The 72,089-nt window shown below is 39.6% G+C and overlaps 1 pseudogene; it reads left to right on the top strand.

Annotated features, from left to right (window-relative positions):
• The first annotated feature begins 18,110 nt into the window (after nucleotides 1–18,110).
• On the top strand, nucleotides 18,111–43,737 carry LOC132651088 (zinc finger protein 844-like; annotated as a pseudogene).
• Nucleotides 43,738–72,089: the final 28,352 nt, after the last annotated feature.

Consider the following 72,089-nt stretch of genomic DNA (forward strand, 5'->3'; position numbering starts at 1 on the left):
ACACCGACATGGGGGCATGGATTAACTCCAAAGGTAAGATCATTCTACCCCAGGAAGATGCTGAGAGATTAATAACTCAGATGTATAAATGGATTCACTTGAAGGCAAAGAAATTGGCTGAAGTTGTCCGCCAATCCCAGTCCCTAATACTAAACCTCACCCCCTTGAGTGAGTGAGTGACTAGGGCGTGTGAACCTTGCCAGAGTGTAAACATAGGTAAGAATTTCCAGAGCCCAGGGAAGTGGCTGAGAGGAACTGTGGCAGCCTTTTTGGAGTATATGGCAAATTTTGAGTTAATGGCCTCTGAGCAGTGGAACGCTGCCTATTGGCTTTGGCTATTTTCCAAAGTCCATTTTCTTATAAACTGACCTTGGTGGTCCTACAGCAGACTGCTCTGACCCTGACAAACTGTGTGCAACCATAGTAACCAGACAGCAGGCTCTGTGTAACCTTGAGTGAGCTCTCCTATGTTCTGACCAAGTAAAGCTCCTACATGAAAACTGCTTGTACTTTTCTGCCTACTTAAGTGTTAACCTGACGTCCATTAAATCAACACCTGGATAAGCATGTAGACTTGGTGTCCTTCTCTGTGTCACCCTGTCTCTCTCTTTCTCCCAGCCCTCTCTCAGGTGGTATTCAGCTGTCACTGCTGGCCAGTGACAAGGAACTAGACCTGGAATGCATTGGGAAGTGGATTTCACTGAAAGTAAACCATCCAGGTACAGCAATAAATATCTCCTGGTTTTTGTAGACACTTTCTCAGGATGGGTGGAAGCTTTTCCCACAAAGAAAGAAACCTCCCTGGTCATGGCCAAAAAGATTCTGGAAGACATTTTTCCTCGGTTTGGTATTCCAAAGGTAATTGGGTCAGACAATGGGTCAACCTTCATTGCTCAGTTAAGCCAGGAGGTGGCCAGGTTTCTGGGGCTTGACTGTAAGTTACATTGTGCTTATAGACCCCAAAGTTCAGGACATTTAGAGAGAATGAATAGAACTCTCAAAGAGATTCTCACCAAATTGAACATGGAGACTGGCGGTGACAAGGCGGTGCTCCTTCCCTTGGCCCTCTTTAGGGTCAGAAATACTCTCTCCATATAGGTTTAACACCCTTCGAACTACTATATGGGTTTCTGTTCCCTGACTCTTCTTGGGTACCCCCTTGATAAAACTAGTGGTAAATCTGCTTGTACAGGCTGAAAGAATTGCAGCTTATTCAGAAAGAAATTTGGAGCAAGGTTGGCAGTGCATATGTGCCTGGGTCCTTTTAGGTGCCCCATCAGTTCCACGTTGAAGATCTGGTATATGTGCAGTGACATGGCAGCCAGAATCTGGAACCTCAGTTGAAGGGTCCTTATTACATCTTCCTCACCACGCCAACTGCCGTCAAAATAGAGGGCATCATAGCTTGAATCCACGTGTCACATGTTAAGCCGGCTTTTCATCAACCTGCAACACCTGGAAACTCCAAGCCTCCAGCTACCGGCTGAAACTGAAACTCATCAGGGACAATAAACTCTCAGACAAGAACTTCCCTTTTTCTGGGAAAGTATAAGTGCAGTTCAGGTCCTGATGCTCCAGAAAGAGTATCAACCTCTCCATGAGGTTGATCCACAATTTTAGGGTTAAAATTGAGGCAAAAAAGGGGGGGTGAGAGATCACCTGGGAATGAGAAAAACAACAGTGATTATTTGAATTGAAGTCAGGTGTAGATAACTCTTGAAGGAAAGGGTCAACTGTTCTGAGAACAACTATCTACAACCACCTGTAAACTATCTACAACCAGCTGTATACTACCTAAAACCAGGTGTAAACTATCTTCATGCTATTCTTGCTGAACAATCAATGTATAGAGCAAAAGTGGTTTCAATTTCAGGTATAAAACCCTGTCCTTTGCATATTTAGGGCTGTCTCCTGTCTTTATAGGGGGACCCTATAGAAATTGGAATAAAACTCTTGCTTTTGCCTCAAGTTGTGGTCTATGAGTGTTCCTGGGAAGTGCACAATCCTGAGCTCCTGAGCAGTGAGACTCCAGGTCTAACAACGTGAAACTAAAACGCTTTTGCCATCCATTCTTTAGGTGGTGAAGCAGCTTATAAAATGGGAAACCACTGTTCCAGCTATGCAACAGACAGGTTTATATCTAGACCATTCAAAGAAGTCATAAAATGTAAACATGAAGAAACAAACAAACAAATAATCTAGAAAAGATCATCCTGAGTGAGGTATCTCAGAAGCAGAAAGACATACACGGTATATACTCGATTTTAAGTGGAGGCTAGACCTATAATATAGGATAAACATACTAAAATCTATAAGAAGATAAACAAAAAGATAAACAAGAAAGAGGACCTGGGTTAAGATGATCAATCCTCACGTAGAAAGACAAATGGGATGGACATAGGAGAAAACAAGAAACAGGACCCTAGCCTACCACAGAGGACCTGGGAAAGACTCTACCTAGTAGTATATCAAAGCAGGTGCTGAGACTCATAACCAAACCTTGGGCAGAGCACAGGGAATCATATAAAAAAAGGGGGAGTTAGTGTGACCTGGAGAGGGCAGGAACTCCACAAGGACCAAATATATCAGGGCACAGGGGTCTTTTATGAGACTGTATCTCCAACCAAGGACAATGTACGCATAGAACCTAGCACCCCTGCTCAAATATAGTCCATGTTAGCTCTGTCTCCAAGTGGGTACCATACTAAGTGGAACAGGGACTATTACAGACATGAACTCAATGGCTGGCTCTTTGACTTCCCCCCTCACAAGGCAGGATCAGATTTGCTAGGCCACAGAGGAGGACATTGCAGCAAACCTGATGATGCCTGATAATCTAGGGTCAGTTGGAACAGGCAGAAGCCCTCGCCTATCAGTAGACTTGGAAAGGTGTAGATAGTAGATGAGGGAAGGAGGGTAGGAAAGGGAGGGAATGAAGGGACTGGTCTACAGCTTGGATACAAAGTTAATAAACTGTATCTAATATTAAAAAAATACAAAGTAAAAAAGTGGAACATAAAACAAAGTTCCTAAAGATGAAACACAAAATGCTGACAGTTTTTTGTTTTTTTGAAAACAGAATTTTTTTTCTGAACAATTTTCCTGTCCCAGGCTCTCTTTATAGAACAACCTGTGCTTGAACGCACAGAGATCCACCTACCTTTAACTTCCTGAGTGCTAGGAATGCAGGCGCTCACCAACAGCCCTAGGTGCTGACAGTTTATTTAGTTTTAGCATTTTATTTTTGTTGTTGTTTCATGCACTACATCTGAACTGCAGTTTCCTCTTCCTCCACTCCTCCCAGACACAATCTATCCACCACTACTCTGCCCAACTCTGCCCAGCTCACCTCTCCTTCATCCACTGCTTTTTTTCCATTTATTTTATTTTCAATGAAAAAAAATGTGATGGCATAGCAAGTTATAATAAAACTAGGAACAATCCCTCACATCAGAGTTGGTCAAAGCAATACATGAGGAGAGAAAGTGTAGCTAAAGCAGGAAAAAGAGTCAGAGACACCCCCATTCTCACTGTTGGAAGTCCCTCAGCGAAATCAGGATAATAATCATAAGGTGTATGCCAACAACCTAGCTCACAAGACTCATAGAATGTTTATGTTTTTGTCCTTCAGTCTCTGATCCCCTATGAACTCAGTTGACTCAGTGGGCCATGTGCTTGTTGTGTCCTTAATATCTCTGGTTCCTACAATACATATTCCCTCATTTGTGGGGTTCCCCTGGATACATCATTGTGTTTGGATAAGGGTCTCTGCATCTGTTCCCATGAGATGCCTCGTGATGTCTCTCTGATGACAACTGGGCTAGGCACTCATCAATGATTATAGCATAGTATCTTTCATTGTCACTTTTTGTCTGTCATGTTTACAGATATCATGTGTCTCTAGGTTATCTTGACTCTGGTTCATGGTCATCCAGGCAGTGTCAGGCATGGACTTCCCCTCATGGTTTGGGCCTCAATGTGTTTTCTGGAGTGTATTTCACATTATTGGGTTGGGGTTTTCCTTCTAGTATCTTCTGTAGGGCTGGATGGCTGCATATATACTGGGTATAGTAGTCTGGGTTGGCATCGGTGGTCTCTTCGTGTCTGCATGATATCCATCCAAGCCCTTCTGGCTTTCATAGTCTCTGCTGAGAATTCTAGTGTGATTCGGATAGGTCTACTCATTATTTGAATGCTATTTTGGTATTAGCAGTGTCATGCATAGAACAGTTAATTTTCATGGTGTCATCCCCATATAAAATAGAATCTCTGTAACCTGAGAAAATAAAAAATGAACACACTATAATGTGTGTTGAGTGAATTAAGACGAAGAAGGGACTAATTTGAGGTAAAAATAAACTATATATAAATGCTGCAAAAAATTAAAATACTTGTAATTCAATTATGATATTTTAGAATATAACTGCATCAAAAAATTTAATTCCTATGCCATCAATATACCCAAAAATGTATGTAGCATTTTGCCTTTGCATGATGATGAATATTTTTCTATAACTCCTCATATGAAAAGTACTGTTGTTTAAGTGATTTCTGAATGAATTACATAACATTATTAAAAGCAGAAAATTTGGTAGTTCTATGTGAAAGATAATTATATGCATAGTTTATGTTTCCCTCTAACTCTCTCTTTATAGGAAAGGATTTATGAAAATGATTTACAATCTGTGAGTCAATTAATTCAACAGTGGATGCCTAAAAATGGAAAATCGAGGAATCTATCAGTGGCTTAGTCCATGAGGCTGGTTGGCTCAACTCACCTTCATATACACAGAACTCCTCAAGAAGAAGGTTCTATAGTCAATGAAGAAATAGACTTGCTCCCAAAGCGAAAAAGAACAGGCAAAGAGTAAAACATTCCTTCTTCCATGTCCTTGTATAGGTTTCCAGTAGAAGATGAGGCAAAGATGAGTGGTTGGTTTTGCAGTATGAAGATATGGATTAAAGTTATATTTTTCAGCTTTATAGATCCAGAAGAGAAGTAGAGAAGACTATTTCAAACAAGCAAGAGTACTTTACAATTGTGTCCTTAATTTGGGTGTTTTGCTTAATTCCATATGCAGTCAAGTTAAAAACCAAGAGTCATGATCACACCTCTTTTCAGCTTGAAAGATAATCATATCTCCTCTTCACATTAACTTCCAAATGAAAAGAATAACAGGTCATAGTAATGCCTAAAAATAATTTAATGACGCAGAGTACAACAGCAGACAAATTACATATTTATCTTGATAATAACTGAAGCTAACATTATATAACTGTCCTTCAAAACCGTCCAGGTTAGAAACAACAAAGTCCAGGTTAGAAACAACTCTCCACCGCCGCTGGGCCACTCCACAACACCTCCCTCATAGGGCAACCCACATTAAGCACAAGGATTCACCTCCCACCTGCTATGTGTATATAGGGTCCCTAGGTCCAGACCAAGCATGCTCCTTATTTGATGGCTCAGTCTCTGCAAGCCCCCTGGGGGCTGGGGCAGCTGTTTCTGTTGGTCTTCTTGTGAGGTTCCTCGCACCTCCAGGGCCTTCCATCTTTTCCCCAACACTTACTCAGGATCGCTAGAGCTCTGCACCTTTCTTAGGTGCAAGTCTGAGCATCTGTCCAAGCTTATTTCTGGCTGGAGTCTCTGAGACAATGGTCAGGTTAGGGTCCAGGCAACCGGGTTTTACAGTCCCAATTCTGGGCGTTCTCAATGTGGTCAAATATCGTCCAACAGAGCCTGATATTCTTCTTCTGTGAGAGGAGCCTCGAGTGTTGGTTCGATCTGCTCCCATGGAACATCTGGGTCCAGAGCGGCTGGTCCCTGTTCCTCTTCCACTGTTCTCGCCAGTTGCTCCAGGAAGAGCTGGACAGGGCAGGAGTTGCTGGATTCTGGGTAGGCCTCTGTGAAGAAGGTGAGTTCGGGTCTTGACATCAACGCTTCTGCACACTGGCCTCCTGCAGAACCCGATGTCAACAAGCTGTCGCGGGAAGCCTCCTGCTCAATGCAACACGATGCTCCAGGAGCCCTTTCTGGGCCAGGAGAGGCAGGCAGGTCCTCACCTTTAGCTGTGCTGCCTCCAGCGCGGCCTTTCTGCCTGGCCTTTCTGTTCTGGAACCATATGTGGACGGTGTCCTCAGGCAAACCTGTGCTCAGGGCCAGTTGCACCCTCGTGGCATAGTCTGGGGATGGAGAGATCTCAAAAGCTTGCACTAGCATGCTGATCTGCGCTGGACTAAGCCGCGTTCGAGGCCTTCTCCGTTCTGAGGGCGGGCCTCTTGCGTGTTGTACCCTGGCGACAAGCTTTTCAGGAGGCTGTTGGGAGGCTTCATGGCTGGAGCCTGCGGTGGTCTGCTTTGAGGTCTTCCTCGACATGCCAGTTCTATTTCTGCGGTTTTGAAACCACACGCGGATGGAGGACTCTGGAACTCCGAATTCCCTGGCCAGTTCCTGCCTGGTCCTGAAGCTCGGGTAAGGTGTCTTGGCGAAAACTGAGAGCAAGACCTCCTTCTGCTTGGCCTGCCAAACAGTCTTTTGACGCCGGGATGTCTTTGCCGTGCTGCAGCCACCCACATCTGCCTGATCTTCCATCCTGCTGAAGACACTTTGACAGGAGTTCTTCCTCTCCAGTGTGTACTCAGAACAACACCCAGGAAAGTGCAGACTATGGCAAATGCGTACAGGAGTCCGCTGCTCACCCTTAAATACCGACCTGAAGCCCCACCCACTCCCTCGAGGCCTCCAATTACAGGCCAAACCGTGGAACGTTCTTCTGCTTCCAAACTGTGAAACCCTTCCTTCCTCTTGCGAATTTTCCCATATCCCACCCTAAAGCAGCCTTTCCAGAAACAGTTGGCCTTGTGTTCTACCCAAATTCCACTGCTTAGCTCACAGTACGCACCTGTGTTGGCCCACAAGGAGTTTGAGGGGAGAGTCTAAGGCACGGCTTCTGATGATCAGGCAAGGAGAAGAGGCATAAGCCAGGAGCAGTCTTTGCCTACTTTAACAAGGTCATTCATTCAGCTCTGGCTGATGCTCAAGGAGGAACGTGGCTAGAACAGATCTTGCACTCTGCGTGTGCCGTCTGCCTTAAGTTCCTTTGAGCTCCAGTCACCCGGTGTATGATTTCAACAATCTAAATATGGTTAGGACCCTGCAAGTCTAAGCATTTGGGCAAAGAGTAGACTTATCCTGCAGAAAGACTCCTGGAATTATTTCTGAATTTCTCCTTCAGTGGCAGGCCACAGAAGGTGTCAAGTTCCCTCTTGGTTCCCTGACACGGACCGGCCCAGTCGGGCTCCTGTCTTCCGCGGGAGAACAAGGCTTTAGACAGGAAGACACGGTTTCGGTGAAGAATTGACAGAGACACCTTGATGGTTTTGACTCTGCTGCAACTTTACTGAAATCAAGCTAGTATTTTTATAATGATTTCACAAAAGGCACCTTAAAATTGGCATATTTTTCAGAACATTCAGACTTTTACCAAGAATACAAAGTTTACATTTTAACTCAAAATGCAATTAAACATAAAGCAGTACCCACAAATAATCTTGGCCTAGAAACTTTTTGATCAGAGCAAACAAAGGAAAAGAAACCTCAAATATAGTTTTATTATTGCTAACCAATGAAGAGGAAAGTCAGGAGCTAAATCAGATGCCTGCCAAAGTCCTTCTCTATATCAAAATCTAACTACATCTTTGTTAACCCTCCTCCCATATGTCCTTCCCAAGATTTATGATCTTCTCTAGGAACAAGGCACTGAAGGGAGGGGGAAACTCCCGCCAGCTGCACCTCTCATGCTATTATTTCTTAAGAAGGAGCCTATTATTATTTTACTATTCTTAATGCCTATTAATACTAAATCTAATTCATTACTTTCCTTAAACTTATTTTTATTAAAGCCTTTAACAATCTACTAATAATAAATTTCTTTATAAAGTTAGTTGTGCTGTTTCAGGTGTCACAGGGAAAGATCAAAGAATTCATTATTCCAGCCCCAGAGCCACAACTGAAGAAGCGTAGAAATCTCAGAACACGTCTCTTTTCCAAGTGGGATGAGTTTGCCAGGGACCTTCCAGGGGGCATTATTTCCGGGGAAATCATATCCCCAGCCCTGTAGCTTATGCTACTATGGCGACACTGGCGTGGGTGTGGCAATTTCCAATAGTGTCAGAAGAAACTGAGACTAAGATACTACTAGAAAAAATAAAGCCATCCACTGATCTCACAGTTCATAAGGTCTATAACACAAATGTATGAGTATTATAAAAGAAATGAGCTTTTTCAGTGTCAAGGCAGGTATAAGCCATACAATTTTTAAAACGTTTATAGATTGTGTATGAAATACAAGGTACAGGCATTTATAAGTTTTATTAGAATCTTATAATTTCATATAACTCTGAGTGAATACAGTTAATTTTTATAAAATATGCTTTGGAAAGATTGAGCCATTCCCTTGGGGAAAGGATGTTACCTGAACATCACAGTTGTATACAGAAGTGATCCATTATATCCTATTACCACAATTTCTTTGTGGAAAAGATCAAGGAGATTTTAACCAATAATATGGAGAAATAATGAATTTCTTTACACATCCATTACAAGTCTTAGATTTTTTTCCCTTTCATGTTGTAATGTGTATATTTTTTCAGCTGTTATGCATTTGGTATTTAAGGTAAATTATATTGCTCATTTTTAGGAAAAATATCATTTTTAAAAGTTTTAAACAATGTATTTAAGGAATTTATTTCAAATTATATAAGGAAAAAGCCCTTACATGTAAAGAATATCCTGCTTTCCTCTTCCATTTAACATATATTTGTAAAACACATTTCTTGATTTGAACTTGTTTTAATGTTCAATTGTGCCATGTATACAAACTTCATTACAGTAAATTTTGCACTGCCAAAGACTACAGAATTTGAGACTTTTACCTTTATACTACAGGAGAAAATAGGACAGCATCTTTGTGTATACTATGCATTATTTATCTATTTGAAATCATAAAATTATCCCTACACAAAATGTTATCCTTCCAATCTTACTTAAAAGGGAAGAAATATCAAATCACAATCAGATGAAACCCAAACCAAAATAAAAGCATGTTAAATACCTTAGTGTCTAATATCTGAAACTCATAATCTTCTGTTCTCTGAAGGACCTAGGCAGCTCTCTGTTTCCTGTTTTGCTGTGCACACATCACACTGCTTATTTGTAAGTTCAGTCAACTCCAAAAAACAAACAAACAAACAAACAAACCAATATTTACTGCTGTTCTTGGTGCTCTTCTCATGGCTTCCCTAACATGCTGGTTTCTGTACTGCTACGAGTCTTATGGATGCCTCCTTTTCACCTGTCTCCAAGTACTCTGGCTGAATCACAGAAGCCTCAGCACTTGTCAAAGAGCCTTTCATTACTTCACAATCAACAACACCTGGTTGACTCTGTTACATCATCAAATTTATCTGCCTGCACAAGTTGTACAGACTTGGAGCTTTCTTTATTACAGATAATTGTGTGTTGGTGTTATGCCTTATCTTGAGACCCTCCCCAAGAGACCACCAGTAACACAAGTCTGATGCAAACACACAAGGTTTCCTGGTGGGAGAATTTGGGTCACTTAAAGGACAGGGCCTTTCAAAATGGCATCTGAAAAAAAAACAAGAAAGAGTTAGTTCTGCTCTTGTTCTCTCATTTGCCCCTCTATTAGAAACTTCTCATGAAAAATCATGGGCTCCTTCATGCAATTAGTGGTAGTTGGATCTCATAACCATTAACTGTATTGTTCCCAATCTCTGCTTCCTATACTGTAGAAGCTTCTTTAAGGTGCAAGGACCAAAAGCAAAAAGTACTAGAAGAATAAAAAGAGGATCCAGGAGACTAGATATCAGAGTTGTCAGCCGGGGGGGGGGGGTGCATCTAACCAAGATTCAAACCATCCTTTAGATTCCTCTCTTTCTCTTTACCTTTGTTCTAGACTTTCTCTGATAACTCCAGAGTGATTGACATAAAAACAACATTCTTCTTCTAAGGCCACACATAAGCCCCCTTTTGTAAAAATAGGAGGTCTAACCCTCTTCTATTTTTAGAACCACTTCAGCCAAAGAGTCAACTCTTCTTTCATGTTGGGAGATTGAATTTTCAAGGGTTGAATATCTTGGTCTATATCAGCCTTTAAAGCATTACAATTTTTACTCTGAACTGCTAAAACTAAAACTTTTATTCCTGTCCCAGCCAAGCCTGCACCTAGGATGAGAGCCAGAGTAAAGGACATGGGTTCTCATGTTAACTGAGTCAGTGTTCCTGGCGTTCCCAAAAGAACATTAGTTATTTTATCTTCTGAATGATATGTAATCTATGGAACCAGTTGAACTAGAATACAAATGTTTTGGGCATTGTTCAGAATGCTGCTGTAAAGGCAAGGAGTGAGCCCAGTGTCACAAGCCCACCATCCCTGGCTGGGTGGACTCAAGTATGTGTTGGTCTGATAGGATGGAACATTCAGGGTAATGTTACATGGATGCCAGTTGGACAATGGTACCTGTCCCAACCAAACTCCTTGTCCTGGCACTGATTGAAGAGTCAGTTATGTCCCAGCACACTGCCCTCAACACTGCTGGAAACAGCTTCAATGATATAATTTTCAATTATACCTATACCTTCATAATTAGGGGGTGTGAACTGTAGCATAGCCAACAGGATTCAGTCTGATCCGATCTTGATTCTTTTAAAACCTGATTGTTACTGATCATCATGTCCCAAAGAGGGTCAGAGTTTCCCAGCAGAAATTGGGCAGAGGTTTCATGAGACCATCCAAGGTAGTGGTATGGACCACTACTTATGCTAGTTCTGTTAACTAAATCCCACGCAGTTGGGTATTGTGAAGTAGGAAACCCCTTCCTTAATCTTAATTTTGTTTTTATTCATATTTATTTTTTATTTTGCTTTTTTGAGACAGGGTAGCCATGCATGTCCTGGGACTCCCTCTGTATACCTGGTGGGCCTTTCAGTCACAGAGATCTGCCTGCCTCTGTCTCTGGATTGCTAGAGTTAAAGGTATGTACCACCACTCCCTGGCGATTAATCTGGATAATTTGAGGTGAAAAGCTATCTCTTTCATTTAAGCCACATTTCTGACAGCAGTGTACACCTATAAAGTCCTTTGAAGATGATAGCTCTTTCTTGTTTTCTGCTTGCTCAAACTCTGGCTATCAAGTTCATATCTTTTGGAACTGGGAATAAAGCCTAATCTTTGGAATTCTGATATCTGCTGAAGACCAGCTGAGACATCCAGCTACATGGTCTGAGTGGCTACTGGATTCTTCAAATTTCCATTTGCAGACAGTGGTTGTTGGATTAGGTAGAATAGGAACTGCGGGTAATTCTTATAGATCCAGTTTCTACATCCATAGACAGATTCAGTCTATCTGTTCTGTTCACCTACACATCCTTTGCTGATACCACTGTGTTTTTCCAGTTTCTTGTTTGTTTGTTTTCAAAATATCACAGAGTAAGACATGCTTGATCCAAATTGTGTATCATGTGTTTCCTGCTTTTCTCCCAGGGTTGTCTGATACCTACCAGGGGAAAAGTAGCTTCAGTTTAGCGGACCTCAGTGTGAAGTCACAGAACAATCTCATTTTGTTTCCTAAAATCTTTCTAAATTGTTAGTATTTTGTGTAGCCTTCCTCATGTGGATAGACTGTTTACTCCACTGCAAGTTGAGTAATGGATTGTTCAATCTATCCACCTTGATTTCAGGAGGAGGAGAAGGGGAAGTGATTCCTGAGTGCTTGAAGATAGAAGGGTAGGCTATTAGACAACAGGCACAAGTCTACTGACAAAGAAATCTCTGCAGATCTGGAAAAGGTGTGGCCCTGATTCTCCACATATGGACCCAAAGTTCAAGTCATGGATCCAAGGTCGCCGCCCGGAGTATAGGCTTCTCCAGGGTCAGCTTCCTTCCCAAGCCAGACCCTCATTAGTTTTGTAATTAGCAAACATGCATTCATCCCTCCTGGGCCAGGAAGCACAATGCTTTGTCTCTTAAGTACACGGTGATCCTAGGGGAAGTGTTCATGTCGCTCAAGTCACACTGGCCAATCAGGACTTCCAGATGAGGCCTGTACTCAGAGGAAGAGTCGGGTACTTCCGGGCGCCATGTTGCAAGTTCAGATCGGTAGCTGAGGTGTGTGGAATGTTTGGCATGCTGTAGTCTGAGCTCAGCTGTGAGTCTGAGCCCTGTGAGAGGATTTCAGGCGCGTTCCAAAGTGGCAACATGGTGAGTGTGTGGCCGCCACCCCAAGGTGGTGGTGGTGCTGGAGGTTGAAGAGCAGGAGCTGGTGTGGTTGGTCTCTCCCGGGCTTGGTGAGAACCCGTAGCCATCAGCTTCTTGTGAGGTCCTTTGTCCTGGCGTTAGGAATGCTGAGCTGCCTGAGTCACACGTGTTAGCAGTGGGATGGAGTGTGATCCAGACTGCATGTGGTGAACTGGAAAGAGGCCCTTGCCCCGTCAGCCTCTGTGACTGGGGATTTCCTGGAGAGGAGGAGACTGCACCGCTGGCCTGTAAAAGGGACTTTTATTCTCCTGTTTTAGTTGTCTTTGAGGCTTAGTACCATCTCCTGCTGACCTAGATCTAGTCCTGGATGCATCTAGCTTCTATATACTGTAATCTAGGCCTGGAATGTTTTCAGCCCCTGAGGCTTACTGCTTAATAAACTCACACATTCTACTTCCTTCTGAGTTCTGGCTGACTTGTTCATTTGAGCTGCTCTGGCTCAGACTCCTCTCTATGCTTAGTGATTCAATCTGGTTTCTCTCTCAGTCTCTGAGTTGTTTTTCTTGGCCTCAAACTAACTCCAGCAATCTGCTCTAATCTTCAGGCTCCTTCTCAGTCTCTGGATCTTTCTGTCTTCACTGTTGACTAGCTTGTTCTCTCAGTGAACCTCTCTGTGTAAACATCTCTGTAAAATGACTTTCTGTCTCTATGCATTGCCCCTGAAATAGCTTCACTTTCCTCTTTCCTCTCCTGAAAGTTGGGCTTAACCTATTCTGTCAAGTCTTTTTCCCTGATTGGACACTCTTTCTGCCACTCAATTAAACATTGCTTTCAAACATGGTGCTTCTGTCTACAAACTTCTGTCTAAAAACTGTCTACAAACTGTCTGCTTGGGTGTTTTTGTAGGAGTGGTAACCTCTGTGTTTGTTTCATTTTTAATCACATGCAATCATAGGTAACATTGGTCAAGTTCACATTTTTCCTGGCTTATTTTCCTTAGGAATTTTGATAAAAATTAAGTATAATTTTTTTGTCTTTTTTTTCTATATCTGGTTTTTTTTTTCTTCACAAATATGCACTTTGTGGTAGTTTTAGCTTCATGGTAAGTGCAGAAGTCATATTGTTCCTACCTGTATTCTATTTCACATATCACATAGTTTTGAAATCAGCTTTCTTGTTCTAAGTTGTTAGGAACTTGATTTGGAATGTATTGATTTATGCTGCAAATTGAAGATACCGAACGCTTATTTTGAAAATACATTATATTAATGGTGTTGTTTACAGTTGTATGAAAGGGTAAAAATGCTGTTCAGTACTCACTTATTTAGCAACACTTGAATTTTGGTATTCGGCAGAGAGTATATTCTATTTCTCAGGATGTCATGTATTCATGACATTGTTACTGCCTGAGGCTTCTGAGTCATTGGATTACAGGTGTGTGACATTTTTCCTGCCTCTTGTGTTTGTGTTGATTACTTTAAATAAGTGAATATGAGTAGTATTTTGCCTGTATGTGTGACTATGCACCTCTTGTGTACTGGTTCTCACAATAGTCAGAGATGACCTCAGATCTCCTGAATTTGGAGTTATGGATAGTTGTGAGCCTCCATGTAAGCACTGATAATTGAGCCCAGTTATTTGCAACACCAACAAGAGGTTGCAACAAGCTGAGCCACCTCAACTGCCTTATGTTGCTCATTTACTACCAACTATTCCAGGTCTAATGTTTTCATCTGTCCATTTGTACATATTTGAGGATGAATTCCCTTTTAGTAAGGTCTCATTAATATTATAGTTTAAACTGGGCCACTTCTGGTTCCTAGTAGATACAGAACTGTAGTGAAAATATAATTTTTTTGTAGGATCTTAAGAAAAACTGTTGAGTTCTTTGTATCTTTCTTATATGATTGATTTTTGCTGTGAATACAGGTCTTAAATGTACTTCTCCATGTCAGGAAACTTGTTTCAGAGGCTGTGCTGGCCTCTGACTCAATGAGATAATACATACCTTTGCTTCCTGAGTGCTGGAATTAAAATAATGAGCCAATGCTTCCTGTTTGCCCATAATTTTTTAGTTAGTAATTGTGCATACAGTTTCTGTGATCTGTGGTGTGTAGTGTTCATCGACTTCCTTGTTTTGCTTTCTTTATGTCTGTTAATTGGCATTTCTCTTATAAGGCTGTATTCAATTCGAAGGTTGCTGAAGTGATGTGAACCTCCTCAATTAGTTTCCTTCTAAAATGACTTGGTGAGTTCATCGAAACCTTTTTGACAGGACATATCAGGGAAGCACCAGAATTATATGAATATATTACCAATGAAGCATGCATTTACACTGTTGTCACCATTGTGCTTTCTATTATACTCATGTATGGTTTAATTTAGAATTCAGTAACCTATGACGATGTGGATGTGAAATTCACTCAGGAAGAGTGGGCTCTGCTGGATCCTTCCCAGAAGAGTCTCTACAAAGATGTGATGCTGGAGACCTATAAGCACCTTACAGCTATAGGTAAGACAGTGAATTTTCTTTCTCTATTAAGGTAATGGGGACATCTGTTGTTATTGTTGTTTGTTTTATTGATGCTCTTATATAATTTCAATTAGAATTGGGATGATTGAGGTGAATAACCAGGCATGTTTCTGAGATTGACTGAACATAGTAACAGAAAATGTACCTATTTTTCAATAATATATCACACCTTTTCTGGTACATATTTTAGGCTACAATTGGGAAGAGCATAATATTGAAGAACATTGTCAACATTCTAGAAGATATGGAAGGTAATTATTTCATGGAAATGGATATAATATGCCTGTGAAAAAATTTTTAATCATTTATTTATTCACTATTTATATATTATTGTGCCTGCACACCAGATGAGGGCACAAGATCTCATTATAGATGGTTGTGAGCCACCTTGAGGTTGCTGGGAATTGAACTCAGGACCTGTGGAAGACCAGCCAGTGCTCTTAACCTCCAAGCCAACTTGCCAGCCCCTGTGAAAAAAAACTTTAATGTGTCCCAGAAGTTTTAAAGAAAAGCAACAGTGTGAAAACAAATACTACTTTAAGAGTATTAAGGAACATTAAATTCTCCCAAACCCATGTTCCTCACTCTCAGGCATATTATTTATGTTCGCAAGGCATTCCAATGTTAAAGAAGACTGTGAAACCCTTCCTAAATAGACATTACTGTAAAAAACTGTTTTATTCACCTCTCATAATTGCTGTCTCCATGGATTACTGCCCCTCTGTCTTTTAAGTTCTGTACAATTTATCTTAGGCCTAGAAGATTTTCAGTCTGTGAGAATTACTGCTTCATATGCACACCCTATCTTGTTCTTTCTGAACTCATTGATAGCTGAGTCAATTCAGCTATTCTGGCACAACTCCTCTCCTAGCTAACTTATTAAATCTGGCTTTTCTCCAAACCTCTGAATTACGTTGTTTGGCCTCAAATAACTCCTGCATTTTTTTTGCTAATCATCAGCCTCTTCCTTATTTGCTGGCTGTCTTGATCTTTACCTTAGTTTTCTCACTAAAACCTGTCTTTCTATTACTGTCTTTCTATTACTTTCTATACACTAAAACTACCTCCTCTCTCCATGGAGTGCACCTTAAGGAGCTTCCTTTCCTCTCTCTTCTCATGAGAGATGCACATATCCTAATCTGTCAACTATTTTTCAGATTTTGTCCCTTTTGTGCCACTGAATTAGACATCCCTTTGAAACATGGGTGCTTCATTCTACCAACTATTTTACACCCTTTGTTTGAGATTACAGGCATGTACCAACATGCCTGAACCTAAACTTTTCTTTACGAGACATTGGTGTATACCAGGCTGGCATTGAAGTCAGATCTGCTGGCCTCTGTCTCCTGGATTAAAGGTGTATTTCTATTCCAGCCAGATCACATAGACTTCGAAGGACTTTGGATAGGATCTTTTTACCACAGCATCCATGTTCTAAATTAAAATTCCTCTATATAAATGATAAATTATTACTTACATCCACATTTTACATACTCTGTAGAAATTCCTATCTGTTGAGTATCCTACTGCTCATACTGCAAAAGGCATACTCATTGAATAGGTGATAATTTCATGTACAACACCTCCTTGTGAGAAAATATTCCATAGCAAAGGTGATTTTACTCATATCCTTGAAGTAAAGTTTGCTAAGCTACGTTAGACGGAAGGTATGAGAATCAAGAATATTGTTGGGGAGGAAACCAGAATCCCTATAGCACATGTCTTTGAAGAACAAAGTGTCCAACTATGTGAATTTGGGAATCTTTCATTTGTTATTCCTCTTTTAGTAGTTATATCCTTTGTCATAATTCATACAAGTCATGTAAGGGTAAGGATATGGAAAGAAGAACATACCTCTCTCTCCCAGAACAATTAGAAGGCATGTCCTAGTCCTTACTTTGAGTAGGCTTTTTGAATGTGGTGCAAGTTTACATTGAATTTATTAATAATTATTCATAATGAAATTACTACTTAATTGTTAAAGAATATTCATTGTGTCCTCCATAGCTATGATGTTCTTGTAGATCTCCATCATTACGTCTTTGTTGAGATACTTTTTGGAAGGATCCAGCAAAGCCTGCTTTTCCTGAGTAGGCATTTTCCAGAAGCACATCATCGTGTGCTTCTAAACTATCCTATAGCATTCGAAACTATCCTATACATGTATACAACAGAAAGCATGATGGTGACAACACTATAAGTTTATATTTGTTCATGTGTTCATTCATTCATTATTAATAAAAAAATGAATCATAAGCTTTTATCACACTCAGAAAGTCTAAGCAAAGCAGGGGACTATTAATACATTACATTAATATTCTTCATTAGTTTTCCAAACTCATTGGGAATATAGCAAAAAAAAAAAAACTCTCACTACAGAAAATCCCTATAATTTCTGTCCCTGTGGAAACTTTTGTGTCTATTATGGTTCATTTACAAATGTAGTATGAGTCCAATACAGGAAAGTTTATGAATTCAGTCACTGTGGTAAAGCTGACCGCTTCTAGGTCTTTTTAAATATGTGAAAACCCACTTATCTAAAAATGATGCTGTAAGTTGTCTATGTATTAAAGTTTCTTACCACCAAAGGTATCTTGGAAGATACAAAACACCCACAGTCAAGGGGGTAACTATGAATATAAACAGAGTGATAAAAGGTTAAGAGGCAACTTCATTTTACAATTAGACGAAATTGCAAACTTATTTACGCCAAGAAAAAGATTCATCAGTGTAATGACTATTGTAAATCTTACAGATACCTAATTATCTTTGCAGGAATGAAAGAAAACATATTTATGAGAAGCACTATGAATGTAAGCAGTATGGTAAAGCGTTTTCCCAGCCCAGGAATATCCTAATGCCCAGAAGAACACATACTGGACAAAAACCTTATGAATGTAATCAGTGTGGGAAAGCCTTTTCACAAGTCAGTAATCTCCAGAGTCATAAAAGAACACATACTGGAGAGAAGTCCTACAAATGTAATCAGTGTGGTAAAGGCTTTTCGTACCTCAGCACACTCCAAGTGCATAAAAGAACACATACTGGAGAGAAACCCTATGAATGTGTTCAGTGTGGGAAAGCCTTTTCACAACATGGAAATCTTCAAAAGCATTTAAGAACACATATTGGAGAGAAGCCCTATGAATGTAATCATTGTGGAAAAGCCTTTTCACAAGTCAGTAATCTCCAGAGTCATAAAAGAACACATACTGGAGAGAAGCCCTATGAATGTAATCAGTGTGGTAAAGGCTTTTCATACCTCAGTACACTCCAAGTGCATAAAAGAACACATACTGGAGAGAAACCCTATGAATGTGTTCAGTGTGGGAAAGCCTTTTCACAACACGGAAGTCTTCAAAAGCATTTAAGAACACATACTGGAGAGAAGCCTCATGAATGTAATCAGTGTGGGAAAGCCTTTTCACAATTGAGTAGTCTCCATATTCATAAAAGAACACATACTGGAGAGAAACCGTATGAATGTGGTCAATGTCATAAAGGCTTTTCACTCCTCAGTTCACTCCAAGTGCATCAAAGAACACATACTGGAGAGAAACCCTATGAATGTAATCAGTGTGATAAAGCCTTTTCACACCCCAATAGTATTCATGTACATAAAAGAACACATACTGGAGAGAAACACTACAAATGTAATCACTGTGGTAAAGCCTTTTCAAAATCCAGTACTCTCCAAGTTCACAAAAGGACACATACTGGAGAGAAACCCTACAAATGTAATCAGTGTGGGAAAGACTTTTCACAAGTCAGTAATCTCCACAGTCATAAAAGAACACATACTGGAGAGAAACCCTACAGATGTAATCACTGTGGTAAAGCCTTTTCCCAATCCAGTAATCTCCATGTGCACAAAAAGACACATACTGGAGAGAAACCCTAGGAATGTAATCAATGTGATGAAGCCTTTTAAAAAAGCCAGCAGTCTGCAAAGGCATAATGGAACACACAATGGAGAGATACCCTACGAATGTAATCAATATGGTAAAGCCTTTGCATGTTGTAGTGGTCTTCAGAGGCATGAAAGAATTCAAACTGCAAAGAAATCTTATGAATGTAATCATTGTGTTAAATGCTTTTCACAACCCAGTTGTCTCTAAGTGCATAAAAGAACACATACTGGAGGGAAGCCATAAAAATGTAATCTGTGGCGGAAAGCCTTTTCACGGAAAGGAAATTAACAAAATAATAAGAGAACACATACTGGAGAGAAACCCTGTGAATGTAATTAAGGTGGTAAAGCCTTCACACATTGCAGTGATCTCCAAAGTCATGACAGAATTCATACTGGAGTGAAACCCAATGAATATACTCAACGTTGTAAAGGCTTTGCACATTGCTGTGATCTCGTAAAGGCTGAAAGTTTTCATACTGGACTGAAACCCTATGAATATAACCAGTAAACCCTTTGCCTGTCACATTTTTTCAAAGCGTCGAAAGAAAGTATACTGGAGAGAAAACCTTGTGAATGTTTTTAGTATATTGAAACCTTTCTACATTTCTATAGGCTTCACATTCATGAATGAATCTTACTGAAGTGAAACCCTATGAATGTGTTTAATATGGTAATTCAAGGCTTTGTGTTTTCATGTTTCATAGAGATGTAATGAAGTGGTCTAATGAGTAATCAACTGCAACTCACTACATAGCTTGATGTGATATGAACATGTATATATGATTGGACGTTCTGTGATTCTGTATGTTCCTCCTACTCATCCATTTGTCATTTCATCTTGAAGTGCTGTATTCTATAGGATATATATACTATAAAGATTCTATATAATGTAACAACAAGGATATTTACCTAAAAAAGAAACACTTCTGGTGTGTGCATGTGACAGGATTATGTGGTTTTAATCCATGTCAGATATGTAAAGAGTGGGAAACAACTTTGTTGCATATCATTTGGCCATGTTAATATGAGGATTGAGGTTTGATTTCCAGCTTTGGACACCAAAATTCTTTCCTACAGCTCTGTTTCCCTGATGCTCCAATAAGATTAGTTGAGATATTACATCGATAAAACATTGTCTTTTTTCACATTATAAACATATTGTTATGTAATAATTGATGAATTCATGGCAATTTCAATGATAAAATTTGTTTGAAAATGAAAATGTGCAGCCAGTTCTCCTAGGCACTGAGCCACGTGTTTAGCCCCATGAAAGTGTGATGAATAGCATTTAGGTGGGAAAGGTTGATTCTAACTTCATCTTTAACTCAGCCCTGATGACCCAGAAGAAAGAGAAGATTGAGAACATAAGAAAGTAACTTAGGCTTGGTGCTTAAAGAAGTTTCTGAGCCAATATCTTCACAAAAAATATGGAAGTATCCAAAAACTGGCCAGGAGACCAACTGAAAATACAAGTGTTAAAAAAAGTGGCTGACCACTGAACCAAAGCCACCAGACAGAGTTTATCTCACAGCTGGTAAATAGGTATCAATGGGAACCCACCAAGACATATGTCAGGTATATCCTTTTTTGAGATTATGCCTAGTGCAAAGACAGAAAATGAACTTGAAGGCATGAAGACCAACCTTTCTGAAATGGTTTGTATTCTGTTCCCCTGATGCATGCAAACATTCACTTAGGAGCCCTGAGTGGTGAAGACTTCAGATGCTGTGGAGGTTGTTGTCAGGGGAGCCTGAGGTTAAACAGATGTCAATAGAAGGCTGGAGATATCAGGCATTTACAGAGACCTGAGGAACATGGAGAAGGAGATTTGTGTGCTAAAAAAAGGGAAGTAGATTTGGATGTTAAAGAAAGGATAAAAGTCCCAGAGAGCAATTAATTCTTGGGCTGTATCGAGGACAAGCTGCCTCCTACTGTAGTCTCTGTATCTACTCATCTGTGGTGGGTCAACTCTCCACTTCTTTCCCTATTTCCTTGTCTTCTCAGATACATGTATATATATGTCAGTCAGAATACCATGTAGGCTGCCAGTTGGTGGTCTCAAATTGATTTTAAATCTCTCTCCCCATGTGTCATCACTGCAACCTCTCTGCCTGGCAGGAATATGGATATTCTGAATAAACATTCTTATATATCCCTTAGGTGAACATCTAATAAATCAATGGACTCCTTGAAATTCTAATCTGGTCTGGACTGTCATTGATGAAAAGACCTATTCCCCTAGATGAGATATTTTCTGCTCAATAGCATTATGTCACTCTTTGAATTCCTAACAAGAAAGAAATATGCTAAGAATGAGGGAGCAACTTATAGGCAGGAAGTTTTTAATGTATGGCTTGGAGAGATTACTTAGTTGTGTATCTTTGCTCTCTAAACCTATTAAACCTAAAGGATGAATGTTTTACCATATGTTGTACTTCACACCTAAGACAAGCTGCTGAGGTGCCTTTTTGACAGAAGGTTTTCTGGCTTCCAGTTGTCCCAGCATCACTCACTCCCAGCTTCTAAAGGGTATGATTGGCATTCCCCACCTCTACCCTTAAATTTTCAGTCTAGTAGAATGGGCCTGCCCTCTCCCAGAGGCTCTTCCTTATGTACCCAGATATTTTGTTTTCTTCTATGTGCTTTTCTTCTCTTTCTCTGTTTTCTGTTTGTTCTCTCTCTCTCTCTCTTTTTCTCTGTACACACTTCTCTTTGCCCACATTTAGGATTCCTCCATGGTAGCTTCCATGGCCTTATTCCTTGGAAACTGGGAACCCCCTGAGAACTGTTTGGATAAGCTGGCAATTAAATACTTTACCATTTCCTCAATTAGCAAATATTACCTGTGGGAAGAAAGAAACAACATAAGGTTATATATTCATCACTGTTCAAAATTAGTCACACTGAATAAATATGTCAATATGTTTCCAGTTTTCATTAATAATTTGTGTTTTAACCATTGTTTTTCTTTTTTCCCTCAACCCCTATATGTGGATTAGGGAAGGTGCATGGGGGAGATTGGGAGGCTGGGTGTAAATGGTCAGAGTTTAAGTTGATACAGCCATGATACAAAGGGAATAAATTGTAATAAATAAATAGCTTAATTAAATATATTTTCATTTTTAAACATTGTTTTCTCTCTTTTTTATTTGGAATAATACTCTCACTATAAATTTCAGGCTAACCTTGAACTTAGTGTACATAATAGATCTGCTTACCTTGCCTCCCTAGTACCTGCAATGTAGTTGCGCATGGTCTACCACAATAATTCAGTTTTTCTGTGGGCTTACTTAGAGTGAGTTGCTGAGTTCAAATGGTCATGGTAGGCAGGACACAGGCTCTGGTCCTAAGTCCAGTAATGGAAATAAGCATTGTTCAGGTGCAGTTGCTTGGCTTAAACTCCTCTCCTTTATGTATAAAGAAAATTATTTTGTTTTTTTTTTCTTTAACAGTGAGAATTTGTGACACATCAAAGTATATTGGAGTTCTGTTCTTAATTCAACCGATAGTGAAAACTAGCCTCACAGACATAAGGAGATTCTCAACATAGTTAAGTGTAACTATTCATTATACTCATCCCAACATTCTAGTAAATCACTGAGGTTGAAACCATCCAAGCCAGGCATGGTAACACAGGCCTGTAGTCATGGTGTTTAGAAAGAGTTGGCAGGAAGTACAAGATGTCAAAGTAATCCAAGGAAACATCCTAGATCAATGGTATAATGGGAGGTCCACAGAACAAAGAGAGACTGATTAGCTGAGACCAATGTCCATAGTCCTCCCCACAGCTCCAGAACATCAAGGCCATTCCAGCACCATGGGTTATCTAAGGAATTTGTCACCCTGTGCTTTCTAATGTTTCCTGTCCAAGACAGCTTAGGTCTCTTCAGGGTTAGACTCCTGTGGGCATTGAAGACTAGAACTTCCTCCATGTTGTGGGATTAGCCTCAGGCAGGGATACACTCCTTAATTATATATCCTACACAAAGGGTTCAGCACAGAAACCTTATACCTTATCCTCACAACCAATAGGAATAGACTTAGTAGGTCCATACTTATTCACACATTCTTTTTTAAGACATTAGAAGGAAGGAATTCAGAAAGACATGGAGATAGCAGAAGAAAAGGGGAAATGGTATAATATATTTTAATTAACATCTGTAGAAAAAGTTTTAAATAAATGGTGGCAGGAGATAGCATGGAAGTTAACAGCACTGGATGTTCTTACAGAAGACAAGTTCCATTTCAGATATCACTTGCTAGCCAGCATGTACCCTGTAAATGCGTTCCCATGGGTTCTGTTGCCCACTTTGGCCATTTCAAGTAGGGTACACAGACACATGAACACAAAACATGCATACATCTGAAAGACATTTAAAGCTTAAAAAGGTGCTTTCTCAGGGTTAGAGTGCTCAGTGGTTTGAAGCAGTGACTGGTCTTCCAGATGACCTGGGTTTTATCCCAACAACCACATGGCATCTTACAGCTGCCTAGAACTCCAGGGTCCATCACTTTCACAATACACCAATGCACATGAAATAAAAAGAAGAGAATTCTCTATATTGATGTCACAGTTCTGAGAAAGATAGCAGTCTTGGGTAGCTGCAATGAACTCCTCTTCCTTTATTGAACCAACCTGCCTAGGGGCAAAAGCAGCCTTATTCTAAGGTTGGACTAGCTCACCATAGCTGTTTATCTCAGAACTGCAAACACAGTCCTGATTGGTGACATTTCCTTGATATTTTCTGTATTTGTGATCTCTCCCCTTGGTATGTGAGCCACTTTTGACATACATAGATGAATATTGTAAATCTATCTTTTATATCACACATGAGGATCTAGAAGATAGATTTGCTTGGGACATCTCTGTCTGCTTCAGGAACTAGACTTGCAGTCTTCATTTCCTGTTGGAATTATTCAAAGTGTGGAAGGTTTCCAAGATGGTGGTGACCAGTGTGGCCTGTTTTAGAGGGGCAGAGGATCTGAGACTCTGAAACCGGTTAGGGGATAGGAAGCTGGATCCAGAGCTTCAGCCTTGAATTTTCGCTGATTACAGGGGACATCCTGTGAGTTGAGACCTATTGGACCCAACCCCGCCATGGTCATCTTTCCTGTTTGAGAGTCAAAGTGTGGAGCTCCTGCACTTTCTGCCCATCCCAGGGAGTGAGGATCCCCAGGTCCAGGAACCTCCACTCCAGCAGCCAGACATCAGATGGTCCATGCTCCCCTCAAGGGAGCTTCAGTATTCGTGGGACAGTTAGTGTCAATTAAACCCAGCCCCCCCACGGCTACCTGCCAGGTCTGACAGTCATGAACCATGGGGGCCGCACACTTTATGCTGATGCCAGCGAGTGAAGACCCCCAGGTCTAGGGAACCTCTGTTCTTGCAGCCGGACATCTAATCTCTCTTAATTCCCTTCAAGCATCTTCAGGATTCTTGGGACAATTTGGGGTCAATAGATCTGGTACCCCCAGAGCTGTTTCCCAGGTCTGACAGTCAGGAAAAATGGACCCCTAGCACTTGACAGATATGCCAGTGAATGGAGATCATCAGGTCCAGGGACTTTCCTCTCCAGCACCCAGACATTGGATCCCTCCTGGTCCCCTGAAAGCAGTATTGGGGTTCCTGGGGATGAGTACCCAACATTGAAGCCACAGCTCACTGGTCACCCAGACCACACAAACAGTGGAAGCACCTGGAACATGGATCCAGGATGGTCCAGCCCAAATGAGTCTAAGTGACAGAGATGCAAAATCTGGCACAAAATCCCTTGTATATTCCCCCCTAAACCCCTCATTTGGCCTCCTGTATTCTCTGTCTGCCCTGCACCCTCACTCTCTCCAAGGATACCAAGACAGATCCTTGTACTCTTTCCTTCTCCAGAAACTAGTGCCTTGCCTCTTAAGTGTGAAAAATACCAACTGAACCCACAGACATCAGCTCAACCTGCTCCTTGGCATCCCTTCTGGTCAAGGACACCACCAAACACATCACTTACACTCTTCTGAGGAGATCACACACTGTTGCTGATCTTGATCCATGTAGATCCCAACTTCCAGAAGAAATGAACATTCAGGACTTCCCAAAAGTTGATGCTGAATCCCATCCCCCATAGACCAACCCTCCCCATTCATCTTAGTGGTATACACATATAGACTAGGGTCACTTACATACCCTTAACACATACATCATCCTAGGGCTGGACACAGACCCAGTCACATGGAGTGCTAGTGTGTTCTCTTTTCTTTTAATGTTCCTTTGAAATGTATACACCTTACCCTTGTTCATTCAAATGCTGATTTCTCTTCTCCCCTCCCCACTCTGTGGCTTCAATTCAGATATTGCATTGTGATACTTACTCTAAGAATCCTGTCTCAACTTTGTGTAAACAGGCCCAAATAAAGCAACTAGACACAATGTTGAGCAATGGGAGGAGCCATTGGGCAGGAAAGAGGGGAGGAGCTAGAGGACAGGAAATGAGTCGGAGGAGAAAGGGTGAGAGGAGAGCGAAGGGAGGAGAGAGCTGGGGGAGAGATCTTGGAACTGTGGAGAGATGGACTGGACCAAAGATATCACTGAAAGCAAGAAAAATTTGGAAATCTAAATGTTAGGAAACTGTGTGGGCTTGGAGGTTTAGGATGGAGTACCTATTGCCCAGCATTCTGTTCTAGGTTAACTCAAGAGATCCCTGTGTCTGTGTGGTGATTTGGTTGCACAGCTGTTTAAGATTAACAGCATGCATTACTAAAAGATAATTAATAGTAAATTTTAACAGCAACTTACAAGAAATGACACCCAACTAATCTAAGTATCCCAATTCTTTAAATCATACTTTATCATAACTTTGTGGGAGTAATAAGCTCCCAGTGATGAAACCCAAACTTAAAACCTAAAAACTCCCAGGTCAATTACTGTCTCTTTAAGAAAGACTCTTAAACCCGCCGAGGAGCACAAGATAGCAAAGGAACATATATATCTATACATATAGATAGATAGATAGATAGATAGATAGATAGATAGATATGTTCAAATACATATATATATATATATATGTATTTTAACAGGCTAGTGAAGGCACATGCCTTTCCTCCCAACACAAAGTAAAAAGAAAAAAGCAAGTCTCTGAGTTCTGGATCAAGCTAATTTACATAATAAAAGCCAAGATGGCAACTCCAGCTGTTTAGCCACTTGCAGGGATACTCTAAGATTCAAAATGACAAAATTTTCTTTTAGGTTGCTATATAAATTCTTTTTGTCTAAATAATAGATGTTATGTCCTTACTGCTCTAAAGGTTGGATTCACATATATTTTAGGTTTATGTAAAGAGAGATAATGTCACACTGCTCTAGAAACTGCCTTATCCTTTTAAATGTGAAACATTTTCACAGGGAAAATGCTGGCCATGCCTATGTAAAAAAGACACAGGAGGCTTAAACATGGCAAAATACATGCCATCTTAGTTTAGTCAGAAACACTCAAAAATTATATTCATATGTTGAAAAAACAAAACTGTCCATCCCATATCAAAATGGGCAAGCCAAAGAATAGCACAAACCAATGTCAAAACCCAGGTACAAGATGCTTGGGATATACTTAAATGCTAAGGGTAAGAGAGTTTATATGCTTAATGCTAAGAAAGTTTATATAAAGTGTGGCTCTAAAGGCTTAACTGTCCACTCTGTACAAAAAAGGGGCAAGCCAAAAAATAGCCATGATCAATGTAAAGCCCAGGTACAAGAAGCCTAGGGTATGCTTAAATGCTAAAGGTAAGAGGGAGGTTATATAAAGTTTGACTATAAAGGCATAACTTTACCCATTCCATATAAAAAAGGATAGGACACATAGGTAAATATAAAAAATGCTTTACATAGTTATATATAAAAATCTAGGGATAATCCTCTAAACAGGTACAAGATACTTACAGTATGCTTATATTCAAAATTAGAAAGGAGTTTATATAAAGTTTACTTAAAACATGCATTTTCTATTGATCAAGACAACCAGCTTGTGTCTCTAATGGGAGGCTTTTCTAGGGAAATAGGTAGCAGCTTGGTCTAATACAACAGGCACGCAAGAGACCCAAAAGCTATTTTAACTTATCCAACCTTCTTTTGATTTCAACAGGATAATGACTCTGTGTTCAATAATAATGGTAATTTATATTACTCTGATCCCTTTACACGGGAACAACTCTAAAACTAACTGAGAGATTAAAAAAAATTGTCTCTACCCAGAACTTCAACAATACTTGGCCAATAAATCCTTGCCTAAAATGACCTTAAAATATATTATGCTAATCTTTTAATTTGCATAGATAGAATTGGCTTACAGTTTAGTTGCATCCTACACATCTCATACATTTATAATTTTAGAACTCTATAATGCTTGTGAGAAATTATATGTTTGCAGAATAAAAGAACTGGACACCAGAGATGCTAGATCAAACCTAACAGAATCATTCTTCAGCATGCTGAGACATTGACACATCTGTTCCAGCATCTTGCATGTTCCAGCATTTTGTTTGTTCCTGGCTCAACTGCTTCAACTGCTGTATCTCATCAAAGCCTGCTCCCAAAAGAAAGTTGAAGAAAGCTACTAATCTTAATTGGTCCAGTATTTTAGACTGTTCCAAAGAGGACTTTTATTAAGCCTGAAATTTCTCAACATTCAAAGACTGGACCTCAAATGTTATTGTTTCCTTAATTAACCATTTTTTCCCAATTTTACTTGGGCTGCTTACAGGATTTCTACATGTCCAAAATGTCAGCTGGAAGAAATCCATGAGAACAACATCCAACTTTCCTTAAAGGGGGTTGGGTATGTTTTTGGTTGTTTGCTATGGCTATGACATTTTATTGTAATTGGGAGATGTTTATCATTATTAATGGTCATATTCAGAGTGAAACAAGGTTATACTCAGGGATTTCTGTCTTTTCCTTTCTCTATCTTTCTTTCTTATATAAGGAGAAAGGGGGTTAAAAAGAAAATAGTATACAGGGATATCATATACGAGTAAGACAAAAGGACGATTATTGAATCTACTCAACTTAGGGTTTTATATGTTATTCTCAAGCAAGGTTAATTTTAACTCTGGTATAGGAATTTGCATACTGATACAAAAATAAGTATTTTTGATACATTGGTATAAGCTTTAGTATATTGATACAAATTCAAAGTAACTTCCAATACTTTTAAACTGCTATGAAAAACTGATTAGGATACTGGGCAATGCAAGTTAATTGCTAGTTATTTAACTCATAGTCATGTCAGACACTAGTCTAATTTATCACATGAGCATACATCTGAGCTTTAACAGATAGATATGATTTTGTAGACAGATCGATTTTATAAAGATAGGTAGCCTTCAAAAACTTCAGAGACCTACAGAATATGGCATTTTAAAATGTCTTTATTATTTTAAAGATTCTTTGACAATGAGACAGGTCATCTCCTGGCAGCACCCCACCTACCTGAAAGAAGCTAATGAGCATCGAAGAACCTCCATATGGAGATGGCTTTAAATGTGGCAAACAAGCCACTCGGGTAAAGAAAATACCCTTGCTTCAGGACAGACAAATTCTGCCAAAAAATGGGCAAGATAATGCAGGACAAGTTTGCTGCTGAACTCTGCCAAGACAGGGTAAGCAAGTCCTAAATAGTGCCTGTTTCACATATATGTCTGTCAAATATTCTGAGCCAGAAGGCTGAAGATGATGCTCCAACCTTACAGAAAGTTATGGATGACTGTTCAGGCAGCAAACTGTATCTGTCAATTTTTAATTTTTGAAAGTTGCTGACATGCACTTCCTATGTACTCTAATACCTAATTTTATTACTTCTCAAGTCTCTGATGTGGTTGAAGACCAAAGAGTTATAGTGCCACAATTAAGCTTAAGTTGTTTAGAAGTTAAGAAATGCTTTCCTATAGGTAATACCAATAGGGATAAAAGTTAATTTAGGTATAGAACTTTAAACTTGTCAAGATAGACAAGATGATCAGATACTTTCTCCTAAGTTGCTAAATACACATGCACTGGACATTGCACATGTAGATTTTACCTAACAGTTTTCATAATTTCAAAATTATTCTTGTATTGAAAGAAAAGGAGCCTTTTATTGGACTTAAAGTGGTAAATGTTGGTATAATGTTATTTTGAAATGTAATACACTTTACCGTTGTTCATTCAAATGCTGATTTCTCTCCCCCACTGCCTGGTTTCAATCCAGACATTGCATTGTGATACTTATTCTAAACATCACCTGTCTCAACTTTGTGCAAACATCCAAAATAAAGTAACTAGGCACAATGTTGAGGAGGGAAAGGAAGCACGAAGAGAGGGAGAAGCCAGAGGACAGGAAGATGGGAAGAGAGTTGGGAGAGTAAGGCTTGAGGAGAGCTATCAGAGAGACCTGGAGAAGAGATCTTGGAACAGCATGGAGAGAATGAACCAGACCTGAGATTCCACAAAAAGCAAGTATAATGGGCAAAATCTAAATGTTAGGAAACTATGAGGGTTTGGAGGTTTAGGAGAGTGTAACTATTGTCCAACATTGTGTTCTAATTTACATAAATAAACCAGGTCTCTGTGTGGTGATTTGTTCATACAGCTCTTTAGGATTAACAGCAAGCTTTAATAAAAGATAAACCAATAGTAAATATTAATCACAGCTTACAACACAGTGGCCACAGGGAATACTGTCGGGAGACACGGCTCAACTAGTACTAAGATTTTCAGAGGAAACACCCTACACAGGAGAGGAAAGGAAAGCCAAGAACCTTGTTGGTAAAAAGAAAAAGAAGATTCAACCAATGGAAGGCATCTGTGTGGGGGTCGGCCAAAAGGCAGGATACCTCCTTTTCCCAGGGAAATGGAAAGATACCCATCAGTCTCTCAGAAAAAGGGGAAATATTTATGTGGAACATGAAAAGGAAAGCATCAGTCAACTGGTGTTGGATGTGTGGATATAGCAACTGGGTAGCCAAGAAAGAAGAGTTCCAAAACCAGGGAAGGGAGAGGGAGGAATCTCACCTTTTAAGATAGACAATAGGTGCAGTATTTATCTGGAGCCTAATTGATCTGAGAGGTGGATTCAGGTGGCTTTTTTGCAGCTTACAGTATCACTTTTAAGTTTTATAAAGGAGATAAACTTTTAGAGATGGCAGTATCACCATTGCAACATGCATTGAAATACACATTGTAGAAAAGGTGGTAGACATACACCTTTGTGTTAACAAGATCAACATTTTCAAATGTGAACTGTGGAAAGGCAGAAGCCTTTCATGAAGTAGATGGGACAAAAGCTCATTTGTTCTTAACTTTTACTATGATTATACCTTATGGAAAAGAGGTTTAACCAATTTTTAAGTTTGCATTTATCAACCTTAAAACCCTTTCTTAGAACCTCAAACATTTTTTGTAGAACCTTTATAACTTAAACTTCTTCTCCTTAGGCCTTTGTGTCTAGTTACCTACCATGAGACTGCTGTGAACATTTATTGTTCTTTAGCCAAAGGGATGGCAAAAGGTTACATCCGTGGCCTGTTTTTTGGATGTGATAGCAAACTAGAACTTACAACTCTACCAGTGAGGCTTAAGGCCTGGTCTGCTGCATATAAAGAGAACAGAGGAGGCCTCTGAAGTCTCCCAACCCAGAAATTGACAATATGACCACGGAACCCTACTTTGAGGCCAAAACAGACCTGCAGCATTACTGTGGGCTGAGCAAGGGTGGTGAGGGTCGCTTAATCTAGGAGCCACTTGTTCTCAACCAGGCCAAGGAGCAGAAAGGCTGGAAGTATCTGTGGCTGTTATACTGGTTAAGCCACCGTGGCTGGGCATAGAGGACAAGCCTGCATGGGAGCATTTTGTCTTCCAGAAACCAGTCTGCCAGCAGGTAGTCATGGCTTGTTGAGGCAGCCATGGGACCAGTGTCCCCTTTGGCTGCATTTCAAGCAGTCCCCTGGTGAAATTGACTTTAGGCTATACCCCCACTGGATGGGGCACTGAAGACCTCTTGTTTTCTGTGTGGGAATGCCAACAGTCTCAGAGCAGCAGCCAAGGTCTGGAGCAAAGTTTAAGCCATAGATGAGCCTGTCAGGAAGACACCTCTCTTATTCTTATTACCTGCTCCTGTATGGTGACTCAAGGACCATCCTTAGCTGTTCAATTAAGATAGCAGTGAGGGAAAGGGAGGAGAATGGGGGAGCGGGATACAGCTGCAATACAGAGTTAATAAGATGTAAGTAATAATAAAAATAAAAATATTAAAAAAGATAGCAGTGACACCATTTTTGCATCTGTAGGAATATAAATATATTTTTGGACATGTTAGAGGACTTGATCATGTATGAGATGACTGACCATTAACTTGCATTTGTTAACCATTGAATATTAGGGCTTTAGGTTTTGTCCCTATTAAGTTGGAACCTTAAAAGTCATAAACATTGTCTATACCTTATAAAATGTCTAAGGCTGTACTGTAGATTAATAATGTTTTTTTATATAGAAAATAAGACCAAGAATATTTTAACCTTTATAGTGAAGATATAGCATAATGACCTACCTTTAAAATGAATAAATAAATGACTCTAAAATTAACAGATATTAATTTATAGTATGCTTGGAACTATATCATATACTTTAAAGGTATTTTGGTCAAAACTTTTACTTACTAACTCTCGAGTTGTGAGATTTAGAATAAATAACACTATAGTAGAACATTATAAAGCAATTTTAAAATTACCCTTGAATTTATTTTACTAAATGCATTAGCCAGAAAGCCTAGTGGTATATGCGGATCACAGGCAGCTCATGGCAGGAATAATAGCATTTATTTAGTAATTTAGGAATAAATAAAGTCACAGGCAGTTAGACATGCATTTTAAATTAGCTAATTTGAATAGACTTTTATAACCTTGAAATTTTAGCATCATCTAAAAATTATGTTGAACCAGGGTTGGAGAATATTGTAGAGCATGTTGTAAAATATAACTTGGAATTTTTAGAAAAATCCATACCAATTTAAAATGAGAGCTGTTCCTGTCCTTATCTAAAAGGAGATAAAATAAACAGAGAATTAATTATGATTAATATTGTTCATACCATGTGGTCACCTTAAGGTTTACAGTTTAATTTTCACATTTCTTTTGAGAGTATAAAAAGAAACCAGAGAGTATTTTTATTTAGTGGGATAACAAGAAGAGAGAAAGAGGACTTTGAGAAAAGAAATACAGGAAATCGCTTTTACTTTCTGATCACTCTTAGTGTTCCTTGGTATGAGACATTTGAGTAGGGCAAATATCAGTGTAGAAACTAGATGTTTCCCAAAGAGAAGAGAATATGAAGAAGCCATTCCTGTGCATGAGAAAGGGGAAATGGAACTGGACCATGTGGCTAGTGGTTCATCAACCAAATAGGACTGCAGGTCAGGGGCTTAGCCCAGCTAAAACTAGGAACCACCTTGCCTAGTACCAGGGCTTTATCAGCAGAAAGGCTGAGTTCTCATAGGGAGAATCTCATCTGTGGGAAAGAATAGGGTAGAAGGGCAGGTTTAGAGCGGAGATAAGAAGGGGTTCAGTGGTCTTTTAGGACCTATAAGGGACTGAAGTTTTTCCAACCTCTCTGGCTTTAATTGGTGCCTTACAAATAAAGGAGGAACTGTGTACAAAGTGAGATAACTGACCAGTATTGGAGCTTTTAAAGTCACAGCACCGAAGGGAATGGACAAGAAAGAGGGAGAAAGCATTCTTGCTGTGACAGGAGTTGACTGTAACAATGTGAAGTGAGGTAATCAGTTGTACATGATCAATAAATGTCCTGTGTGGCCTATAGAGGACCAAATCAGGAGTGAGAACAAAGAACTAACCTTATCATGAGGATGATACACATGCTCCAAATTATGTATCATCTGTTTCCTGCTTTTCTCCCAAGTTTATCTCATACCAACCAGGTGAAAAGTAGCTGTAGTTAACCTGTACCAGTGTGAAGTCACAAAAAATCTCCTTTTGTTTCCTAAAATCGCTGTTTAATTGTTAATATTCGTGATAGCCTTCTGCCTGTGGACAGATTGTTCACTCCGCTGCAAGTTGAATAATGGGCTGTTCAAGCTATCCCAATTGATTCCAGGAGGAGGAAGAGCTTACAGAGAGCTGAAAGATGGAAGGGTAGGTTATTAGACAACAGGAACAAATCTACTTAAAAAATCTCTGCCGATTTGGGAAAGGTGTGACCCTGATTCTCCACATATGAACCCAAAGGTCGAATCATGGATCCAAAGTCCCTCCTGGAGCATAGGATTCTCCTGAGCTTCCTCCCTAAGCCAGGCCCTCACTACTCTTCGTAATTAGCAAACATGCATTCATTTCACCTGGGCCAGGAAGCACTTTGCTTTGTCTCTTCAGTACACTGTGACCCTATGGAAGGTGCTCATGTCCCTCAAGACTCACTGGCCAATCAAGACTTCCAGATGAATCCTGTACTCAGAGGAAGAGGAGGGTTCTTCCGGGTGCCAGGTTTCAGGTTCCATTTGGAAGCTGAGCTCTCAGGAGTGTTTGGCATCCAGTGGTCTGAGCTCAGCTGCTGCGTCCTGTGAGGGGTTTCAGGCGACTTCCAAAACGGCACCATGGTGAGTGTGTGGCTGCAGCACCCAACATGGTGGTGGAGTAGGAGGCTGAGGGCTGAGCAGCAGGAGCTGGTGTCCTTTTCCGGCTGGATGGAACCTGGCAGTCAGCAGCTGCTTGTTAGGTACTTTGTCCTGGCCTTAGGAATGATGAGCTGACTGAGTCCCACGTGTTAGAAGTGGGATGGACTGTGAGCAGACTGGATGTGGCGACCTGGGCACTGTTAAGACTGAAATCCTGGGACAAATGGCTGAGGTGCCTATTTAACAGTTCAGAGCAGAATTAGCTACCAAATTTGCCCAGCATCGCCGAGTCCCTCCCTGTTTACAGGCTATGGCTGAAATACACTGCCCTCGAGCCCAGGGCTCGGGCCCTTAACCCAGCTGCCTTTCTTTCTGTTATTTACGCAATTTGGTTCCCTGATCTGTTTCATCTATTTACTGTCATAGTCTCATAGTTTGGCGTGCCCCTCTCCTCTCCTCCCTGTCCTCCCATGGCTCAGGGATGTGTTCACCTTGGGCTCTCCCAGAAGTACTTGCCGGTGTGTGTGCCTTTCTAGGGATAATAAATTTTCTCCCCACCATACCTAGGAAGAATCATGTCATTTAATTTTTAGTTTTTCATTCATCTCTTATTTGCTACTCTTTTCTTTCAAATTCAAGCCTCCTTTAGGCTTCAGTTTTTGTTACTGTTTGCATTTGACTGAGGGATGATGCAGGAATTCTCAGCTGTGAGGTAGAGATGGCTGCATTGGACAGTGAGAGGGTAATGAAATGTGTACATGCAGCACGCTGTGACTTGTAAAATAAATATGTTCCCTGGGAGAGTGGAAACATTTATTAAACTACTAATTTACTAGGCTGAGGCTCTGTCTGCCCTAGAGCAGAGCTGAGATGGTTTGTGCTGTCTGAGTCCCCTTATCTCTAATCCTCCAGTAGAGGATCTGCCAGAGCCCTGAGGCCCAAATGCTTGGATTAAGCAAATGATGATGGACTCTGGGGAAGCTACACAACCAGGAAGGAGGACCAGTACAAAGTACCTTGCAGAGTCTTTCTAAGATTCTTCTCTGGTGCTTCTATAGTGATCAATATCCAGGACCACAAGCTATGCCATAGGGACCATGGGGTTCATTGATGCCAGTCCCAGAAAAGCTGGTTTGCTGAGCTAGGAGAGTTCCACGTGTTAGAAGTGGGATGGATTGTGAGCCAGTATGTATGTGGTGCCCTGGGCAGAGGCCCTTGCCCTGTCAGCTTTTCTGAGTGTGGATTCCCTGGTGAGGAGGAGACTCTGAGGCTCTGTCCTCTAAAAGGGAATCTCATTGTCCTGTGTATGTTGTCCTTGAGGCTTACTACTGTCTTTTCTGTGTGTCTTTCTGGGTCTATGTCATGTCACTTAGGAAGATCTTTTCTAGTTGCATCCATTTGCCTGCAAATTTCATGATTTCCTTGTGTTTAACCGCTGGGTAGTATTCTATTGTGTAAATATCAGTTTCTTTACCCACTCTTCGGTTGAGAGGCATAGAGATTGTTTCCAGTTTCTGGTTAGTAGAAATGATGCTGCTATGAGCATGGTTGAGGGAATGTCCTTGTTGGATGGTGGAACAACGTTCAGGTGTGTGCCCAGGAGTGGTATAGCTGGGTCTTTAGGTGTGTCTTTTCCCAGGTTTCTGAGAAAGTGCCAGATTGATATCCAAAGTGGTTATATAAATTTGCTTCCCCACCAGCAATGGAGGAGTGTTCCCCTTTCTGTACATCCTTGCCAGCATGTGTTGCTACTTGAGGTTCTGGCCATAGTCATTCTGACAAATGTAAGATGGAGTCTCACAGACAGTTTTGATTTGTGATTCCCTGATGAGTAAGGATGTTGTGCCCTTTTTTAAGTGTTTATGCACTGTTGAGAATTCTCTATGCCTGTGTCCCATTTTTAATTGGATTATTTTGTCTGTTGATGTTTAATTTCTTGATTTCTTTAATATAATTCTGGATTTTAGCTCTTTGTCAGATAAAGGGTGGTGAAGACCTTTTCTCAATCTGTAGATGGCCATTTCCTTTTGTTCATAGTGTCAACTGCTTTACAAAAGCTTTTGTTCCATTTTTTAATTGTATCTTTTAGAGCCTGAGCTGCAGGTGTTCTATTCAGGAAGTTGTCTCATAGACCAGTGAGTTCAAAGGAGTTACACAATTTCTCCTCTGGCATTTTTCGTGATTCTGACTTTATGTTTAAGTTTTTGTTCCACTTGGAAATGAGTTTTGTGCAGGGTAGAAATATGGATCTGTTTGCATTTTTCTACTTGTGGACATGTATTTTGAGTAGCACTATTTGTTGAAGATGCTGTCTTTTTCTATTGTATGGTTTTGGCTCCTTTGTCCAAAAGCAATTATGCATAGGTATGTGGGTTTATTTTAGGGTCTTTGATTTGGTTCCATTGATCACCCAGCATACTTCTATGCCAGTACCATGCAGTTTTTATTCCTATTACTCCTAGTATATCTTGAAGTCAGGTATGGAGATGCCTCCAGTAGTTCATCTCCAGACTTTGGAACAGTCTTACATCTGATGAAATATGTCCAGGGGAACCCAAATGGGTTCTGGCTTTCAGATATAGCCTCACAGTAGTGGGTATTTCGATATAAGGGCATAGACACAGTTGACCTGAAGTTTGAGGCATGGGATTTTTTTTGGTAGCAAAAGTATTGCTTTGGAATGAAATGAGCAGGAATGCCACAATTTAAGCAATGGAAAGAACACAAAATGTGACATGAGGTTTTTTTTTTCAACTAGGAATTATATTTGATATTACTGAGAGCAAAATTGTAAGCTTTACTTTTTCAAATACCTACTTTATTCTTGGTTCGTAAATACCTCTACCTCCCTTTCATTCACCCCCCCTTGTTAGGAGAGAAAACAGTTAGTACAGACAAGGAATGCAGATTTCCAGCTACTTAATGCTGATTAGGGTTCATTGGGTTCTTTAGTGCAATAACTGTCTTACTTGTGTGGATTCCAGAACCCCACTGAAACAGCAAACAACAAATGGCACTGTTTGTTTAAATCTCATTAATTTGGGTTTTTTGGAACAGCAGCCAGTGCTCCTAAACTAAGCCATCTCTTCAGCCCTTTATTTGGATTCTTAAACCTATACCCCCCTTACAACCCTTATTCCTTCCAAAACCCCCAATTGGTAAAGGAGAGAGAATGCTAGAGGGGAAAGAAACAGAGGTCTCTTTAACTACTTCCTGTGGATTAGGGTGGTCAGGATCTTTGGGGCAATACCTCTTAGTCACCAGGATATCCAGCAGCCCACAAACCAGCAATGGCAAAAAGAGTAGCAGTGTGGGTTAACAGCATCAGGAAGAGCAGCAGCTTCTTTCTTCTTCAAAGACCCAGTGTCCTCTCATGGCTCTGCATGTGTACCCTCTGCAGAAGACGCAGAACTAAACTATGTGCAGGTGGCACAACCACAGCCCTGCTAGAGCACGAGACAATCATAAGTAACAGCTGTGGACAAACTGAAGCAGCTTCTTGCTCCACACCTGGGGATAATAGAAAAAAAAATTCACATAATATGAGTGGGATTTTAAAGAAACAAAAATATTTAATACAATTGCTGATGCTATTAATTTGGATATTTCCTTTCTGTCTTTTATTTAGTTTAGGTAAGGGTTTATCTTGTTTGTTTTTCGCAAAGAACCAACCCTTTGTTTCATTGTTTCTTCATCTTCTCCTTCTACTTTATTGATTATAGGTGCAAGTGCTCTTTTCTTGTGTGGGGATTTTGTTCTTAGTTTTCTGTTAGTTATCTCAAATTTCAGAAAGTGTGTTGGCGGAGTGTTACTTTTTTAATGATCTGCTTGGCTAGTGTATTCACGGTGTTAGGCTTGCTGCGATGGTATGGAGTGGATGGTGCCATATGTGTTCTGTTGGAACACTCGGGAAGATCCTGAGAATTGAGAGTGATGTAACAAAGGTAGTGGAGAAGATCCCTGGTACACTGCCTTGGTCTCTATGCAAGCATGGCCTATGGTTTACCTGAAGACTTGGGAGTGGGATCCCGGAATCAGAACAGAGAGTGGAAGTGTGTAATCCACGGGAGACTTGGACACAGGAAAGGGGAGCTGCCACTGCTGTTCTTTTGGAGTGCTAGGGGCATTGAGAATTGAGTCTTCAGTAACAGAGAGTGGAAAAGGTCCACAGAATCAAGTAGGAGAATACCATTGAACATTTATTTTTTCTTTGTGTGCTTCTTTGGAGGAAGGTATAAAAGGTTTTCTAGGAGGAAATTGTCTAGATTCCTTACTGGAGATTAGATTTGAGTGTCTATGATCTCAAACCATTTCCTTTTGTTTCTGTCTACTGTCTTATGATTGAAACTGATCATTCTGTTTCCTTCAGTGCTCACATGGTCTTCATTGTTATCCAGTCTATCTCTAAATCTCAAGAAAGAGTCAAAGAAATTGCTATTCATTGCTAATCTATTTTGGTATCCTGAGAGTTTTACATTTTTAATTTTATTGTTTTTGAAGACCAAGTTTTTTGTGTTGATTTGGCTGTCCTAGATGTAGGAATGCAATCTATCCCAGCCTCAAACTTAGAAGTCCACCTCATATTGGCTCCAGAGGGCTAGGATTCAATGTGGCCCAATATGCCTGGCAGTTTTTCTTTTGATATGTTGGCTGATGTGGTATGTAGCTTTTTGTATATGTCAAGCATATGCTACCATCCTGATTGATCTTCATCCATATCCACTCTTGAATTCTTTTTTTATTTTTATTGTATTTATTTAGTTTTTTATTAATATTTTTTTATTTTTAAATAATTTTATACATTCACTTGTATCACAGCTGCATCCCACTCCCTCTTTCCCTCCCAATCCTCCCCTCCCTCCCTCATCTTCTCCCTTCCCCCTTCTGAGTCCACTGAATTCTTATATTTGGCAGAGAGTATATTCTGTTTCTCAGGATGTCTTGTATTCATAACATTAATACTGACTGAGATTTGTGAGTCATTGGATTGCAGGTGTGTCTCGTTCTTCCTGTCTCATGTATTTGTTTTGTTTTAACTGAGTGAATGTGAGTAGTATTTTGTCTGTATGTCTTACTAGGCACCTCATATGTACGTGATCCTAACAATAGTCAGCAGCTGACCTCAGAACTTCAGAATTTGGAATAATGGGTAGTTGTGAGCCTCCATATGAGCACTGGCAATTGAGCCCAGTTATTGGTAAGACAAACAAGAGCTTTTCATTGCTGATCCACCTCAACTGCCTTATGTTGCTCATTTATGACCAACTATTCCAGGACTAATGTTTTCATCCGTCCATTTGTACCTGTTTGAACAAGCATTCCCTTTTAGTAAGCTCTCATTAATATTACAGTTTAATCTGGGACACTTCAGGTTTCTGGAAGATAGATACAGAAATATATTGAATATATAATTCTTTGTAGGAACTTCAGATATATCACAGAATTTGCAGTATTTTTTTTTTATTTGAATGATTTTTGTGGTGGATTCAGGTATTAAATGTACCTCTGGATGTCATGAAACTTGTTTCAGAGACTAGGCTGGCCTTTGACTCAATGAGATACACATACCTCTGCCTCTTGAATGCCGGAATTAAAGTTATGAACCAGTACTTCCTGTTTGCCCCTGTTTTTAGGTAGTAATTTTGCATGCAATGTCTGTGATCTGTGTTCCGTAGTTTTCATCTATTTGCATGTCTTGCTTTCTTTACGTCTGTTAATTTTCATTTCTCTTGAAAGGCTGAATTCTATTCAAAGGTTGCCAAAATGAGGTGAACCTCCTCATTTAGTTTCCTTCTGAAATGACTTGGTGAGTACATCAAAACTTCTGTGTCAGTAGATGTCAGGGAAGCACCAGAATTATATGAATATATTGTCAATGAAGTATACATTTAAAATGTTGTCACCATTGTGCTTTCTGTTCTACTCATGTATGGGATCATTTAGAATTCAATTACCTATGCTGATGTGGATGTGAACTTCACTCGGGAAGAGTGGGCCTTGCTGGATCCTTCCCAGAAGAGTCTCTACAAAGATGTGATGCTGGAGACCTCCAAGCACCTTACAGCTATAGGTAATACAGTGAATTTTCTTTCTCTATTCAGGTAAATGGGACAACTGTTGTTACTGTTGACTTTTCTTATTGATGTTCTTATATAAGTTCACTTGGAATGAGGAAGAAAAAATCAGGCATGTTTCTAAGGTTCACTGAATATAGAAACTTAAATTTTGCCTAATTTTTAATCCTCTCTCATTGACTTTTTGGTCCATATTTCAGGCTACAATTGGGAAGAGCATAATACTGAAGAACATTATCGACTATCTACTAGATATGGAAGGTAATTACTCATGGAAGCTTATATAAATATGCCTATGAAAAATTTTTAAAGCTGATTTATTTATTCATTATTTATATATTATTCTGCCTGCACATGTGCCTGCCCACCAGAAGAGGGCATGGGATTTCATTGTAGATGCTTGTGAGCCACCATGTGGTTTCAGGGAATTGAACTCAGGACCTCTGTAGGAACAGCCAGTGCTCTTAACCTCTGAGCCAGCTCCCCAGCGCTGAGAAAAAAAAAAATTTAATATGTCCCAGAAATTTTAAAGAAAAGCAACTGTGGAAAAACAAACACCATTTTAAGAGTAGTAAGGAACATTAAATTCTCCCAAACCCATGTTCCTTACCGTAAGGTATATTATATTATTTATGTTTGCCAGGCATTTCAATGCAAAAGAAGACAGTGAAACCCTTGCTAAATAGATATTGCTGTACAAATGACATTTACTCAATCTAGAAATTATTATCTCTGAAAATGACTGCCCCTCTGTCTGCCACCCTAGGCCTGGGTAGGGCAGCTTCTAGGTTCCATACACTCTTTCTTTGACCTAGAAGATTTTCTGTCCTTGAGAATTCCTGCTCAATCTGGCTTTTGTCCTGACCTCTAAATTGCTTTGTTTAGTCTCAAACTAACTCCATCAGTCTTTTCTAATCTTTAGCTTTTTTATTCTCTGCTTCATTTGATCTTCACCTTAGTTTTCTCTCTCCAACCTGCCTATTACTGCACAGTAAAACTCCCTTCTCTCTCCTGGTAGCGCCAGCCACTTTTGGGTGATTCATTTCCTCTCTCTTCTCATGAGAGATACATGTATCTTATGCAGTCAATTAATTTTCTGAATTTGTCACCTTTCCTGAAACTGAATGAGACAGCATTTTCAAATATGGGTGCTTCCTTCTACCAGCTATTTTTACACCCATAGTTTGGGATTAAAAGCATGTACCACCATGCCTGAATCCAAGCTTTTCTTTACTGGACATTGCTCTATACCAGGCTGGCATTGAAGTCAGATCTGCTTTCCTCTGTCTCCTGGATTAAAGGCGTGTTTGTATTCTAGCCAGATCACATTGACATAGAAGGTATTTGAATGGGGTCTTTTGACAGAGCAGCCATGTTCTAAATTAAAATTCCTCTGTAAATGATAAATCATTAATCATATCCATGTTGAGATACTCTGTAGAAATCCCTATCTGTTGATCCTCTCTCGCCACTCATATTGTAAACAGCATACTCATAAAATAGGTGATAATTTTCTGTACAAAACCTACTGATGAGCAAATATTCCATAACAAAGGTTATGTTACTCAAATACCTGAAGCAAAGTTGTGAAGTTTAATCAGATGGAAATTATGAGGGTCAAGAATACTGTTGTGGAGGAACCATAATAACCATGTCTTTGAAGAACAAAAAGCAAAATTGTGTGTATGTGGAAATGTTTCATTTGTTGTTCTTCCGTTTTTATTTATATTTTAATATTAATTACAGTTTATTCACATTGTATCCCAGCTGTACCCCATTACCTCCAAATTCTCCCTCCCTTCTTCATATCCTCTCAATCCCCTCCTCAAGTTCACTGATATTTGAGTCCGTCCTCCTCTTCAGTTTGACCTTAGCTTGCCAGGTTTCATCAGGACAGGCTACATAGTCCTCCTTTGTGGCCTGCCAAGGCTGTTGTGCCTGCAGCAAGGGTTAGTCAAAGAGCTAGTGACTGAGTTCATATCAGAGACAGTTCCTGTTCCTATTACTAGCGAATTTCACTTGGACACTGAGGTGTCATGGGCTATATCTGAGCAGGGGTTCTAGGTTATATTTGTGAATTATTCTTGGTTGGAGTATTAGTCTTAGAAAAGACCCCTGTGCCTAAATATATTGATTCAGTTGTTCTCCTTGTGGAGCTCCTGTCCTCCCCTTGCTATCTTCCCCTTCATTCATAAAATTCCCTCCACTCTGCAGAGAATTGTTAAAGAGTATTTATTGTCTCCTCAATAGAAGTGATGATCGTGTAGATCTCCATCATTACCTCTGTGTAGAGATGCCTTTGGGAAGGATCCAGCAATGCCCACTTTTCCTGGTTGAGTTTTTCCAGATGCACATCATCATAGACTATTGCATTCTAAACTATCCTGTACATGTGTACAGTAGAAAGCATGATAGTGACAACACTATAAATTTATATTTGTTCATGTGTTCATTCATCCATTCATGATTAATAACGAATGAATTATGAACTCCTATCACCTTCAGAAAGTCTGCTCAAAAGAGAGGACTGTTAAAAATTAAACTAGTAGACTTAATTAGATTTACAAGCTCAATGAAAATATAGCCAAAGAAATCACATTACAAAAAATCCCTATGATTACTAGCCCTGTGGAAATTGTTGTGTTTATTTTGGTTCCCTTTATGAATGCAGTTTGATTACAACTATAGGATAATTTATGAATGCAGTCCCTTTGTTAAAGCTGGCTCCTTCTAGTTTTTTTTTTAAATATGAAAAATCACTTATAGAAAAGCGATGCTGTCAGTGAGCCATGTAATGAAGTTTCTTACCATCAAAGGTATCTTGTAAGGTACAGAAACCCACAATCCAGGGGGAAACTATGAATGTAAAGAAAGTGATAAGAGGTTAAGATGTAACTTCAGTTTATTATTAAACCAAATTGCAAACATAGTTTATACCGACATAAAGATTCATCAGTGGCTGGAGAGATGGCTCAGAGGTTAAGAGCACTGGCTGTTAATCCAAAGGTCCTGAATTCATTTTCCAGCCAACCACATGGTGGCTTGTAACCCTCTATACTAAGATCTGGTGTCCTCATCTAGCATGCAGTCAGAACACAGTATAAATATTAAGTAAATAAATCTTTAAAAAAAGATTCATGAGGGTAACGAATATGGTAAAGCTTACACATATCTGAATTATCTTTGCAGAAAGAAAATAATACATATTTATGAAAAACCCTATGAATGTAAACAGTTTGGGAAAGCCTTTTCCCAACCTAGTGGTCTCCAACTGCATAAAAGAACACATACTGGAGAGAAACCCTACAAATGTAATCAGTGTGGAAAAGCCTTTTCACGAAACGGACATCTCCGAGTACATAAAAGAACACATACTGGAGAGAAACCTTACAAATGTAATCACTGTGGGAAAGCCTTTTCACACCCCAGTACTCTCCATGAGCATAAAAGAACACATACTGGAGAGAAACCCTACGAATGTAATCAGTGTGGTAAAGCATTTGCATATTGTAGAAGTCTTCAAAGACATAAAAGAACACATACTGGAGAGAAATCCTACGAATGTAATCAGTGTGGTAAAGCCTTTTCAGAAATCGGTAATCTCAAACTGCATAAAAGAACACATACTGGAGAGAAACCCTACGAATGTAGTCAGTGTGGTAAAGCCTTTTCATGACACGGACATCTCGAAGTATATAAAAGAACACATACTGGAGAGAAACCCTACAAATGTAATCAATGTGGTAAAGCCTTTGCATATTGTAGAAGTCTTCAAAGACATAAAAGAACACATACTGGAGAGAAACCCTACGAATGTAATCAGTGTTGGAAAGCCTTTTCAGATAACAGTACTCTCAAACTACATAAAAGAACACATAGTGGAGAGAAACCCTACGAATGTAATCAGTGTGGTAAAGCCTTTTCAAAAAAAGGAAATCTCCAAGTGCATAAAATAATACATACTAGAGTGAAACCCTACAAAAGTAATCAGTGTGGGAAAGACTTTTCACGACACGGACAACTCCAAAGGCATAAAAGAATACATCCTTGAGATAAACCCCATGAATGTAATCCATGTGGTAAAGCCTTGGCACATTGGTGCATCCTTTACAGACATGAAAGAATTCATACTGGAGCCAAACCCTACGAATGTAATCAGTGTGAGAAAGCCTTTTCACAACACGGAAATCTCAAAAAGCATAAAATAACACCTACTGAGGAGAAAACGTATGAATGTAATCAATGAGGGAAAGCCTTTCCATTTTGCTGCTACCTCCAGAGGCATGAAAGGATTCATACTGGAGAGAAACATTTTCAATGTAATCAAGGTGGTAAAGCCTTTTCACAATTCAGTAGTCTTCAAGTAAATAAAAGAACACATACTGGAGGGAACCTCTAAGAATGTAATCAGCATGGTAAAGCCTCTGCACATTGATATGATATCTGAAGGCATGAAAGATTTCATACTAGAAATAAACCATATGACTATAACTAGTAAAGCCTTTGCATGTCACAAATTTTCAAAGCCATAAAAGAAATCATACTCAAGAGAAATCCTTATGAATATATTCACTGTGATGAAGCCTTTGTAAATTTCTATAGGCTTCACTTTCATGAATGAAACATACTGAAGAGAAACTGTAAGAATGTGTCCATTTTGTTAACTCAAAGCTTTGTGTTTTGAACTGTTCTGCAGATGTAATGAAGTGGTCTAATCATCCATCAACTGCATCTCACTACATAGCTTGATGTGATATGAATGTATACATAAGATTGGATTCTGTGAATCCATATGTTCCTCCGAATTATCCATATGTCATTTCATCTTAAAGTACTGCATTCTATAGGAAATATGTAATATAAAGGTTATAGATAAAGTAACAGCAAGGATATTTACTTAAAAAGAAACATTTCTGGTGTGTGTGTAAGGTCATTATGGGCTTTTAGGCCATGACTGATATGTACAGAGTGGGAGACAAGTTTGTTGGAACTCCTTTGGCCTTCTTAATATGATGATTGAGGACTGATTGCCAGCTTTGGACACCAAAAGCCTTTCCTACAGCTCTGTTTCCCTGATGCTCAAATTAGATTAGTTGAGATATTACATCAATAAAATACTGTCTTCTTTTTACATTGTAAACATACTGTCATGTAATAATTGAGGGATTCAGGGCAATTTGAAGGATAAAATTTGTTTGAAAATGAGAGTGTGCAGTCAGTTCTCCTAGGTGCTGAGCCATGTATTTGGCCCCATAAACGTGTCATGAATAGCCTTTTGAGGTGTGAAAGGTTAATCCTAACTTCATCTTTAACTCATCCCTGATGACCCAGAAGAAAGAGAAAATTGAGATCATGAAAAGTAACTTAGGCTTGGTGCTGAAAGAAGTTTCTAATCCAATATCTTCACAAAAATATGGAAGTATCCAAAATTATCAGGATAGAGACTGAGACTACAAGTGTTTAAAAAGTGCATGACCACTTGACCAAAACCACCAGACTGAGTTTATCCCATACGTCATAAATAGGCAGCAATGAGAGCCCACAAGGACACCTGCTTGAGATGATACCTAGTGTAAAAAGTGAAGAAGAATTTGAAGGCATGAAGACCAACTTTTCTGAAGTGGATTGTATTCTGCTTCCCTGATGCACACAAACATTCTGTTAGGAGCCTTAAGTGGTGAAGACTTCAGGTGCTGTGAAGGTTGTTGTCAGGGGAGCCTGAGGTTCAAACAGATGTCAATAGAAGGCTGGAGAAATCAGGCATTTACAGAGACCTAAGAGACATGGAGAAGGAGATTTGGGTGTTAATGAAAGGGAAGTAGATTTGGATGTTAAAGAAAGGATAAAATTCCCAGAGAGCAATTAATTCTAGGTCTGTACCTGAGCACAAGTTGCCTCCTACTATAGTCTCTGTATCTACTCAGCTATGTTAGGTCAACTCTCCAGTTCTTTCACTCTTTCTCAAATACATGTATATGTATGTCAGTCAGAATACCATGTAGGCTGCCAGTTGGTGGTCTCAATTTGATTTTAAATCTCTCTCCCCCATCTGTCATCACTGCAACCTCTCTGCCTGGCAGGAATAGAGATATTCTGAATAAACATTCCTATACCTCCCTTAGGTGAACATCTAATAAATCAATGGACTCCTTGAAATTCTAATCTGGTCTGGACTGTCATTGATGAAAAGACCTATTCCCCTAGATGAGATATTTTCTGCTCAATAGCATTATGTCATTCTTTGAATACCTTGCAGGAGAGAAAGAAGCTGAGAATGAGAAAGCAACTTATAGGCAGGAAGTTTTTAATGTATGGCTTGGAGAGATTACATAGTTGTGTATCTCTGCTCTCTAAACCTATTACATCTAAAGGATGAACGTTTAACCATATGTTGTACTTCACACATAAGACAAGCTGCTGAGGTGCCTTTTTGACAGAAGGTTTTCTGGCTTCCAGGTTCTCCCAGGATACTTCAGTCCCTACCTTCTAAAGGGTAAGATTGGCGTTCCCCACCCTCGCCCTTAAATTTTCAGTCCAGTAGAATGGGCTGCCCTCTCCTAGAGGTACCCAGATATTTTATTTTCTTCTATGTGCTTTTCTTCTCTTTCTCTGTTTTCTGTTTGTTCTCTCTCTCTCTCTCTCTCTCTCTCTCTCTCTCTCTCTCTCTCTCTCTCTCTCTCTTTCTCTCTCTCCACCCTTCTCTTTGCCCACATTTAGGATTCCTCTATGGTACCTTCCATGGCCTTATTCCTTAGGAACTGGGAACCCCCTGAGAACTGTTTGCATAAGCTTGCAATTAAATACTTTACCATGTCTTCAATTAGCAAATATTACCTGTGGGACGAAAGAAACAGCATAACATTATATATTCATCACTGATCAAAATCTGTCACACTGAATAAATATGTGAATATGTTTCCAGTTTTTATTAATAATTTGTGTTTTAACCATTGTTTTTGTTTTTTCCCTAGCCCCCTATATGAGGACTAGGGAAGGTGCATGGGGGAGATTGGGAGGCTGGCTGGAAATGGTCAGAATTGTAAGTGGATACAGCCATGATACAAAGGGTATAAACTGTAATAAACAAATAGCTTAATTAAATGTATTTTCATTTTCAAACATTGTTTTCTCTCTTTTTTATTTTAAATAATAGCCTCACTATAAATTCCAGGCTGACCTTGAACTTAGTGTACATAATAGATCTGCTTACCTTAACTCCCTAGTATCTGCAGTATAGTTGGGCATGGTCTACCTCAATAATTCAGTTTTTTCTGTGGGCTTATTGAGAGTAAATTGCTGAATCCAAATGGTCATGGTAGGCAGAACACAGACTCTGTTCCTTAGTCCAGTAATGGAAAAAAAACATTGATCAGTTGCCGTTGTTTGGCTTAAAATCCTCTCCTTTAAGTATAAAGAAAATTATTGTTTTTTTCTTTAACATTGAGATTTTATGACACAACAAAGTAGATTGGAGTTCTGTTCTTAATTCAACAGATAGTGAAAAGTAGCCTCACAGACATAAGGAGATTCTCAACATAGTTAAGTGTAACAACTCATTACACTTGCCCCAACATTCTAGCAAATCACTGAGGTTAAAACCATCCAAGCCTGGCATGGTAATACAGTCCTGTAGTCATGGTGTTCAGAAAGAGAATGCAGAAAGTTCAAGATGACAAAGTAATCGACGGAAATATCCCAGGTCAATGGTATAATGGGAGGTCCACAGAACAAAGGGGACTGATTGGCTAAGATCAATGTCCATAGTCGTCCCCACAGCTCCCGAACATCAGGGCCATTCCAGCACCATGTGTTATCTAAGGAATTTGTCACCCTGTGCTTTCTAATGTTTCCTGTCCAAGACAGCTAAGGTCACTTCAGGGTTAGACTCCTGTGGGCATTGAAGACTAGAACTCCCTCCAAGTTGGGGGATTAGCCTCAGGCAGAGATGCATTCTTTAATTATATATCCTATACAAGGGGTTCAGCACAGAAATCTTATTCACACAATCAATAGGAATAGACTTAGTAATATATATATATATAAACAGGTTCAAACTTATTCACACATTCTTTTTTAAGCCATTGGAAGGAAATAATTTAAAAAGACATGGAGTAAGCAGAAGGCAAGGGGAAATGTTGTAATATATTTTAATTAATATCTGTAGAAAAAGTTAAATACATCGCTGGAGATAGCATGGAAGTTAGTTAACAGTTTAGTTCACTTCAGGATTACACTCCTGTGGGCATTGAAGCCTAGAACACCCTCCAAGTTGGAGGATTAACCTCAGGCAGGGATGCACTCCTGAATTATATATCCTATACAAAGTATTCAGCACAGAAACCTTATCTACACAACCAATAGGAATAGACTTAGTAGGTTTTATATATTTACAGGTCCATATATATTCACACATTATTTTTTAAGACATTGGAAGGAGGGAATTCAGAAAGGCATGGAGAAAGCAGAAGGAAAGGGGAAATGGTGTAATATATTTTAATTAACATCTGTAGAAAAAGTTAAATAAATGGTGGCTGGATTAGCATGGAAGTTAACAGCACTGGGTGTTGTTACAGAAGACAAGTTCCATTTCAGATATCACTTACTAGCCAGCAAGTTCCATGTAAATGCGTTTCCATGGGATCTGGTGCCCACTTTGGCCATTGCAAGTAGGGTACACAGACACTTGAACATAAAACGTGCATATATCTGAAATACATGGAAAGCTTAACTCTGTGGCTTTCTCAGGGTTGGAGTGCTCAGTGATTTGAAGCAGTGACTGGTCTTCCAGATGACCTGGATTTTATCCCAACAACCACATGGCATCTTACAGCTGCCTAGAACTCCAGGGTCCAACAATTTCACAATACATCAATGCACATGATATAAAAAGTAACACATTTTACAAACAGAATTCTCTATATTGATGTCACAGTTCTGAGAAAGATGCAGACTTGGGTAGCTGCAATGAACTCCTCTTCCTTTATTGAGCCAACCTGCCTAGAAGCAAAACAGCCTTATTATAAGGTTGAACTAGCTCACCATAGCTGTTCATCTAAGAATTGCAAATACAGTCCTGATTGGTGACATTTCCTTGATGTTTTCTGTATTTGTGATCTCTCCCCTTGGTATGTGAGAGACTTGTGGCATTGATGAATCTTGTAAATGTATCTTTTATATCACACATGAGGATCTAGAAGATAGATTTGCTGGGAAAATCTTCGTCTGCTTCAGGAACTTGACTTGCAGTCTTCATTTACTGTTGGAATTATTCGAAGTGTGGGAGGTTCCCAAGATGGCGGTGACCAGTGTGCCCTGTATTAGAGGGGCAGAGGATCTGAGACTCTGAAACTGGTAAGGGGCTAGGACGCTGGATCCAGAGCATCAACCTTGAATTTTCCCTGATTACAGGGGACATCCTGTGAGTTGAGGCCTATTGGACCCAGCCCCACCATGGTCATTTCTAATGTTTGAGAGTCAAAGTGCTGAGCTCCTGCACTTTCTGCCCATCCCTGCCAGTGTGCATCCCCAGGTCCAGGAACCTCCACTCAAACAGCCAGACATCAGATGGCCCATGCTCCCCTCAAGAGAGCTTCAGTATTCCTTGGACAGTTAGGCTCAATTGCATCCAGTCCCCCCATGGCTGTCTGCCAGGTCTGAGAGTCATGAACCATGGGGGCTCTACACTTTATGCTGATGCCAGCGACTGAAGACCCCCAGGTCTATTGAACCTCTGTTCTTGCAGCCCGACATCTAATCTCATTTAATCCCCATCAAGCATCTTCAGGATTCTTGGGACATTTTGGGGTCAATAGATCTGGTACCCCCAGAGTTGTTTCTCAGGTCTGACAGTCAGGAAACATGGACCCCCAGCACTTGACGGATATGCCAGTGAATGGAGATCATCAGGTCCAGGGACTTTCCTCTCCAGCACCCAGACATTGGATCCCTCCTGGTCCCCTGAAAGCAGTATTGGGGTTCCTGGGGATGAGTACCCAACATTGAAGCCACAGTTCACTGGTCACCCAGACCACACAAACAGTGGAAGCACCTGGAACATGGATTCAGGATGGCCCAGCCCAAATGAGTCTGAGTGACAGAGATGCAAAATCTGGAACAAATTCTCTTGTATATCCCCCCTAAACCCCTCATTTGTCCTCCTGTATTCTCTGTCTGCCCTGCACCCTCACTCTCTCCAAGGATACCAAGACAGATCCTTGTACTCTTTCCTTCTCCAGAAACTAGTGCCTTGCCTCTTAAGTGTGAAAAATACCAACTGAACCCACAGACATCAGCTCAACCTGCTCCTTGGCATCCCTTCTGGTCAAGGACACCACCAAACACATCACTTACACTCTTCTGAGGAAATCACACACTGTTGCTGATCTTGATCCATGTAGATCCCAGCTTCCAGAAGAAATGACATTCAGGACTTCCCAAAAGTTGATGCTGAATCCCATGCCCCATAGACCAACCCTCCCCATTCATCTTAGTGGTATATACACACAGACTAGGGTCACTTCCATACCCTTAACACATACATCATCCTACGGCTGGACACAGACCCAGTCACATGGAGTGCTAGTGTGTTCTCTTTTTTAATGTTCCTTTGAAATATATACACCTTACCCTTGTTCATTCCAATGCTGATTTCTCTTCTCCCCTCCCCCAACTCTCTGGCTTCAATTCGGATATTGCATTGTGATATTTATTCTAAGTATCCTGTCTCAACTTTGTGTAAATAGGCCAAAATAAAGCAACTAGACACAATGTTTAGCAATGGGAGGAGCCAGAGGGCAGGAAAGTGGGGAGGAGCTAGAGGACAGTAAATGAGTGGGAGGAAAAAGGGTGAGAGGAGAGCTAAGGGAGGAGAGAGCTATGGGAGAGATTTTGAAACTATGTGGAGATGGAATGGACGTAAGTTATCACTAAAAGCAAGTATAATGTGGGAAATCTAAATGTTAAGAAACTATGAATGCATGGAGGTTTAGGATGGAGTAAATATTGCCCAGCACTGTGTTCTAGGTTAACTAAAGAAATCCCCGTGTCTGTGTGGTGATTTTCTTGCACAGCTGTTTAAGATTAACAGCCAGCCTGACTAAAAGATAATTAATAGTACATTTTAACAGCAACTTGCAACAAATGATGCCCAACTAATCTAAGTATCCACACCCTTTAAATCACACTTTATCATAACTTGATGGGGGTAATAAGCTCCCAGTGATAAAACCCAAACTTAAAACCTAAAAACTCCCAGGTTAATTACTGTCTCTTTAAGAGACACTCTTTACCCCTCAGAGGAGCAAAGAATAGCCTCCTGTGGGCAGACCTGAGGCTTCCATAACAAAACTGACTGCTGCAGCAGTTTAACTGAGGGGTAAACATGCATGGCTTCCTTACAATGTGGCTGGCTCAGCTCAGCTCAGCTCAGCAGCCATGGTGGGAAGGAGAAGAATTGGAGGCAGAAAATCCTCTAGACAGAGTTTGGCCTAAACTGCATCTTAAATTTTAAAAAATGCCATTGCAGAGGGTGTTTCAATCCCTTTTGGCTTCATTTTGGCTGCCATAGTCATGGATCTAGTTGCAATATGTTTAATTATGATGGTTCTTCTCCATGCCTTCTCCAAGAAAGTTCAAGGAGAAAAATGGGGAAAAAAAACAAGGATTGGAATACTAAGTTACAGACAAGAAAAAGGGCCCTCTTCCTAATAATTAGATTAATAACAGCTAAAATTCAAAGCTCTCTGGCTACAAGATGCTTGTCAGCTCTTTCTGGTAAGGGTCCTCCAATTCACCAAAACATCAACTAAAATAACCAACTGAGCTTTGTTTGTTACAGCGTAAACTGGAACAACTGAACCTAAACTTAAAATTTTCTTGTCTCTTTGTTTGATTTTTATTTAAGGGCTTTGAGTTACAATGATAATGATTTGAACAAGCTAGTGAAGGCACGTCCCTTTCTTCCCAACACAAAATAAAAAGAAACAGGCAAGTCTCTGAGTTCAGGATCGAGCTAATTTACATAATAAAAGCCAAGATGGCAACTTCTGCTGTTTGGCCACTTGCAGAGATACTCTTAAGTTTAAAAAATGACAAAATTTTCCTTAAGGTTACCATGTAAATTCTTTTTTCTTAATAATAGATGTTACGTCCTTACTGATCTAAAGGTTGGATTCACATATATTTTAGGTTTATGTAAAGAGACATAATGTCACACTGCTCTGGAAACTGCCTTGTCCTTTTAAACATGAGACATTTTCACAGGGGAAAAATGCTGGCCATGCCTATGTAAAAAAGACACAAGAGTCATAAAGATGGCAAAGTACATGCCAACCTGGTTTGGTCAAAACACTCAAAAATTATATTCATATGTTCAAAAAACAAAACTGTCCATCCTATATCAAAAAGATGGCAAGCCAAAGAATAGCCCAAACCACTGTAAAAACCCAGGTACACGATGCTTAGGATATACTTAAATGCTAAGGGTAAGAGAGTTTATATGCTTAATCCTGAGAGTTTATATAAAGTTTGGCTGTAAAGGCATAACTGTCCACTCTGCATGAAAAAGGGGCAAGCCAAAAAATAGCCATAATCAATGTAAAGCCCAGGTAGAAAATGACTAGGGTATGCTTAAATGCTAAAGGTAAGAGGGAGTTTATATAAAGTTTGGCTATAAAGGCATAACTACCGATTCTATATAAAAAGGGGATAGGGCACATAGCTACAACATCTATAAAAAAATCTAGGGCTAAACTTCTAAACAGGTACAAGACACTTACGGTATGCTTATATTCTAAATTAAAAAGGAGTCTATATAAATTTTACTTAAAACATGTGTTTTCTATTGCTTAAGACAACCAGCTTGTCTCTCTAATGGGAGGCTTCTCTAGGGAAATAGGTAGCAACCTGGCCACATACAACAGGCACGCAAGAGACCAAAAAGATATTTTAACTTATCCAACCTTCTTTTGATTTCAACAGGATAATGACTCTATGTTCAATAATAATGGTAATTTATATTGCTCTGATCCCTTTACACAGGAACAACTCTAAAACTAACTGAGAGACAAAAAAAAATTGTCTCTACCCAGAACTTCAACAATACTTGGCCAATAAATCCTTGGCTAAAATGTCCTTAAAATATATTATGCTAATCTTTTAATTTGCATAGATAGAATTGGCTTACAGTTTAGTTGCATCCTACACATCTCATACATTTATAATTTTAGAACTCTATAATGCTTGTGAGAAATTATATGTTTGCACAATAAAAGAACTGGACACCAGAGATGCTAGATCAAACCTAACAGAATCATTCTTCAGCATGCTGAGACATTGACACATCTATTCCAGCATCTTGCATGTTCCAGCATTCTGCTTGTTCCTGCCTCAACTGCTTCAACTGCTGTATCTCATCAAAGCCTGCTCCCAAAAGAAAGTTGAAGAAAGCTACTAATCTTAATTGGTCCAGTATTTTAGACTGTTCCAAAGAGGACTTTTATTAAGCCTGAAATTTCTCAACATTCAAAGACTGGACCTCAAATGTTATTGTTTGCTTAATTAACCATTTTTTTCCAATTTTACTTGGGCTGCTTACAGGATTTCTACATGTCCAAAATGTCAGCTAGAAGAAATCCATGAGAACAACATCCAACTTTCCTTAAAGGGGGTTGGGTATGTTTTTGGTTGTTTGCTATGGCTATGAAATTTTATTGTAATTGGGAGATGTTTATCATTATTAATGGTCATATTCAGAGTGAAACAAGGTTATACTCAGGGATTTTTGTCTTTTCCTTTTTCTATCTTTCTTTCTTATATAAGGAGAAAGGGGGTTAAAAAGAAAATAGTATACAGGGATATCATATACGAGTAAGACAAAAGGACGATTATTGAATCTACTCAACTTAGGGTTTTATTTGTTATTCTCAAGCAAGGTTAATTTTAACTCTGGTATAGGAATTTGCATACTGATACAAAAATAAGTATTTTTGATACATTGGTATAAGCTTTAGTATATTGATACAAATTCAAAGTAACTTCCAATACTTTTAAACTGCTATGAAAAACTGATTAGGATACTGGGCAATGCAAGTTAATTGCTAGTTATTTAACTCATAGTCATGTCAGACACTAGTCTAATTTATCACATGAGCATACATCTGAGCTTTAACAGATAGATATGATTTTGTAGACAGATCGATTTTATAAAGATAGGTAGCCTTCAAAAACTTCAGAGACCTACAGAATATGGCATTTTAAAATGTCTTTATTATTTTAAAGATTCTTTGACAATGAGACAGGTCATCTCCTGGCAGCACCCCACCTACCTGAAAGAAGCTAATGAGCATCGAAGAACCTCCATATGGAGATGGCTTTAAATGTGGCAAACAAGCCACTCGGGTAAAGAAAATACCCTTGCTTCACGACAGACAAATTCTGCCAAAAAATGGGCAAGATAATGCAGGACAAGTTTGCTGCTGAACTCTGCCAAGACAGGGTAAGCAAGTCCTAAATAGTTCCTGTTTCACATATATGTCTGTCAAATATTCTGAGCCAGAAGGCTGAAGATGATGCTCCAACCTTACAGAAAGTTATGGATGACTGTTCAGGCAGCAAACTGTATCTGTCAATTTTTAATTTTTGAAAGTTGCTGACATGCACTTCCTATGTACTCTAATACCTAATTTTATTCCTTCTCAAGTCTCTGATGTGGTTGAAGACCAAAGAGTTATAGTGCCACAATTAAGCTTAAGTTGTTTAGAAGTTAAGAAATGCTTTCCTATAGGTAATACCAATAGGGATAAAAGTTAATTTAGGTATAGAACTTTAAACTTGTCACGATAGACAAGATGATCAGATACTTTCTCCTAAGTTGCTAAATACACATGCACTGGACATTGCACATGTAGATTTTACCTAACAGTTTTCATAATTTCAAAATTATTCTTGTATTGAAAGAAAAGGAGCCTTTTATTGGACTTAAAGTGGGAAATGTTGGTATAATGTTCTTTTGAAATGTAATACACTTTACCGTTGTTCATTCAAATGCTGATTTCTCTCCCCCACTGCCTGGTTTCAATCCAGACATTGCATTGTGATACTTATTCTAAACATCACCTGTCTCAACTTTGTGCAAACATCCAAAATAAAGTAACTAGGCACAATTTTGAGGAGGGAAAGGAAGCACGAAGAGAGGGAGAAACCAGAGGATAGGAAGATGGGAAGAGAGCTGGGAGAGTAAGGCTTGAGGACAGCTATGAGAGAGACCTGGAGGAGAGATCTTGGAACAGCATGGAGAGAATGAACCAGACCTGAGATTTCACAAAAAGCAAGTATAATGGGCAAAATCTAAATGTTAGGAAACTATGAGGGTTTGGAGTTTTAGGAGAGTGTAACTATTGTCCAACATTGTGTTCTAATTTACATAAATAAACCAGGTCTCTGTGTGGTGATTTGTTCATACAGCTCTTTAGGATTAACAGCAAGCTTTAATAAAATATAAACCAATAGTAAATATTAATCACAGCTTACAACACAGGGGCCACAGGGAATACTGTCGGGAGACACGGCTCAACAAGTACTAAGATTTTCAGAGGAAACACCCTACACAGGAGAGGAAAGGAAAGCCAAGAACCTTGTTGGTAAAAAGAAAAAGAAGATTCAACCAATGGAAGGCATCTGTGTGGGGGTAGGCCAAAAGGGAGGATACCTCCTTTTCCCAGGGAAATGGAAAGATACCTATCAGTCTCTCAGACAAAGGGAAATATTTATGTGGAACATGAAAAGGAAAGCATCAGTCAACTGGTGTTGGATGTGTGGATATAGCAACTGGGTAGCCAAGAAAGAAGAGTTCCAAAACCAGGGAAGGGAGAGGGAGGAATCTCACCTTTTAAGATAGACAATAGGTGCAGTATTTATCTGGAGCCTAATTGATCTGAGAGGTGGATTCAGGTGGCGTTTTTGCAGCTTACAACTATCACTTTTAAGTTTTATAAAGGAGATAAACTTTTAGAGATGGCAGTATCACCATTGCAACATGAAATGAAATACACATTGTAGAAAAGGTGGTAGACATACACCTTTGTGTTAACAAGATCAACATATTCAAAGGTGAACTGTGGAAAGGCAGAAGCCTTTCATGAAGTAGATGGGACAAAAGCTCATTTGTTCTTAACTTTTACTATGATTATACCTTATGGAAAAGAGGTTTAACCAATTTTTAAGTTTGCATTTATCAACCTTAAAACCCTTTCTTAGAACCTCAAACATTTTTGTAGAACCTTTATAACTTAAACTTCTTTTCCTTAGGCCTTTGTGTCTAGTTACCTACCATGAGACCGATGTGAGACTGCTGTGAACATTTATTGTTCTTTAGCCAAAGGGATGGCAAAAGGTTACATCCGTGGCCTGTTTTTTGGATGTGATAGCAAACTAGAACTTACGACTCTACCAGTGAGGCTTAAGGCCTGGTCTGCTGCATATAAAGAGAACAGAGGAGGCCTCTGAAGTCTCCCAACTCAGAAATTGACAATGTGACCACGGAACCCTACTTTGAGGCCAAAACAGACCTGCAGCGTTACTGTGGGCTGAGCAAGGGTGGTGGGGGTCGCTGAATCTAGGAGCCACTTGTTCTCAACCAGGCCAAGGAGCAGAAAGGCTGGAAGTATCTGTGGCTGTTATACTGCTTAAGCCACCGTGGCTGGGCATAGAGGACAAGCCTGCATGGGAGCATTTTGTCTTCCAGAAACCAGTCTGCCAGCAGGTAGTCATGGCTTGTTGAGGCAGCCATGGGACCAGTGTCCCCTTTGGCTGCATTTCAAGCAGTCCCCTGGTGAAATTGACTTTAGGCTATACCCCCACTGGATGGGGCACTGAAGACCTCTTATTTTCTGTGTGGGAATGCCAACAGTCTCAGAGAAGCAGCCAAGGTCTGGAACAAAGTTTAAGCCATAGATGAGCCTGTCAGGAAGACACCTCTCTTATTCTTATTACCTGCTCCTGTATGGTGACTCAAGGACCATCCTTAGCTGTTCAATTAAGATAGTAGTGAGGGAAAGGGAGGAGAATGGGGGAGCGGGATACAGCTGCAATACAGAGTTAATAAAATGTAAGTAATAATAAAAGTAAAAATATTAAAAAAGATAGCAGTGACACCATTTTTGCATCTGTAGGAATATAAATATATTTTTGGACATGTTAGAGGACTTGATCATGTATGAGATGACTGACCGTTAACTTGCATTTGTTAACCATTGAATATTAGGGCTTTAGGTTTTGTCCCTATTAAGTTGGAACCTTAAAAGTCATAAACATTGTCTATACCTTATAAAATGTCTAAGGCTGTACTGTAGATTAATAATATTTTTTTATTTAGAAAATAAGACCAAGAATATTTTAACCTTTATAGTGAAGATATAGCATAATGACCTACCTTTAAAATGAATAAATAAATGACTCTAAAATTAACAGATATTAATTTATAGTATGCTTGGAACTATATCATATACTTTAAAGGTATTTTGGCCAAAACTTTTACTTACTAACTCTCGAGTTGGGAGATTTAGAATAAACAACACTATAGTAGAACATTATAAAGCAATTTTAAAATTACCTTTGAATTTATTTTACTAAACGCATTAGCCAGAAAGCCTAGTGGTATATCCGGATCACAGGCAGCTCATGGCAGGAATAATAGCATTTATTTAGTAATTTAGGAATAAATAAAGTCACAGGCAGTTAGACATGCATTTTAAATTAGCTAATTTGAATAGACTTTTATAACCTTGAAATTTTAGCATCATCTAAAAATTATGTTGAACCAGGGTTGGAGAATATTGTAGAGCATGTTGTAAAATATAACTTGGAATTTTTAGAAAAATCCATACCAATTTAAAATGAGAGCTGTTCCTGTCCTTATCTAAAAGGAGATAAAATAAACAGAGAATTAATTATGAGTAATATTGTTCATACCATGTGGTCACCTTAAGGTTTACAGTTTAATTTTCACATTTCTTTTGAGAGTATAAAAAGAAACCAGAGACTATTTTTATTTAGTGGGATAACAAGAAGAGAGAAAGAGGACTTTGAGAAAAGAAATACAGGGAATCACTTTTACTATCTGATCACTCTTAGTGTTCCTTGGTACGAGACATTTGAGTAGGGCAAATATCAGTGGAGAATCTAGATGTTTCCCAAAGAGAAGAGAATATGAAGAAGCCATTCCTGTGCATGAGAAAGGGGAAATGGAACTGGACCATGTGGCTAGTGGTTCATCAACCAAATAGGACTGCAGGTCAGGGGCTTAGCCCAGCTAAAACCAGGAACCTCCTTGCCTAGTACCAGGGTTTTATGAGCAGAAAGGCCAAATTCTCTTAGGGAGAATCTCATCTGTAGGAAAGGATGGGGTAGATGGGCAGCTTTAGAGTGGAGATAAGAAGGGGTTCAGTGGCCTTTTAGGACCTATAAGGGACTGTAGTTTTTCCAACCTCTCTGACTTTTATTGGTGCCTTACAAATGAAGGAGGAACTGTGTACGAAGTGAGATAACTGACCAGTATCGGAGCTTTGAAAGTCACAGCACAAAAGGGAATGGGTAAGAAAGAGGGACAAAGCTTTCTTGCTGTGAAATGAGTTGACAGTAGCAATGTGAAGTGAGGTAATCAGTTGTACATGATCAATAAATGTCCTGTGTGGCCTATAGAGGACCAAATCAGGAGTGAGAACAAAGAACTAACCTTATCATGAGGAAGATACCCATGCCCCAAATTGTGTATCATCTGTTTCCTGCTTTTCTCCCAAGGTTATCTCATACCTACCAGGTGAAAAGTAGCTGTAGTTAACCTGTACCAGTGTGAAGTCACAAAAAATCTCCTTTTGTTTCCTAAAATCGCTGTTTAATTGTTAATATTCGTGATAGCCTTCTGCCTGTGGACAGATTGTTCACTCCACTGCAAGTTGAATAATGGGCTGTTCAAGCTATCCCAATTGATTCCAGGAGGAGGAAGAGCTTACAGAGAGCTGAAAGATGGAAGGGTAGGTTATTAGACAACAGGAACAAATCTACTTAAAAAATCTCTGCCGATTTGGGAAAGGTGTGACCCTGATTCTCCACATATGAACCCAAAGGTCGAATCATGGATCCAAAGTCCCTCCCTGGAGCATAGGATTCTCCTGAGCTTCCTCCCTAAGCCAGGCCCTCACTACTCTTCGTAATTAGCAAACATGCATTCATTCCGCCTGGGCCAGGAAGCACTTTGCTTTGTCTCTTCAGTACACTGTGACCCTATGGAAGGTGCTCATGTCCCTCAAGACTCACTGGCCAATCAGGACTTCCAGATGAATCCTGTACTTAGAGGAAGAGGAGGGTTCTTCCGGGTGCCAGGTTTCAGGTTCCATTTGGAAGCTGAGCTCTCAGGAGTGTTTGGCATCCAGTGGTCTGAGCTCAGCTGCTGCGTCCTGTGAGGGGTTTCAGGCGACTTCCAAAATGGCGCCATGGTGAGTGTGTGGCCGCAGCCCCCAACATGGTGGTGGAGTAGGAGGCTGAGGGCTGAGCAGCAGGAGCTGATGTGGTTGGTCCTTCCCCAGCTGGATAGAACCTGGCAGCCATCAGCTGCTTGTGAGGTCCTTTGTCCTGGCCTTAGGAATGCTGAGCTGACTGAGTCCCACGTGTTAGAAGTGGGATGGACTGTGAGCAGACTGGATGTGGCAACCTGGGCACTGTTAAGACTGAAATCCTGGGACAAATGGCTGAGGGGCCTATTTAACAGTTCAGAGCAGAATTAGCTACCAGGTTTGCCCAGCATCGCCGATTCGCTCCCTGTTTACAGGCTCTGGCTGGCATACACTGCCCTCTAGCCCAGGGCTCGGGCCCTTAACCCAGCATCCACTACTTTCTGTTATCTACCCAATTTGGTTACCTAATCTGTTTCATCTATTATTTACTGTCATAGTCCCTTGGTTTGGCGTGCCCCTCTCCTCTCCTCCCTCTCCTCCCATGGCTCAGGGATGTGTTCACCTTGGGCTCTCCCAGAAGTACTTGCCGGTGTGTGTGCCTTTCTAGGGATAATAAATTTTCTCCCCACCATACCTAGGAAGAATCATGTCATTTAATTTTTAGTTTTTCATTCATCTCTTATTTGCTACTCTTTTCTTTCAACTTCAAGGCTCCTTTAGGCTTCAGTTTTTGTTACTGTTTGCATTTGACTGAGGGATGATGCAGGAATTCTCAGCTGTGAGGTAGAGATGGCTGCATTGGACAGTGAGAGGGTAATGAAATGTATACATGCAGCACCCTGTGACTTGTAAAATAAATATGTACCCTGGGAGAGTGGAAACATTTATTCAACTTCTAATTTACTAGGCTGAGGCTCTGTCTCCCCTAGGGCAGAGCTGAGATGGTTTGTGCTGTCTGAGTCCCCTTATCTCTAATCCTCCAGTAGAGGATCTGCCAGAGCCCTGAGGCCCAAATGCTTGGTTTAAGCAAATGATGATGGACTCTGGGGAAGCTACACAACCAGGAAGGAGGACCAGTACAAAGTACCTCGCAGAGTCTTTCCAAGATTCTTCTCTGGTGCTTCTAAAGTGATCAATATCCAGGACCACAAGCTATGCCATGGAGACCATGGGGTTCATTGATGCCAGTCCCAGAAAAGCTGGTCTGCTGAGCTAGGAGAGTTCCACATGTTAGAAGTGGGATGGATTGTGAGCCAGTATGTATGTGGTGCCCTGGGCAGAGGCCCTTGCCCTGTCAGCTTTTCTGAGTGTGAATTCCCTGGTGAGGAGGAGAATCTACAGCTCTGTCCTCTAAAAGGGAATCTCATTGTCCTGTGTATGTTGTCCTTGAGGCTTACTACTGTCTTCTCTGTGTGTCTTTCTAGGTCTATGTCATGTCACTCACGAAGATCTTTTCTAGTTGCATCCATTTGCCTGAAAATTTCATGATTTCCTTGTTTTTAGTGGCTGGGTAGTATTCTATTGTGTAAATATCAGTTTCTTTATCCATTCTTCAGTTGAGAGGCATATAGATTGTTTCCAGTTTCTGGTTAGTAGAAATAATGCTGCTATAAGCATGGTTGAGGGAATGTCCTTGTTGGATGGTGGAGCAACTTTCTGGTGTGTGCCCAGGAGTGGTATAGCTGGGTCTTTCGGTGTGTCTTTTCCCAGTTTTCTGAGAAATTGCCAGATTGATTTCCAATGTGGTTATATAAATTTGCTCCCCTTCCAGAAATGGAGGAGTGTTCCCCTTTCTGCACATCCTTGCCAGCATGTGTTGCTACTTGAGGTTTTGGCCATAGTCATTCTGACAGGTGTAAGATGTAGTCTCACAGACAGATTTAATTTGCATTTCCCTGAAGAATACGGATATTGAGTACTTTTTAAAGTACTTTTTAAAGCACTGTTGAGAATTCTCTATTGCTGTGTCCTATTACTAATTGGATTATTTGGTCTGTTGGTTCTTTATTTCTTGATTTCTTTAATATAATTCCAGATATTAGCCCTTTTCCAGATGTAGGGTGGTGAAGAGCTTTTCTCAATCTGTAGATAGCCATCTTCTCATATTGATAGTGTCTATTTCTTTACAAAGCTTTTGAGATTCAAGATGCTCAATTTATTAGTTGTAGGTCTTAGAGCCTGCACAGCAGGTGTTCTGTTCAGGGAGTTGTCTCTTGTACCAATGAGTTCAAGAGTGTTACCCACTTTCTCCTCTTGCACATTTCAGGAATCTAGCTTTGTGTTTAAGTTTTTGTCCCACTTGAACTTGAGTTTTGTTCAGGGTGAGAAATATGTATCTGTTTGCTTTTTTCTATATATGGACATGTATTTGGAGCAGCACTATTTGTTGAAGATTCTGTCTTTTTGCATTGTATGGTTTTGGCTCCTTTGTCAGAAGGCAATTGTGCATAGGTGTGTGGATTTATTTCTGGGTCTTTGATTTTGTTGCATTGATCAATCAGCTTATTTCTATGCCAGTACCATGCAGTTTTTATCACTATTGCTATTAGTAGATCTTGAAGTCAAATATGGAGACACCTCCAGTAGTTGTTCTTCGGATTCTGGAATAGTCTTCCGTCTGAAGAAATCTGTCCAGGAGAACACAAATGGGTTCTGGCTTTCAGATGTAGCCACACAGTAGTGGGTATTTTGAAAGAAGGGCACAGGCACAGGTGACCTGAAGTATAAGACGTGGGAAGAGATACCTTAAAGGTGCTGTTTAATTTTTTCTTTGTTTGTTTGATTGTTTGTTTTTAAGAAGCAAAAGTATTGCTTTGGAATGAAATGAGCAGGAATGCCACAAGTTAAGCTATGGAAAGAATACAAAATGTGACATGAGGTTTTTTTTCAACTAGGAATTTTATTTCATATTGCTGAGAGCAACACTGTAGGCTTTCCTTTTTCAAATACCTACTTTATTCATTGTTTTTCAGTACCTCTACCTCCCTTCCACCCACCACCCCTGGTTAGAAGAGAAATCAGTTAGTACAGAAAAGGAATGCATATCTCTGACTTCTTAATGCTGATAAGAGTCATTGGGTTTTTTTAGTGCAATACCTGTCTCACTTGTGTGGCTTCCAGAAGCCCACTGAAACAGCAAACAGCAAATGGCACTGTTTGTTTAAATCTCTTTGATTTGGGTTTATTGGAAGAGCAGCCAGTGCTCCTAACCTAAGCCATCTCTTCAGCCCTTTATTAGGATTCTTAAACCTATACCTCCCTTACAACCCTTATTCCTTCCAAAACCCACAATAAGTAAAGGAGAGAGAATGCTAGAGGGGAAAGAAATATAGATCTCTTTAACAGCATCCTGTAGATTAGGGTGGTCAGGATCTTTGGGGCAATACGTCTTAGTCACCAGATATCCAGCAGCCCAACAAAGCAGCAGTGACAAACACAGTACCAGTGTGGGTGAACAGCATCAGGAAGAGCAGCAGCTTCTTTCTTCTTCAAAGACCACAGGCTCTCTCATGGCTCTGCATGTGTACCCTCTCCAGAAGACTCAGAAATAACTATGTGCAGGTGGCAAAACCACAGTCCTGCTAGAGCACGAGACAATCATAACTAACAGCTGTGGACGATCTGAAGCATCCTCGTGCTCCACACCTTGAAGTTTAAGAAAACACATTCACATAACATGAGTGGAATTTTAAAGAAACAAAAAATTTTAATACAATTACCGATTTTATAATTTGATATATTCTCTCTCTTTTCGTTAGTTTGATTAGAGTGTGTCCATCTTGTAAATTTTCTCAAAATCCCAAACCTTTATTTTTTGGATTCTTTATCACCTCTTTATATTTTTTTTCTGCTCTCAGTTTGATAATTTCTTGATCTCTACTCCTTTTGTGTGCTTACATATTTTTCTTCTAGACATTTCAGGTCTGCTGATACATGGATGGTATGAATGTTCTCCAGTATCTTTATGTAGGCACTTTGTGCTATGAAGTTTCCTTTTAGCATCACTTTTCATTCCTCATTATTTTCCATGAGTTTGCATGTGATATGTATTTATTTTCTGTGAATTCTGTGCTTTTGAAATGTTTTATTTCTGTTTGAAACCATTTTTCCCTTGGTCAAAGGTTATTCACTTTCATTGAGTTTGTAAGCTTTGTGTTCTTTCTGATGCTATATATATATATCCAGCCTTAAGCCATTGTGGTCTGATAGGATACAGGATGTTATTTAAATGTGCTCTAAAAACTTACATTGTGTCTGAGTATGTGGTCAGTTATAGAGGATGTTTCATGAAATGATGAGAAGATATATTCCTTTATGTTTCTGTAAAAAGTTTTGTAATTTTCAGATAGTTAGTCCCTGCTGTGGTAATATAGCTGAGCTCATGTGGTGACATATTGCCTGATTTTTCTTGAATCTATTCCTAAACTGGTATCTAGGCATCTGGGTTTGGGGCAATTATAGGACTAAGTGCTGATTTGATGTGTGGGAGTTTTGTTCTTGGGGTTCTTTTAGCACTCTGAATTTTCAGAAAGTGTGTTGGATGAGTGTTGTTATTTTAATGGCCTGCTTGTCTACTGTATTCATGGTGTTATGTTTGCTGGATGGTATGGAGGGAAAGGAGCCACACGTGTTCAGTTGGAGCACTAGAGAAGATCCTGAGAATTGGGTTTGTGGTAACAAAGATATTGGGGAAGATCCCCAGTATACCGCTTTAGTCTCCATGCCAGCATGGCCTAGCATGTGATATTGTGCTGATCCACATCCACCCTTATATTTTAGTATTTGCCATTGAGTATATTCTTAGTCTCAGGATGTCATGTGTTCATGACATTACTACTGCCTGAGACTTCTGAGTCATTGGATTGCAGGTGTGTGACATTCTTCCTGCCTCTTGTGCTTGTTTTGAGTTTTTATCTTGGTGGATATGAGTAGTATTTTGCCTGTATGTGTAACTCTGCAACTCTTGTGTACCTGGTCCTCACAATAGTCAGCAGATGGCCTCAGAGTTTCAGAATTTGGAGTAATGGGTGGTTGTGAGCTTCCATGTAACCACTGGCAATTGAGCCCAGTTATTTCCTGACTAACAAGAGCTTTTCATTGCTGAGCCACCTCAACTGCCTTATGTTGCCCATATATGACCAACTATTCTAGTACTAATGTTTTCACCTGTGCATTTGTACCTGTTTGAACGTGCATTCCTTTTCAGTTAGCTTTCATTAATATTACAGTTTAAACTAGGACACTTCAGGTTTCTGGAAGATAGATACAGAAATGTAGTGAATATATAATTCTTTGTAGGAACTTCAGAAATACCATGGAGTTCTTTGTATCTTTCTTATTTGAATGATTGTGGTGGATTCAGGTCTTAAATGTACCTCTGGATGTCATGAAACTTGTTTCAGAGGCTGGGCTGGCCCCTGACTCAACGAGATACACATACCTCTGCCTCCTGAGTGCTGGAATTAAAGTCATGAACCAGTACATCCTGCTTGCCCCTAATTTTTGTAGTTAGTAATTGTGCATACAATTTCTGTTATTTGTGGTCTGTGCTATTCATCTACTTGCATGTCTTGCTTTCTTTTATGTCTGTTACTTTTCATTTCTCTTGAAAGGCTGCATTCTATTCAAAGGTTGCTGAAATGAGGTGAACCTCCTCATTTAGTTTCCTTCTAAAATGACTTGGTGAGTACATTGAAACTTCTGTGTCAGGAGATGTCAGGGAAGCACCAGAATTATATGAATATATTGTCAATGAAGAATGCATTTACACTGTTGTCACCATTGTGCTTTCTATTATACTCATGTATGGGATCATTTAGAATTCAATTACCTATGCTGATGTGAATATGAACTTCACTCGGGAAGAGTGGGCCTTGCTGAATCCTTCCCAGAAGAGTCTCTACAAAGATGTGATGATAGAGACCTGCAAGCACCTTACAGCTATAGGTAAGACAGTGAATTTTCTCTCACTATTAACGTAAAGTGGACATCTGTTGTTAATGTTGTTTGTTTTTATTGATGCTCTTATATAATTTCCATTAGAATCAGGATGATTGAGGTGAAAAATCAGGCATGTTTCTGAGATTTACTGAACATAGTAACAGAAAATTTACCTAATTTTCAATAATATATCATACCCTTTCTGGTACATATTTTAGGCTACAATTGGGAAGACCATAATATGGAAGAACATTATCAACCTTCTAGAAGATATGAAAGGTAATTATTTCATGAAAGTTGATATAAATATTCTTGTGAATATAATTTTTAAAGATGATTTATTTATTCATTATTTATATGTTATTCTGCCTGAACACCAGAAGAAGGCACAGGATCTCATTATAGATGGTTGTGAGCCACCTTGTATTTTCAGGGAATTGAGCTCAGGACATCTGGAGGAACCACCAGTGCTATTAAACTCCAAGCCATCTCGCCAACCCTGTGAAAAAACTTTAATGCGTCCCAGAAGTTTTAAAGAAAGCAACAGTGTAAAAACAAACACCACTCTAAGAGTATTAAGGAATATTAAATTCTCACAATCCCATGTTCCTCACTGTCAGGTATATTATTTATGTTCGCAAGGCAATTTGAAATGAGAGAAGATGGTGAAACCCTTGCTAAACAGCTATTACTATATAAAGGACTGTACTTTACCTCTCTTAATTCCTATCTCCAAGGATTACTGCTTCTCTGTCTGCTATTCTTGGCCTGAGCAGGGCAGCTTCTAAGTTCCATACTATCTATCTTAGGTTCAGAAGATTTCAGCCTGTGTGAATTACTGCTTCATATGCACACCCTATCTTGTACTTTCGAATTCTGGTCGAACAACTCTCCTAGCTAACTTACTACATCTGGCTTTTCTCCCACCCTCTGAATTGCATTGTTTGGCCTCAAATAACTCCAGCATTCTTTTCTAATCATCACATTCAGAAAGTCTAGGCAAAGCAGGGGACTATTAATAAATTATACTAACATACTTAATGAGTTTTTCAAACTCATTGGGACTATAGCCAAAAAACCTCTCACTACAGAAAATCCATATAATTTCTGGACCTGTGGAAACTGTTATGTCTATTATGGTTCATTTACAAATGTAGTATGTCACTAACAACAGGAAAGTTTATGAATTCAGTCACTGATAAAGCTGACTCCTAGGTCTTTTTTAAATATGTGAAAACCCACTTACATGAAAATGATGGTATAAGGGAGGCATGTAATAAAGTTTCTTACCACCAAAGGTATCTTGGAAGGTACAAAATACCCACAGTCGACGGAGTAGATATGAAAGTAAACAAAGTGATAACACATTAAGAGGAAACTTCATTTTACAATTAGGCGAAATTGCAAACTTAATTTACACTGACAAATAGATTCATCAGTGTACTGACTATGGTAAATCTTATAGATACCCAATTATCTTTACAGGAATGAAAGAAGACATATTTTTGAGAAGCATGAATGTAAGCAGTATGGTAAAGCCTTTTCCCAACCCAGTGGTATCCGAATGCACAAAAGAACACATACTGGAGAAAAACCCTTTCAATGTAATCAGTGTGGGAAAGCATTTTCACAATGCAGAAATCTCGAAAGGCATAAAAGAACACATACTGGAGAGAAGCCCTATGAATGTTATCAGTGTGGGAAAGCCTTTTCACAATTGATTAATCTCCACATTCATAAGAGAACACATACTGGAGAAAAGCCCTATGAATGTAGTCACTGTGGTAAAGCCTTTTCAAACCACAGTATACTCCAAGTGCATAAAAGAACACATACTGGAGAGAAACCCTATGAATGTAGTCAATGCGGTAAAGCCTTTTCACAACTCGGTACACTCCAAGTGCATAAAAGAACACATACTGGAGAGAAACCCTATAAATGTAATCAGTGTGGTAAAGCCTTTACACAGTCTAATGCTCTCCAAGTGCACAAAAGGACACATACTGGGGAGAAACCCTACGAATGTAATCACTGTGGTAAAGCCTTTTCACAATCCAGTGGTCTCCAAGTGCACAAAAGGACACATACTGGAGACAAACCTTAGGAATATAATCAATGTGGTAATGCCTTTTCAAAACCTAGTAGTCTTCAAAGGCATAAAGGAACATATAATGGAGAGATATCCTACGAATATAATCAAAACTGTAAAGCCATTGCGTGTAGTAGTGGTCTTCAGAGACATGAAAAAATTCACATTGCAAAGAAACCTTATGAATGCAATCAGTGTGTTAAATCCTTTTCATAACCCAGTTGTCTCAAAGTGCATAAAAGAACACATAACTGGAGGGAAGCCATAAAAATGTAATGTGGGAGAAAGCCTTTTCACAAAGCGGAAATCTCCAAAATAATAAAAGAACACATACTGGAGAGAAACCCTGTGAACGTAATCAAGGTGTTAAAGCCTTCACACATTACATTGATCTCCAAAGGCATGACAGATTTCATACTGGAATGAAACCCAATGAACATACTCAATATTGTAAGGCCTTTGCACATTGCTGTGATCTCCAAAAGGATGAAAGATTTCATACGGGAGTGAAACCCTATGAATATAACCAGTAAACCCTCTGCATGTCACATTTTTTCAAAGCCTTGAAAGAAAGTATACTGGAGAGAAAACCTTGTGAATAGTTTTAGTATAACAAAACCTTTGTACATTTCTATATGCTTCCCTTTCATGAATGAATCAGACTGAAGAGAAGCCCTATGAATGTGTTTAATATGGTAATTCAAGGCTATGTGTTTTCATGTTTCATAGAGATGTAATGAAGTGGTCTAATCAGTAATCAACTGAAACTCACTACATAGCTTGACGTGATATGAACATGTATATATGATTGGACGTTCTGTGATTTTGCATGTTCCTCCTACTCATCCATTTGTCATTTCATCTTGAAGTGCTGCATTCTATAGGAAATATATAGTATAAAGATTCTAGATAATGTAACAGGATATTTACTTGAAAAGAAACACTTCTAGTGTGTACCTGTAAGTAACGTGATTATGGGCTTTTAGGCCATGACAGATATGTACAGAGTGGGACACAAGTTTGTAGGCTCTCCTTTGGCAATCTTAATATGATGATTGAGGACTTATTGCCAGCTTTGGACACCAAATCCTTTCCTATAGCTCTGTTTCCCTGATGTTCAAATTAGATTAATTGAGATATTACATCAATAAAATATAGTCATCTTTTTTACATTGTAAACATACTGTCATGTAATAATTGAGGGATTCAGGGCAATTTGAAGGATAAAATTTGTTTGAAAATGAGAGTGTGCAGTCAGTTCTCCTAGGTGCTGAGCCATGTATTTAGCCTTATAAACATGTCATGAATAGCCTTTTTAGGTGTGAAAGGTTAATCCTAACTTCATCTTTAACTCTGCCCTGATTTTCCAGAAGAAATAGAAGATTGAGAGCATAAAAAGTAACTTAGGCTTGGTGCTGAAAGAAGATTCTAATCCAATATCTTCACAAAAATATGCAAGTATTCAAAAATATCAGGACAGAAACTGACAGTACACGTGTTCAAAAAGTGCTTGACTATGTGACCAAAGCCACCAGACTGAGTTTATCTCACATGGGCAGCAATGGGAGCTCACAAGGACACATTTCAGGTGTACCCCATCTTGAGATTATGCCTAATGTAAAGAGAGAAATGAACTTGTAGGCTTGAAGATCAACTTTTCTGAAGTGAATTGTATTCTGCTTCCCTGATGCATGCAAACATTCAGTTAGGAGCCCTGAATGGTGAAGATTCCAGATGCTGTGGAGATTGTTGTCAGGGGATCCTGAGATTCAAACAGATGTCAATAGAAGGCTAGAGAAATCAGGCATTTACAGAGACCTGTGGAGCCTGGAGGAACTATAAGGGAAGGAGATTTGGATGTTAAAGAAAGGATTAAAGTCCCAGGAATTAATTAAAGCAATTAATTCTTGGGTTGTACCTGAGGACAAGCAGCCTTCTATTGTATTCTCTGTATCTACTCAGCTGTGGTGGGTCAATTCTCCAGTTCTTCCACTCTTTCCTTGTCTTCTCAGATAAGTGTACATGTCAGTCAGAATACCATGCAGGCTGCCACTTGGTGGTCTCGAATTGGACTTCAAATCTCCTCAGGCCTAACTCTGTCATCCCTGTAACATCTCTACCTGGCAGGAATAAAAATATTCTGAATAAACATTCCTATATCTCCCTTAGGTATAATAAATCAATGTACTCCATGTAATTCTATTTTCCTCTGGAATGTCATTGCTGAATAGACCTATTCCCCTAGATGAGATATTTTCTGCTCAATAACATTATGTCATGTGAATACCTTGCAGGAAATAAATAATGTGAGAATGGGGGAGGAATTTATAGATAGGAAGTTTTTAATATATGGCCGTGTAAGATTACTTAGTTGTGTCCATCTCTGGCCTTCTATGTAAACCTATTAAAAATAAAGGATGATTTACTTATCATATGTTGTGCTTCACACCCATGACAAGCTGCTGAGTTGCCTCTTTGACAGCATCCCTCAGTCCCTACCTTCTAAAAGATGTGATTGGCAAACCCCACCTCTACCCGTAACTTTCCAGTCCAGTAAAATGGGCTTGCCCTCTCCCAGAGGCTCTTTCCTGTAGAGCCAGATTTTTTTGTTTTCTTCTATGTGTTTTTCTTCTCTCCCTCTTTCTTTCTGTGTTTCTTCTCTTCCTGTCTTTTTTCTCTCTGTTATCTCTCCCTCTGTGTACATACACTTCCCATTGCCCACACTTATGTCTCCTGCATGGGAGCTTCCATGGCCCTGTTCCTTAAGGAGTGAGAACCCTCTGTGAACTGTTTTCAACAAGCCTGCATTTAAATGTTTTATCATGTATTCAATTTGCAAATTTCACCTGTGGGAAGAAAGATAAAGAATAACCTATGTATTCATCAATGCTCAAAATTAGTCACACTGAATAAATGTGTTAATATGTTTCCAGTTTTAATTAATAATTTCTGTTTTAACCATTATGTTCTCTTTTTTCCTTAGCCCCCTATCAGAGGACTAGGGAAGGTGCACAGGGGGAAATGGAGAGGGTAGGTGGGAATAAGTGGAGATGGAAAGGGATACAGCCAGGATACAAAATGAATAAATTGTGATAAATAAATACTTAAAAATAATTTTATTTTTAAACCTTGTTCTCTCTCTCTCCTTTTTTTTATTTGAACAAATAGTCTCAGTATGATTCTCAGGCTCTCCTGGAACTTAGTGTACATACTAGGTCTGCTTACCTTGCCTTCCTAGTGTCTACAGGATTTTTAGGCATTGTCTACCTCAATAACATAGTTCTTTCAATGGGATTATTGAGAGTGAGTCACTGAGTCCAAATAGTCACGGTAGCTAGGAAACAGGCTCTGGTCCTAACTACAGTAACAGAAAGAAAGTGTTCTTCAATTACAGTTGATTGTCTTGAAATCTTCTTTTTTTAATTTTAAAGAAAATTGTTTTTCTTTAACATTGAGTTTATAATACTCATCATAGTAGATTGGAGTTCTATCGTTATGCAACAGATAGTGAAAACCATCCTCACAGACATAAGTATGTTTTCAATATAGTTAAGTGTAACTATGTGTTAGACTCATCCCAACATTCTATTAAATGACTGAGGTTAAATCCACCTATGCCAGGCATGGTAATACAGGCCTGTAGTCAGGGTGTTCAGAAAGAGGAGGCAGGAACTTCAAGATGTCAAAGTAATCCAAGGAAACATCCTAGGTCAAAGGTCCACAAAAGAAAGGGAGACTGATTGGCTAAAATCAATGTCCATAGTCCTCCCTACAGCTCCAGAACTCTCAGGCCATGCCAGCAACATGTCATCCAGGGAAACATCCTCAGTCAATGATATAATGGGTGGTCCACAAAAGAAAGGGGGACTGATTGGCTAAGATCAATGTCCATAGTCCTCCCTACAGTTCCAGAACACCCAGGCTATGCCAGCAACATGTCATCCATGGAAACATCCTAGGTCAATAATATAATGGTTTGTCCACAGAACAAAGGGAGACTGATTGACTAAGATCAATGTGTATAGTCCTCCCTACAGCTCCAGAACTTCAAGGCTATGCCAGCACCATGTGTTATGTAAAGGTTTTTCCCCCTCTTGCTTTCTAATATTTCCTGTCCAAGACAGGTCAGGTCACTTCAGAGTCAGACTCATTTTGGGCATTGAAGATTAGAACACTCTTGGAAGTGGGAGAATTGGTCTCAGGCAGTGATGAGTTCCATATTTATATATCCTATATAAATGGTTAAGCACACAAACCCTTACCCACACAAACCATATAAATGGACTCAGTAAGTTTTTTTTTTCTTTCTTTTATGTATATCGGTCCATACTTATTCACACATTCTTTTTTAAGACATCGAAAGGAAAGAATTTGGAAAAGGATGGAGAAAAGACATGAACAGGGGAAATTATATACTATATTTTAATTAACATCTGTAAAAATAACTTTAAATAAAAATTGGCTATAGAGGGCAAGGGAGTTACTAGCACTGGGTGTTGTTATAGAAGACAGGTTCCATTGCAGGAATCACAAGCTAGCTACATATACCCTGTAAATGAATCCCAAAGAATCTGATGTCTTCCTTGGCCTTTCCAAGTATGACACATGGACACATGCATACAAAACATCCCAATAAATGAAAGACATACAAAACTTTAAGAAGTGGCTTTTTTAGGCCTAAGAAGATGGCTCGTTTTTTAGGAAAACTCACTCAGGACTTCACAAAAGATAATGCTGAATCCTATCTTCCATGGACACAGCCTCCCATTTCTTCTGACTGAGGGATTCACACACAGACTGGGGGCACTTACATAGCTGTAACACATACATCATCCTAGGGGCTCAACACAGTCCCAGGCCCTTTGGGTGCTTGTTCTCTTGTTCTCTCTCTGTCTCTCACACACACAAATACACATTCACACATGCACACATCTCCATGAACTCCACCAGCACAGTGTCGTCAACTGGCCCCATAACTCAGAAAATAGAAGATTGTGTGGTGACACCTCTTTCACAAGGTTGTCCCTCTAACCGTATTCTTTTTGAAATGGGGCCACACTTAGACCTCACAGGGTGACACACCCCATCCAATTATCCCATTATCTCTTTAAATCTCCTCAGTCAGTTCCATTAGCTGAGCACCAAGCCTTCAATTACATAAGCATATTA

This window comes from Meriones unguiculatus (genome assembly GCF_030254825.1).
Source record: "Meriones unguiculatus strain TT.TT164.6M chromosome 13 unlocalized genomic scaffold, Bangor_MerUng_6.1 Chr13_unordered_Scaffold_39, whole genome shotgun sequence".
Taxonomy (NCBI): Eukaryota; Metazoa; Chordata; class Mammalia; order Rodentia; family Muridae; genus Meriones; species Meriones unguiculatus.